The sequence below is a fragment of the Diadema antillarum genome, unplaced genomic scaffold (genome assembly GCF_040938485.1).
Source record: "Diadema antillarum isolate AM-2024a unplaced genomic scaffold, OU_Dant_1.0 seq00001426_RagTag, whole genome shotgun sequence".
Lineage (NCBI taxonomy): Eukaryota > Metazoa > Echinodermata > Echinoidea > Diadematoida > Diadematidae > Diadema > Diadema antillarum.
The window spans coordinates 522,797-594,885 of record NW_027272178.1 but is presented as its reverse complement, the minus strand read 5'-3'; the positions used below and the strand labels follow the sequence as shown (position 1 = coordinate 594,885).

General features: G+C 38.9%; 1 protein-coding gene across 1 annotated transcript; it reads left to right on the top strand.

Annotated features, from left to right (window-relative positions):
• The first annotated feature begins 31,167 nt into the window (after positions 1-31,167).
• Positions 31,168-69,001, top strand: LOC139709336 (uncharacterized). Its single transcript, XM_071621291.1, has 3 exons — positions 31,168-31,717; positions 62,867-63,027; positions 68,582-69,001. Exons 1-3 carry the CDS (start codon positions 31,168-31,170, stop codon positions 68,999-69,001), a joined length of 1,131 nt encoding a protein of 376 aa, XP_071477392.1.
• Positions 69,002-72,089: the final 3,088 nt, after the last annotated feature.

The following is a 72,089-nucleotide window of genomic DNA, read 5'->3' as shown; positions in this document are numbered from 1 at the left end:
CAATAGTCGGCTAATTTATCTTAAGTATAGATTGCCACAGTTCCTAATTTGTCAATGAATAGAAAGGGATCTTACATGTTTTCATTCAACAATAACAACTCAACTTCAATAATTTAACAATACTTCTCCTATTGTCATGTAACATTTCTCTTTTTTGAAATTCTTGTCGCATAGTTATCAGCTTTTTCTGTTGTATCTGTTGTTTAATTTTAGTCTTAAATTTGAAACGACACAATATGGGTAGGTATCTCGAATACGTACTAGACATCGTTATCTAATAAAATTTTTGGCTAAGATGACATTTAAGGACATTCAACACTTGCTAGCAAACATAATCAGTATGTCAACTGATTTAGAATGAAACAAGAAAGTACTTCATTAGAAACATTGCCCTGCTTCTATTAAATTTTCGTACATAGTGGTGCATTGTACAAAATTATCTTTTTACAGTATATCTAAAGTTGCAACAGATGAACGTTAAAAAGTCACAAAAGTTTTTAGTAACTTTCTTACCAATCAGTCACTGTCTTACTGGTCTCAGTCGATTTATTCATTAATATCCATATAATCCACCAAGGTCGGTAACTTGAACGAATTCAAATCACATAGGTCGCACATACCTCTCCAATGTCTTCAAATTCTTAAGCATTGTACATGACTGTTTCCAACCCAACACTATTTCCTGACGTCGTAGATAAGCAAGTTGTTTTCCTCTACGCCTTTAAACACATGAGAGCCTGAATCGATATGTAAGAGAAAAAACAAAATACACACTGACAATCTCAAGACACGCGATCAAGTAGCTGTATTTGCAACGGATTCAAACAGCGTCTGAGAGCACACTGAAACAAATAGTGATTCCCGTTTAGGCTTGACTGCCAAATATATATGTGTATTTTATTCTGTATGCTCGGAAGCAAATCCCAAGAGATTTATATAGACTTATCGGTTGATTTCAAATGCAAATAACCTCACAGGTATGGAGAAAAAGACCCAATTATGTGTAATCAGAACAAAATTGTCCCATTTTGATTTGTAATTGAAGTCAAATCTCTGCAGTCGAAGAACGTAATCGGTAAATTGATGAATTTGCTGAAAGGTCTAACAAATTGGGGGTGCAATTTGGGCCATTCAGCCTGCGTGAGATTTTTTATTCGGCTGTGGTACAGAAAACGGGATGATCACGTTCTACGAAATGGTAAAAGTCGACACACAATTGTGCACCGAGAAAGTTGGAGCAAATTGACCAACAATTTTCACCATTTCTGGCATTATCGCAAAGAGAAGATATCACTGCATTGCAGGACAGATTTGCATTCCTCTCTCTCTTCCACTTGAGGAAGCCATTAACTGTCTGGCACTTCTGCCATACCTGATGGTGATTTTCCCTCATGATGAGGAAAAACTGCTTGTAATGACTTAATGGTCGTCAAGATGAATTGCATTGGACTACAAACGAAGGCCACTACTGATTTTGGCTGTTAAGTTACTTCGTCAACTCAGCGGTTATTTGCATCAACATCATTGCAAGCATTGTTTTCATCGTAATAACATCATCATTATTATATCATTTCTTTTCGAAAGAGGGGACTTCAGTGCTGATGTTGTCTTTACTATGCTGTACTTGTGCTATACTTAGTACTTCCCCGCACTCTCGTTGTATACATACTGTATACACTGACTGACATCACTGGCGATGCTCTGTCTGGCATGGTCCTGTTATTGTGTCATTGCTAACATACAATCATTGTCAACAAAATAATGAAAAAATATGATAAAAAAATCAATGACCTTGTTGGCTATGTAGCGCTATAAGTAGATTGTTAATTCGTGGCGAAGTGTCCTGAATTCCTCATAACTAAAAATTCTTTATGTTATTACGTTTTGTTTTATTTTCATCTATTTGTTTATTCTATTTTTTTTTTTTTTTGGTGGGGAGGAGGAAATTTTGAATCGATATTATTCTAAGATTTCACAATGGAATGCATAGAATAGCCAGACGACACTAGGCTAAAGGCAAATTTACTTCTTGAGTTAAGGCAACAGTATGAACGGTGATCGCGCTTGTGCCCAAAGTTATATGCATGCAGTGAAAATTCTTGATCGCTTGAATAACATCGCCGCGGTCTTTTCCTACCACCAGTAGGAATGCGTATATAGCTTGACATGCTTGATGCTTGTCTCATTACTTGTAAATGGGTAAAGTTTGTTGATGACTACGGCATCTTTTCAAAATTTAATTGTCTATAATGTCTGGTTGTGTTCTTATTTGTATGTAAGGAATTCTTCCAAAATGTATTTCTTCAGAGATGATTCTGCTCTACGCAGGCATACTATGTCAATTAAGGCATCAACAGCGATAGCTTCAGATCCCAAAAAAGGGTCTGGCAGCACTGACTCTTTTTAAGGCGTAGCACATCTTTAAGCCGACGTCATACTACTAAAATTCTTTGCGGCATTTAACACTTAATGACACTGTTTAACTTTGCGAGCAGTGATTAAAAAAAAATGTTCGAGTTATCACATTTGATGTATATGTGTTGGTCAGATATATCATATAACATACTACCATATGAAATTTTGCAATAAAGACTCAAATATAAGGAGATATTATTATTTTTCTTACTGAACCATAACTGTCAGACTGTAGACGGTTTAGTCTAGAAACAAGTTTAAGTGTAGTGTTCCTCTCAATTCAAACTTACTGTCAGTCACCATACCCAGTCAGGGCAGATATGTAGCAAAAATTGGTCGAGATGCTCATATCCGGCGGAAAGTATGAAATTTTGCATATAGAGGTATTTTGGGGTGCTGAGTTCAAAAATTGCCGAATCCAAGAGATCTGACCACGGGGTAGGCCGCCATTTTGAATTCCAATATGGCCGCCATCACAAAACAAATTTAAAGATCCCTATCTTCAGTTCTGAATGACCTGTGTCACCAAAATTTGGTACACAAGAGCGTTTTGACATATTGAATTTGATGACAGATTAATTTGAAGTGCCTAACAAACATCGAATGGCCGCCATTTTGAATTCCAATATGGCCGCCTCGAAGAAATGTTCAAAATCCCTATCTCGAGTTCTAAGTGGTGAACCCAAGCGATGTAGACCACACTGGTAATAGCCGAAATGGGTGTAGCCCAAATTAATATTAGACCAAGTGGCATATAGACAAAGTGAATATCAGACCATGTGGAAATTAGGCGAAGTGGAAATTAAACGAAGTGGCAATTAGCCAAAGTGAAAATTAGACCAAATGGTGTTAGACCAACTGCGAATTAGACTATAAAGTGGTATTAGCCGAACTGGTCATCAGACAAACTGGATATTAGACCAATGTTGATAATTAGACGAAATGGTGCTTGTAACCTAATCGGGTTTAGCCCGAATGTTGTAAGCCCAACTGGTGAATAGACCATGAAGCTACAACAGATTAGTCCAAGTGATAATAGCCCAAGTGATAATTTACCATCATCACATGTCACATCACATCTCGTCTGATACGGAAGTAGAGAACTGGTCCTGTAGTATTCCGGTCTCAACAATAGAATTAACTTTAACTTCACTGCTTTACGTGCATTGAGGAGCATAGGTTTTTACAAATTTCTCCCCGCTCCAATGTCTATCCGATAATTTTTTTTGGAAATTATTAATTGAGGAAGCTTCAACGACAAAAAAAAAAAAAAAAAAAAAAAATAGAGGCGACAGTGCTATCATCTCAGAACTGTCCTTTACACTTTAAAGGGATCGTATGGTTTTGGTTGAGACTTAACTTCAGGTTTTTATCATTTTTTTTGGTGAGATAGTGAGAAACCTCTTATGAAATATGAAAGAGCATGCAATTCCATGAGGATTTCAACGTTTATTTGATGAAAATTAATTTTGAAATGGCTGAGATATCCAAAACATAGTGATCCTAACAAAGTGTGGGACCCACATCTTATTACGATCGTTTTGTTTTACTTTGTTTTTGGATTGTTTCAGCTATTCCAAACCCGATTTTCATCAAATAAACTTTGAATTCCTCTTAAAATGGTATGCTCTGTACTATTTCATAAGTGTTTTCTTGGTATCTTGCAAAAAAGTTAAAGCCCAATTTTCATCTCTACCGATAATGTACCATCCCTTCAACAACTATAAAAGCCGACTTCAACGAGATGGAATTGCACGTTTAAGCATGACAGCAAATCAGTTTAGCCAACTATCAAATTATATCCTACTTGCTACTTCTTAACTTCAGGTTTTTATCATTTTTTTTTGGTGAGATAGTGAGAAACCTCTTATGAAATATGAAAGAGCATGCAATTCCATGAGGATTTCAACGTTTATTTGATGAAAATTAATTTTGAAATGGCTGAGATATCCAAAACATTGTGATCCTAATAAAGTGTGGGACCCACATCTTATTACGATCGTTTTGTTTTACTTTGTTTTTGGATTGTTTCAGCTATTCCAAACCCGATTTTCATCAAATAAACTTTGAATTCCTCTTAAAATGGTATGCTCTGTACTATTTCATAAGTGTTTTCTTGGTATCTTGCAAAAAAGTTAAAGCCCAATTTTCATCTCTACCGATAATGTACCATCCCTTCAACAACTATAAAAGCCGACTTCAACGAGATGGAATTGCACGTTTAAGCATGACAGCAAATCAGTTTAGCCAACTATCAAATTATATCCTACTTGCTACTTGTGAATTGCCTTCCACAATCAATGTACACTACAATATTCATGTACTTCTAAAAGGAATTGTACACAATATACAACAAGGAATAATCTTAAAAAAAAAACAAAACGTGGTTTTGAAATGATGCAGGATACGTCGATCATCAGCACGACAGCTGAAACGTTCGGTAGGTATAAACTGAATAAAACGTCGTCGGTCCTCTCGGTATAGCCATTAGATTAAAAACGCGTAATCAAACTTTCACTCATTCAACATTGAACAAGTTATTTCTATGAAAATAGTTACATGATCTGTACAAATGAATGTGAGGAGACATGACCGTTTACATTTATGTTTGAAGACTAGAATTTAAATCAAGAACTAGACTGTTTATTCTGTATTCCCTTTTTGTATGATCTTGTTTACCAGTCGATTCGGAAAGAGGGAGAAGTTGTTGGCAAGAAATGGACAGCCGTACAACCAATTACCTCGGCGTGCGATCACTTTACGACGGAAGAAGCAACTGGTGGTCTACACAAAAAGGCGCAAGATGAAGCATGCTCAATTTTCCATCTTTCTCTAGCAGTTGATGTCCCTGATAGCCATCTTCTTCGTCTGCAATTAACAGCTCATCATCCGTCATTGTCTAGAGTCCTTCGAAATGGCGCGTCTGATGAGAGTTTCTGGCTTGCGAACAATTTCATAATCTTCTTCTTTCCACCTTCTTTTTCCTCAATCACGGCTTTATAAAAGATGACATAAAAATGGATAAAACGATCACAGCGGGATGTTCGGAGTTTTGCATTGTGTGAGACGTGGATGTGTGAGACGTGGATGTCATCTACGGAGTTCTTGCGTGAGAAGCGCTCCCGTGAGTGAAGATGACACGCGCCATCACACGTCCTACCGGGTTCTAAGGGTTGATGAGCGCACATGCTGTGCACAAAATGCGAGGTCTACGATCCATCTCATTTGAGTAGATCCAAAGGGGGCAAAAAGAGAAATAACTTTCCTCTTACCTTCTTGTGTGTTTGGTGACCTTCATGTGATATGCGTCTTGCTTTGTTCTACTTGAGAGAATATCGACAAAGAATTCTGAATATGCCTTGTCACTTGTGTACTTTGTGTGTGCGCCTATGTGTGTGTTGGTTTTGCTATTCATGGAGATGGGCAAGTATGTTTGTGATTAATTCAAAAGAGTGCATGCCGTGTGAAAGTTTGTATCTGAGCCAGCTTGCAGATTTATGATGCATTTATCCTATTATCATATAGCCAATTCAAGGCATACATTTTTTTCACCATGTGTCATGTTTCATCCTCAACGAAGACTTTGTCAAACAACTTTTTCTTTTGTTTTTTTACTCAATGATAGTCGTTATCAGATAATGGGACACTCGTGTTTACAAAGCTTCGATTGTGAATGATAACTCTATATTGTCAGTATCGAAAGCGTTACGTAAAAAAAAATAGGAAGAAAGTTCAAAAGACTAGCACCACCACGTATTTCATTTCATTTCATTTCATTTTATTTTATTCTTCTCCTCTTTCCAGCAGAACATAATACAGTATGAATTAAGAATCATATCACAATCGTATACATACATCTTGCAAATGATATCAAATGATACAATAATAAAGTTACATATATTTATATGCATGTATACGTAAAAAAATACAAGGTTATGTTTCAGTTGGAAAAAAAAAAGAACTGAGAGGTCCACTAAAAAGCAAGCTTGTAGATTGTGAACCACTCAAGAAAAATCTAATGAAATACTTATTTGCATACGCTTAACACAAGTATAATTTAAGACAAGACGGAACAAAATAGGAGACACACAGCAACATGACACGACTCGACAAAATAGATGGAAAAATGGAAGGAAGGGAGGAAGGAAGAAAGAATGCCTACACGCTGATCAAGGAAACGAAAGAGGGAAACGAAAGAGGGAATTGAAGAGGGAATTGATGAGGTGCTTTAAACAGCTGGTGGCTGCATACAGCCGTGCAGAGATTATGATGGCTATTTCATTATAATAAATTCAGAGATTAATTGATTGATGGTTGGATGATGAACCCTAGGGTTGTTGGGGTTTGGTTAATAAAAACGAAAAATCAGAGAGGGTTTAACAGAAAGGATATCAACTTCCGCTTAAAAGAATACAAAGCAGGAGAACGTAAGGTGGGCAACGAAAGTGAATGTCGCTAGCATTGTACTTGGATTTCTTCTCGTATTGATTCGTCTCACGGCGCCAAAACTCACACAGGAAAGTACACACGCCACAACTATCAAAGCAGAATGTCAAGACTTTGGGGACAAAGGAATCAGAAACCATCGCAGTGAAATAACTGTGCGAATATTGCAAAAGCAACACACATAAATAACAAAGCCACATGGATTTATCACAGTTTTCCTATTCAAAGAGAAAAGCCTATCATTGATTATTTCCTGCTTAAATCCGTCAAAGCTCATTTTATTCTCTCGACTCTTTGCAGTTTCGAGACTTTCTTCGTTATTCTTCAACATCATTGCAATAGACATTCTTTTTCTTCTTTTTTTATCGTATGTGTGTGTGTGTGTTTGTGTTGTCTGTGCATGCGCATGCGCGTGTGTGTTCCTAGTCTGTAAAGACAAAGATACTGAAGTATCTAAAGTATCTGAAGTATCAGAAATTATATAATAATAGTATCTAGCTCTTGTGATCATAAAGGATACTCCAAGCAAACTACAAAAATGTGAGCCTCATGTACTCGTTTCACACCGCGTTCTTTGTCAGACATCGTTTTGCTTAGATTTACGTTTTGGTAGGGTGGAACATCCTATTACCGGACGCTTTTCTTTGTGGCTTTGAATTCCGTACTCATAGAATGAAATTTCGGCTAAAAACAACACCACTTATTCACAGACTCATGGAAATTACGAATTCAGCCAACTTACGTCATTTCTTCGTTCCAGTTTTTAGAAAATATGCTTCAAACATACCCCTCTAAAAAAAAAGTGGTTTTTTGCGCGGTGCAAAATCGCATTGTATTGCCGGACGCGATTTTCGTAATCGAATAATCGAGGTCTTTCGCACCTAATCCTTGCACCAGAATCACAATTCATCCCACAAATCACCGTACACATTCTCACCGAGCGGATGACACACACACAAAAAAAAATCGGCAAATGAGGCTCAAATTTCGTATTTTACAGTAAAATGTCTGTCTTGACCATTTCGAACAGTTCACGCAATAAAACCTTGTGAGAAATCGACAACTGGTTAGAGTATACGTGCTTTGTCTATGGGAGCTGCACGCGCGGGTGATGAGTTGCGTGCCCCTTAGCGCATAACTATTCCGCATCGTTTGCGTTTGAGGACGATAGCTACAATATTTCCGATATTGATCAGTGAACTTTTGGTTCTAGTAGAATCTTCAGCATTTTTCCTGTATGTGAGTGGGATTTCATAGAATTTCAGTCGCGAAATGTGATTCAAGCATGAGGTGCGGGTCACTCAACTATAAATTTGAGGTAAAATGTGAATTTTTTCGTGTTTTTACATTTGTATGTGGCGTTCTTTTTTTTTTTTGCGATTTCGGTCCACACAAAGTTCTGTGAGGCTAATCTACGAAGTCTCGCCCGTACAGAATGTCATTAGTACGCAAAAATGTGCGTGTCCGGTAATACCATGCGTCCGGTAATACCATGCTTGCCCCTACTGTAGATACAGCTCTACTAGTTATTCATGACGACATGGTTTTCATTGACATTTAAGTTCCAGGTGATCTTAGCAAGATTAATACCCTCCTCATACACTAAAGCACATTCACGTACAAACAAAGCAACAACGACAAATACACACAGACACAGACACAGACACACACACACACACAGACACAGACACAGGCACAGACACACACACAGACACACATACAGACACAGACACAGACACAGACACACATACAGACACACACACATACAGACACACACACAGACACACACACATACAGACACAGACACACACAGACACAGACACAGACACAGACACACACACATACAGACACACACACATACAGACACACACACAGACACAGACACACACACAGACACACACACATACAGACACACACACACACACAGACACAGACACAGACACAGACACACACACACATACAGACACACACACACAGACACAGACACAGACACAGACACAGGCACAGACACAGACAAAGACACGCACACAACAGACACAGACAGACAGACACACAGCACAAACACATGCACGTTACAAAAAAAAAACATCTTGTATGTTCGGTGTATCATAATTACTCAAGTTGGTTCATACTCAAAACTAATCTCGATGGATGATGTCCCTTCCCTTACTCGCTCAAGCTGACACAGCATTTCTTTTATTTCATTTTTTTTCACTTGGCACAAATGAAACATCAGTAGCTTTGTGAAAGAGAGAAAGAAAGAAAACACAAAAGTAACACGGAGACAGACACACACTGAGCTTCTCGTAGACACACAGCCAAATTGATTAAGAGCAACAATAATGGACATGATGGACCCAGTCTATTGTGTACTAGAATAGCGGAAGGAAAAATGAACATTCGGTGTAAGAATTTGATTAATGATATTTAACAGAATTCAGCACGTGACTGTGGGTGACCAGTAATTGCAGTAAATCCTTCCCTATTTCCTTCTTCGTTGTCATGTCTGCCGCGATAAATGAATTATTGGTTTCATTTTGCCCGTGCATGTGGATTTCCTTTTGGAGAATTGAAACTGAATAGAAGGCAATGTTCTGGCTGTCGTAGTGCTGGATACACCTGCAGACCTGTATAATGTTTCGCATAATTAGACGGTTGCCCTTTCTTATAGGAACCTTCGCTCTCCTACTTTATTTCCACTGTATTCCTTTCACCTTTTCAGTCTTCCTGTGCTCATCTTCAAATTAGGGGTTTTTACCTCTGAATACATATGAAGCGTCGTGTAGGAGTGTAAGCGTCTGCTTGTTACAAGCAAAGCAGGGTGCGGTAAAATTGAATATGAGTAGTATTAATTAAACGCGTGTGTGGCCACGCGACGATGTAATGATAAGGTCTCGCGTCATGTATAAGCAACGTAAACATGAATGTATAGTAGTGTAACAACAATAACATGTACGCCTCGAGATACGAGGGATCTAAATCTAGAGAAGCCCCATAGCGATAAATACGTTTGTATGCAAACTTAGATATTTGTCCCGAGTGCGGCAGACGACCTGCAGTGGCGTAGCATTGTACCATATACCTTGTTTGCAAACGATGCCGCATTGCTGTAATGATCTTTGTTTATTTCTATTAAATGGAAACTGGCCAGCATTTTGTTTGTTCTGAATATGCCTTCCGATTCAATCCTCCATCTTCGCAACATGGTCAAATAGATGCGATATTTTTGAAGGTATCAAAATTTTCGTCATCGTACTTGCTTGTATGAGACGTCATTGTAAGGGCAGTACATGTATTAGAAAGCAACGTTTGATCTATAATGGCACCTCTTATCTCATTTGTAAGGGAAAACAATATGCAAATGCGCCCATCAGACCCTATACTGCTGTACTGCTGTAATGTATTATGTTGTACACGTCAAAGGTTGTACGCAAAGAAATCACTTTGATGAATGTTAGACTCATCTTTTATTTTGAAGAATCTTTAATTCTCTGCACTCAGCTAAACGTGGTTCCTTATACGAAGGAAACAATAACAGTTGATTTAATTCTCAACATCGTGATGGACAGAACCTCTCGAATTGATATTGTCCATGATCCATGATCTCAGATGTAGTGAAATGACCAGCGCCATCTGTAGTTGAATCGCTAATTCAATGCACTCCGTGTCCGGGCGGCGTTTTTTTTTTTTTTTTTTTTTTAAGACGGCACAGATTGGGGCATGGCGCGTGTTAAACTTATGGGAAAAACGTTGGGTTAGGGTTAGGGTTAGGGTTAGGGTTAGGGTTGGGGTTAGGGTTAGGGTTAGGGTTAGGGTTAGGGTTTGATGGTTAGGGTTAGGATTAGGATTAGGGTTACGTTTAGGGGTAGGGTCCACGATATATTTTTGGTTTCCCCAATCTATGCCGTCTAAAAAAAAACACGCGTCCGGGCGCCTGCGGGTGCAAATCATAGTATGCTTCAGCATGGGCCACATAAAATCAGATGCTGTAGTGTCTACGTTCGTGATTACGTGTGATTATGACTACAAATTTTGTATATCTAAATGTTATGCAAATCATTGCTACCCCGTCAGGTCAAAGGTCACATTCCACACATGAATACATTGAAAGTGGGATTCAGGATGCTTATGGCAATGAGGGCAGTACGAAATGAACAATCATGAACCTGGTACATTAGGAGTCATTTTTATCATTACTATTGGACTTGATCATATGTCAGAGCCAGTTTGTTTAATGCACTCCCTCTATTGTTCAAACATGTATATCCCTTCATGGCTTTGAAAAACGATGCCAAGCCATAATTTTATGGTGATTCAGTTAATTTGTATCTGTGCTATATACATGTACATCCGTGTATTTACGTTTACTCATCTATCTATCTATCCACTCTCATTGTAGTTTACAAGGTTACCTATAACAGTATTGTGTATTTTCATGTAGAATGATGCCCGCTATTACTGCGGGATGCCTTTTGAAAGCAGCTTTACAAAACTGAACAGGCCAATTAACCCTGCAGTATAAAAATTAATAAAACAAAATGAATAATGAATAAACGGGACAGCTTACCATCGATGACAGTGGTCAACTATCCCATGCAAGAATATGGCACGCAATGGAGATGAAATCCTCTGCTTGGGTATGACTGTATTTTTTGAATCCTTTGATTTTGATTTTGACCAGGTGTGGTTTACAAGTGCCGGTGAGCTTCTGGCGTGTACAACATAATGTGGTAATCAGTCAATGCAGCAAATATAAAAAAGAAAGAAAAACAAGAGACATGAAGCTCCACATGTTAATTTAAAAAACAAAATGAATAATGAATAAACGGGACAGCTTACCATCGATGACAGTGGTCAACTATCCCATGCAAGAATATGGCACGCAATGGAGATGAAATCCTCTGCTTGGGTATGACTGTATTTTTTGAATCCTTTGATTTTGATTTTGACCAGGTGTGGTTTACAAGTGCCGGTGAGCTTCTGGCGTGTACAACATAATGTGGTAATCAGTCCATGCAGCAAATATAAAAAAGAAAGAAAAACAAGAGACATGAAGCTCCACATGTTAATTTAAAAAAAAAAATTGTGATGTCATATTGCGCAGGCGCAGTTCATCAATGATGTCACAAGTACCTGAGACTCGTCATGGACAGCTCCGATGTCTATGAACTGACTCAAAGCCGGTAGCAAATCGAGGACAGCGACACCTGTCGGCCGGTGACGATCTGCCTCCCCGCATCCGCTCCTCTCCGCTCTGCTTGATTGGTGCAGTTGGTAGGACGACAGACGCAACCGCACGCAAAGGAATAGGGAGAGCAACGGAGATCGTGCAAAAGTAATACACGTCCCTGAGGACGTTTGCAGAAATTAAAATTTTAGATAAAAGATCCCAAAGTCGTTAAACAGTCACCTAGTTCCATTTTGTATTTTCTTTTTGTACGTAAAATGCTGCTGTATAACTTCCCTTTCGCAACTGGCTATTATCTGATTTAACTTCTTTTCATTTTCATTTCGTTAATCTTTTCTATTCCAACAAACTTACAAAGATTATGCAATCATCAACACAGCGTGATTACGATATGAAAACAAAATACTTTAAACATTTACACCTGTAAGTGAATTTGGTATATGATAAATAGAGTAAAATTCAAACTAAGTCATAATTATCAAATAATTTAACGTTGTATTAAACAATAGGCAATTTGGAAGGCTGTTGGAGATGAAGGGAACTACTAAAAAGCTTTGCTAGTACATTGTAACACCCTAAAACACACACACACACACACACATACACCCACATACATACAAATCCAAGCACCCCTTTCTGTTTATATGAAAAAAAGAGTGGGGAAAAATGGATGTGCCATGGGGACGCAGAAATTAAGGGGGGGGGGGTTGGTGGGGACGATGGGGAAAAAACACAACTCAAAAGACAGGATGAACAAAGGAAATACAAGATATTACATAAGTTGACAAGACAATGAAAAGTGATACATGATCTTTGCTGATTCAGAAAATCCTTGGGGCCCGTCAGGAAGAGACAATTTGTGTGATATGAATTGGAAAAGTGTTTATATGAACGGGTATCAACAATGATGAGCTTTACAGATGAGATTTGGTAAATGACTTGAAGACATTTTTTTTTCAGTTTGAATTTGATAAAACTAGGTGCATCTTTAGTGTAAATATCCAGGAGATTCCAAAATATAGGGCCGCTAGGGTCAGACTGATCTTTAAGAATTGTGCATGTCAAAGTGAAATTAAATGATAATCAATCGTTCTATTGACGGATTGGATTTATACATAAATTGACCCGGTTGAAATAAGTATAAAACATTCATCTGCAGAATTTTGTTTTCAGAAAATAAGACATAAGCTTGTAATCTGGAAGAAACATTACAGATAATCCGAAGTATTTTCTTTTGAAAGAAATTTAAAATTCAATGTAAGTACGTGCAACATGACTGTGTTTCCATACTCACACATACTTCATAATAATTAAAGTAAAGTATAATGATATTAATATGTGTAAGGAAATAGCTTTTAATTCTAAAAATATTCAAGTTCGTCCGTTCCTTCGTTTGCATTTATTCTGCTTCTCAAAAAAAAATGATGATCGAAAAAATTTCCATTCATGTCATTTCTGCTGTTTAGTAAAGCACCAGCACAATGCAAAGCTCAGGGCATTTGAAAAAAAGAATGTAACGAAAATCCTAATTTGAAAGTGCATGAATACAATGTTGGACCATTTGAAAAGGCAAGAAAATATTTCCCCTTGATGGCATTATTTATTATCGGCGTGGTCTGGACTCTATCCGGTTGAGAAACGGGGGGCCCCATTGCATAAAAGTTGAGATCAAACATAAGTCAGAAAGTCAAACACAAGTCTCTGAATACTCAATTCTAATTAATTGATGTCTGACTTAAGTTTTCTGACTTCATACTTTCGAGTTTTTGATTACATCTTTTTATGCAACAGGGGTCAGTTTAAAAGACCGATAATACTCTAATGTCTACAACTATGTACATATGCAAACAAGATTGGTAAAGTAGAAATAAAATATCCTGAGTCAGTGGGTTATAGGCTAAGAAAATAAAATAAAAATCAAAGAGAGATCTGTTGCGTATCGATGAATGATTTATACCTTTAATTTCATATAAGCAATGATTTGATCACACATTACCTATCGAACAATGATAGTTGTGACAGTTTATCCAATGTAGTATCCCGATATCATAGCCTTATATTTGTGGAAGCGAACTGAAAACGAAAGTCGTAATCATTAACATTGTTGGCGTACGTATACTCCCGTTCAAGTTAAGAATACTGTACCCCGTATTGAACATACTTTCCGCTGTGCGGCTCACTCACGAATGCTTAGTAATCTGCATGACCTGTCCTGTACCTGAATTTCCAGCTGCTATAAGCTCTCTCATGCTTGCTCATGAAAAATTCTTAATTATCATCTTAGGATTTATTTATATCCTGACCATAGAGTCTTTTGTTTCGTTTCGGTAGCACATGACACTCTCTTTTCTTTTCTATTGTGTAAATATAAACTTCTAACTACCTAAGAATGCATACCATTTTATTGCCATAATGCTCGTGAATTTCACTTTTTTTTTGGTCACAAAGGCACATTTAACAGAATAGATGTAGATTCTGAATCGTTTGCAATAATTTGTCTCCAAGCAAGTTTTCAGGCAAAGTTAAGTCAGGTACATACAAGCATACTGTGATCAGTCAGATTACTAATACAGTTTAGGAAATCTTAATGTTGGAATAAAATGTTTTCAAGGTTTGAATAAGGATTGTTTCCAATAGAGAAGATGGAGAGATAATGGTAAAAGATGCATTAATGTTTACTCTCTCTCTCTCTCTTTCTCTCTCTTGAACCTGATCCCCCTATTTCCAGACGGAAATGTGATGCAAAAGGGGCCTTTTTTGCCTCATATCAGTAATGTCTGAACAAATTATGTTAATCTTTCTATAGTCGAGAAATTCTTCATAAATTGTATCCCTTTTCATAACTTCTCACCATGCTTATTCCTGCATAAAAAGACAGTTCTCCTTTAATAATAAATATGTGATTTACATTTCCATACCTTTACTTTTCCTCGTATCTATAAGGTCTCGAAAGGTGTCGGTTTACACTAATTTGTTCAGTTTTCTCCTCACCTCCCTGGTTTTATTGTAACTTGACAAATAAATAAACGTATCACACACGTTTGATGGAGTGAATATCATTCTCGCCACAGATAACAGATCACATGTATGCATATAATGTATATATATATATATATATATATATATATATATGTATATAATATATGTACATGTATATGTATGTATATCCGATATACATAGGTAACATACTTGTGTACATGTATGTAATTATATATATATATATATATATATATATATATATATAAATATACAATGTAGATAACTCATGTGTGTGATGCATTCAAACTTAAAAAAGTAAACAAACACTGCACAGATACCAAGATCTTAAGCAATCTTCAAGCCTGCTGTCCCTATGTCACATTTTTAAACTAAAACACAAACGAACCGGGAAGAAAATCTAATTGAAATAATGACGATAATCGATTTTTTCCAACCACTTGTTTTTTCCTTTCAATAACAGTTATGTGGGCCGTCATAGTGTTTTTGAAATATGTGCTGATGAAAAATGACTTTGAAAATTCAAAGTTTTGTCACGGATGTGATTCAATCGTCAAAAGATAAATCACTCAAATGGAATGTTTATGACAAAAATGTATATTTACTGCGAAGGGTACTTTCATATGAAATTTCATATGAAAAAAAATTCAAGGTCTATGAGGAGTCATTTATCATCTATTTATTTTAATTCATTCAATATTCTTTAAGCAGCCTAACACTTTCAGTTTTATACTAACTCGTCTACCACAGGAGCCCTCTTGTAGATTGTTAGTTACCATAAAGTGTTCAAAGTTGAGGACATTATTGTAAAGAAGCGATGATAGCTCGAACATTACAAGAAAATCCGGTATCAATCTCGTTTCTCCGTTTCTGAGTTTATGAAGTATGAAATTACTTCTGTATAATGGTGATAGAAGCACAGGATGTATCAAGAGCACATTTCAGAGGTAAGTCAAACTGTTAATGAAATATGACATTACTTACTGCTTAAGGAGAGTTCTGTGAAGATGGTAAAATGCCCACCTGTAGTCACAATGTCTTTGCGAGTAAGAAATTCGTTTTTAATTCAACTATATTTTTCTTTCTTGATATCTCAACCTAGTCGAAGTTGAGAGAGAAAAGCAAACGTTATCATGATTTTATGTTTAACAGAAGGCTGCCTTATTCTTATTACTTGTGTAATGCATCAACTGTCTCTTTTCTTTCGTGCCCATTCTCTTTCAAGAGACTTCGTTCACGAAATATAAATTTCAACTTTCAATTTTCAATTTATTTTCATATTTTTCAGTGAAGAAATACATCAAATATAACAAAATTAAATATTACATGATATTCAGCTAGGACGTATGATAGAATATTATCAATCTATGAAACTTGGAATCTGAAAATAAATGTATAAAGATATCAAATTATTTATACTACAATCAGTGAAAGATGAACAAGAACACGTGGTACGATTTAGATATCAGTAACATACCAAGAAAACCCTGTCTAAAGTGCTTGACGGATTCTAGTCTCGTATCACAACAGACATTTTCAAGATTAGTTTTGTCGAATATTTTTCTCACGTATGTTCCATTTCTGAGACAGTGTGTTATTTCTGTGTAAAAACCTTCTCAAGATCTGTTTTTCAAAGATTAGGGAAACTTTGCAATTTATTAACTTCTGACCAGGAATTCCAGTTTAACATATCCCAACACACAGTGACGCTGTTGTAAGATCATCACAAGTCCAAAAGCCCAATCGCTGTATTACTAGCGTCAGCAGAAAGCCTTAAATGATTCATTGGCAGAAAGTTCAATTTTAATTTGCACGATTCATGAATTACAAGAAATATTTTGCCAATTTCCATGTTGCTGTGTAAATATTGCAGGTCAAATGTTCCTTTCCCCTAGATTATACAAATCAGATCTGCTAGGTAGATACAAGTTTTACATTAATCCTTATTCGATCTCGAGAGAATTTCTGATTTGGTCGTAATGTACCATTCGTATAAAACAAACCGAACAGAGTTTACCACAAAGGAACAATATCAAATTCTTGTATTTACTTTATGATAATCTGTAGTTATTCAATAACTCTCAATTTCTTTTACAGTTTTTGCTTCCCAGTTTTCTGTAGGCAGCTGTACACTCGTAAGTCCGTACCAAAATGGTAATATTTTGTTTTTAAACGATACTTCAAATAGAATCTGATTAGATTATATAGTTGTCTACGTCAAACTACATAACGCGCTGTCGCAATGACGGCTCAGTGTGAAATACCATAGATAGATATGATAAAACAGTTAGTCGTTAAAATGCGAGAGGTAAAAGTGTATTTTTTTTTCAGTGTCAGAACTATGCATATGAGATATAAAACATGCAAGTGTTAGAATACAATATCTTTCCCGACATTTATTGCCTTTGACTTTTTACCCCTAACATATCTACATCAGGCATTCGTGTACTTTTCGTTCATTCCAACCAGTGGCAGTTTCAACTCATTTGCCTCAGATTATTCCCTCTATATATACATACATATATATATATATATATATATATATATATATATTCAATTCTACGTCTGATATTTTAACCAGCTGTGCCATTTATCCTCCGACGATTGTGCCTCTTGCATATCACCTACTGCAACATGGCTGGGGGTGGGGTGCAAAATTTAGGTATTGTACTTTCGTTGTCCCTCACACTGCATGGCAGATAGGAATCTCCTAGTTTTATTTCAACTCATGGTGTCTAGAGTAGTGAAAGAGCTTCGCATTTTCTCTTGATTTGGTTTGATTTATTTCTGCATTTTCACAAAGTATATACAAGGTAAGAAACAATTTTCCAAAAACTTATCACATTATATCGAACACAAAATTAATATAGATATAATCATACATAATGTACCAATAATAAAATATTGTATAGGTGAATTATAAGCACACAAAAAGAATAGGAAAATCATTGATTATTCAGTCGAATCAATACATACAAAATGCAGGAGACCGTCATCTTAAGCTGGACCTTGAGTTTGATGACAGCCTCTGGAAAAGCATATGGCTTAACCAAGTAGGGTAGGTACAAAATGCATCAGTGCAAAGGTAAGTGAGGGTGCAAGTGTACATGTCTGATATTTTTACCTCTGCGAATCTTCAAATCCGATTGTAAATTTTGTTTTGGACATGTTGGAGCATAGGAAATGCTCCTACAATTTCCATGTACACACACACACGTACAGACACACATACACACACACACGCACACACACATATATATATATATATATATATATATATCCTCTCTCTGCCTCTCTCTCCTCATATATATATATATATACAGTATATGTAATATATACATACATACATACAAATACATGATCTGTATAATCTATGTTTACTTACATGTGTTTCGTGTGAAATATATTATTATTTTGATATTTTTGGTTTACAAAATCACTGCTGACAGATGACATCCGACACATTGCCAGAAGTCATGTCAGCAGGATTTATGTTTCCTTCATGAGGAGCGGACTCAAGAATCATTACCTGTCAAGCAAATTGATTAAGAGTTGATAAAGGCACACTTTGAATTTAATCAAAACCTCAAGTTTCTGTAATAATACATTTGTTGATGTAAAATTAAGCGAACGAGATTGATCTTGAGGGGGCTTGAAAAAAAGCCCCCTGAGATAGACGAGTATGTCATCATAAAAATTGTTGTGCCCATTGTCTTCTCTCAAGTAATGCTTAGCTACGCTGGGTGATGGACCGGAGAATCGTTTACTGAGAGAGAAGACAAGGAATTAGAGCTGGGCTACTTGATCAAGAACTGATGAGCCCCAAGTTGGTCTAATTAGAGGAAGTCCGCACGGTGGCAACGGAAGTATTTACATGGCAAAGCGGAGCTCGCCATTTGCCCTTCAGAAGCGGGCTGATTTCCAATACTATAAATCACTTGTTTCCCAACATACATGGCTTTGATTTCGGTCAGAAAACCAAGTGATACTGTTAGAGAGGAAGCGAATAACTGGTTGCTATGTGACAAGCCAATGATCCAATGCGCTAGATAGCATTAGTCAAAACCAAAGTGAGAAGAATACGATTGAAACTTCATATTCTATCGTGTTTTATTCATGATAATATATCATACTCTTTTTTACGTGTTTCCTTTTTCTTCCCCTCGTAGACTTGCAGACAATTGTATTTTGAACTTTCTTGACCGTCCTTTTAGATGGAAATGAAAAAAAAAATCGTAACATAACCAGAGGTCTTGGTTGTTGCTTTTTTTTTTTTTTGGGGGGGGGGGGCATTTTATACTTAAATGAGGGTTATGTAAACATTCATTCGATTTTACGTCGACCTTCTTGTCCTTCGGTCCTGTTCTGGAATGGTTCACATTACATAAAGTTACCATTTTCCTTTGCCACTTCGAGGATGCTGTTTGCAGAAAGTGTGTTTCTAGTGCCTTGTTGTATAAGAATTATAAGTATACAAGTGCGGCTAAAGGCCACCGCACACTACACGATCCGACTGGTCTTAAAGTCTTAAGCCAAGCTGGGTCTCAAGACCAGTCGTACGACCGGACACCGCACACTATACGACCGAGTAGGCTTACGACTGTAAAGCGCGCGCTAGTGCGCACTGCGTGCGCTTGCATTTTGCTGCATTGTAAATGGCTGAAAGCTCACGACTGGTCTAGAAATTCAACATGTCAAATCTCTACGACTGGCGCTAAGACCCAGTCGTACGACTAGAAAATGGCAAGACTGTGACGTCACACTTCTAGTCTTAAGGTCTTAAGACCGGTGAATCGGGGCAAAATCGTGTAGTGTGCGGCGGGCTTAAGTCTCATTAAGGCCCGTGATTCTATGTCCTAAAGATATAGGATAGGATATAGGCCCTCCGTCAATCCTTGACGAACATGCATGTGACGACCACGAGTATTGTGCCCTAGTGTCAGATATGTCCTGGAGAACGATTGCCTTAACTACTGAGATCATGGAAATACTTAGTTTTGATTAATTTGTTGCTGGTGAATAACCTGGCAAATTGTTTTTGTTCTAGATTGTTCGACAATATATAATATCGTGGAGAACCTCTCTGTAGTAATAACATTGCGTCATTTAAGATTCATTCTTGTGTGCTGTTTTGGGGGAGAGGAAAGAGAGAGGGATGAGTGAAAATAAAGATAGTACTTAAAAAAAAACTAAACTGAAATTTTATCATTTATAAATTCAGAAATCACTGTTCTAGAAGTGCATATAAAAATGTGTCAAATAAGGAAGTTACTTAAATCTAAAGTCTTGTTTCAGCAGAATGGGACTATCAGTAGCAACCACAAATTAAAGTTAGGCAAGATGATGCCACTGCACTACAGATCGTCACTAAATTTCTTCTTTGTTCATAGGCGATCAGAAGGAATACAGTTATCTCATCATTCAATAGAATATGTGTGCGGTTGCACGAACCTATTAATGAGAAAGTCATGCACCATTTTATGATTATCAAGAATTTGAACATAATGCCAGGCTTCACACTACCTTTTTTCTTATGGTTCGGGCCATAAAAATTACCAAATTTATTATTATCACTTTCTTTTTATAACCGCAGACAATGAAACGTGGCAGCACCCTCCCCCTAAAAAAAAAAAATCAAAGAAGAATATAAAAATATAACAATTTACTTTAACATCGAAATAACACAATAAACCATTATAATCATGTGAAGATTGGAAGGTATGATAACCACGTACTGTGATTAAGTTCACGAAACCTAACGTAATATTATTCAGTATTGCATACTACGACCTAAAGATTCTTTTTCCACGACACCATCACATTTTAATGAAATTATCATAGTTAACATATAAGGATATATATATATATATATATATATATATATATATATATATATACATATACCTAATTCTGTTTGCACCTTCATGAAATCTGGCCATTAAGTTTTAGTTTAGCCGTAAAGTAGTCTAAGTTTGGTGGTAAGTTAAAGACTAGCGGTGATCTGGCAACCCTAATCGCGGTAGCTATAGCAGTGATCAACCACCGAACCGCGGGCTATTTTTCTATTTTCCAGTCGAGAAAAAGTGTACACACACACACACACACACACATGAATTTTTGGTGGTTGTGCCCGAATTGTCTACCAAAATTTGATTTCCTAAAAAAAAAAACAAGTGGTTATCCCACATCTATTTCTGGTGGCCCCACCTCTAATGTTGAGCCTTTTATAAAGTTCTTCTATCAGCAATAATGTCACACAGTGAAAATCAATAAATCTTAAGATTCATTGGAAGTGTCTCAATTGCATTCTACTGCAACAAAAAAGAAGAAAAATATAATAAATATAATTCATACAATTCGACAAATTGTATGAATCATATCTGGAAAATTGTATCAAGTAATGGTTAGGAGGACCGATCTTGATAATGGCTTATACGAGAGCAAAATACATGATCATTTATAAGCATGCGCTATATTTTTACAAAAATTCCTTGAGAATGAAAGGGAACGAAATAGAATTGAATTGAACAAGCTGTAAAATATTAAGACAGTGTCAACCCACTCAGTGCGAGCTGAGTATACAGTGTGTGTATTTATTTGTGGCACTCTGCGCGCGTTTTTTTTTTTGTTGTTGTTTGTCAATAAGATCGCCTACCGTCAATCAAATACATATATATATATATACATATATATATATAATAATATACTTCACAAAACAATTATAACGCAAAGACTATCACTTTCGTTATCGTCCAGTATCCATCACTTTCAAGTAAAAGTCAAAGATTATAAGACTTTTAAAAGGCGTGTATGTGATCCGTGATTATGACCCGCCACCTTCATCTTTTTTTTTTCAAATTATCATCATTATTTTCTAGAATATTCGACTGCTTCGACTTCGATATCTGCGTAAGTGGCGTTCAGTTTCTTTTCCTGATATCCATATGAGGGATGGCATTTCAAAGAATACGAACGAAATGTGCTTGTATGTGTGCGTGAGTTTGTCAGGGGTGATAGAATATGTGCTCTCACGGGGTGCCGAGATACTCCTCGAGAAGGAGATGGAAATCAAAGCTTGGAGGCTAGCAACCGAGCGATGTTGCGAAATTAATTAAAAACTGGCTTTAGCCTTCCGTGTACTGAACATCAAGTGAGCATTAAAGAGATATTACAAAGACCGCGCCATGTGTCGCCGAATTAGGTGAATTATCGATATCGAGTGTTATAAGCAGGCACAATCTGACTTCCACGATCGGCGTTGTGATCGCTCAGAGCGGAGGCGGCGCGGGTTAAATTCATTGACGGGTTGCCATAAGGAAAAACACACAATCCTAGCAACGAAATATTCCCGGGCAGTAGTAGTTACAGTTATAGTATATAATCGCACTCCTAAATTTATACATTCATTGATATTTTTATGGGCCAGGTAAAGTCACGCATTTACGACGTTTTGATCATCCACCTGTCTAACCCTTATAAGATCAGCTCTCTCCCTCTCTTTCTCTCTCTTTCTCTCTCTCTCTCTCTCTCTCTCTCTCTCTCTCAAAATTATTGCCTTGATGAGTTACGAGGAGAAAAAAGAATCACTTGATTTGAATTGAACTGCTTGAATTTTTATATGGTTTTTCTCAAAGCCTTCTTAAAAATGTTACAAGAATTACGCAATGTGATATTTAAGGAAAGAAATAAAAGCAGAATGAAAAAGATATTTTCATTGATTCCAAACATAATTATGTAGGGATAAAGAAAAAGAAACTAATAGGAAGTAGATGTTGAGATATTATGTACCTGAGTGTGTGTTTATGAAAAAAAGAAGAAAATTTTTATGTCGAGCAGGCATCAAAGAGAACACGTTTTACTTTTTTTTTTCTTTACAACAAACAGTGATCAAAGATCTGCTGTAATTTGATAATATCCTGAACGTGATAGTCACGTACCTTGGAAAGATAAAGATAGTGAAAAGGGGGAGGACGGAATTTATCCGCTTTTATTAGCACCGTTTTGTTAACAACGTTCGAATCTTGACTCTTACATAGTGTTGTCAGATATCAAGCCGCATCTGCAACCAATAAAATAAAAGGAGCAAATCAACTTTACTCGATGAAATTTGAGGTTTATGTGATTCAATTTGTAAAGACTAATTGTAATCCCCATATTTCTATGTCGCATCTGACAGCCATGTTATTAGTAAGGAAAAAATGCACATATTCTAGGGTACTTCGTGATTGTCATACTTATATGCTCTGAAAATTTTCTTGTATCTATAATACTGTAATAATCTTATTATGTACGTACTATGGATAATTTCTCTGTGATTAGGCCTACTTGAACAAGTCAAACTTCTAAACTTAATAAGACTTCTTCTTCCCCTGACTCCGTCCGTACTTTTTTTTGTGTTTTTTTTTCTTTAAACAGAGGGATGCCCCTGGTGGTAATGTCACCCTAGATCTGTTATTCGCGAAAATTCAGTGGACTTAGTGTACCGTTTACTACAATCACTGAAGGTTGCAGCGCTTGAAGTGTCTTGATGCTGTGCATAAGGCGGTAAAGTGGCTTTGTGCGTCACCGAGAGAACATTTTAACGCGACTTTAATGTCGATGTTATTCCGGTTGTATATCAATTACGCACCTATCTGCTGAATGCCAAAAGCTCGCTACATGTAGCTTGTCTGGCTTATCTTCCTTCATTTAAATAAAAGAAAAAGAAATAAAAAGGCATGTAGGGTTTGGCAGGGACCTGACGTATCTTAGTAGCTGTGTATTCACGAGGAACGAACCCACTCTCTGATGAAAGAAACCTACACCTCCTACTTCTGTAAGGATAATTCAAGGAGGTTTTTTTTTTTCTGACTTATATACAATTTTGCTGCACTTACACAACTGATAATTACACACGGTAAGTAAGTTGTAAGTTAAAAGAAGAACGATGCACTATATACTATAAACAAACAGCTAACAACAACGTTTTAAAGGGGTAGTGGCTGGTAACACATCTGATGCTTCCATTGATGATTATGATATATATATATATATATATATATATATATATATATATATATATATATATATATACATGTGTGTATTTGTGTGTGATGTGCGTGTGCATGAAAGGGACATTTCTCAGACTGGAGAATAATAGAAATATTCAGTAGTAAAGCACAATTTGGCTTTGACGGAGAAGACCAAATTGACTAAAACAGATAGGAGATCTCTGTTTCACCTAGCAGCTGCCCAGGACAGAACAAAATCTAATGTAGGTCTTCCACAACATCAGTCTTGACCTTCCTTCTGGCAGTAATATGATTTTCATCTCCTACTTAAATTAAGAGCTAGATTCATGGTAGCAAAGTCCTCATTTACATTTAACGTGAATTAGAATTGGGTATCATGATGAGATGCATATAATTTTTCTGATTTAATCTGCACGTAGACCACGCACACAAGAAGGCAGGTATGTTTATGTTACTTCCATTTTGACTTCGATGATATCATAAAGATATTTATGGACACCTTCATCAAGAAGTAAATATTTTATCGTTTTATTATCACTCGCGCTGTAATCGTATAATAATGTTACCATAAATGTTAGATGTTTATGACCCCGTCCTCACGTGATAGTTGTGAAATTGGCAATATCTTTTCCCGACTGACTTTATGGCAATCGCGATAAATTTTACGGGAAACTTGGTTATCATTAAAAAGCTATCCAAGACAACTTGCACGGTGGCAATAGTCACGCCAGAGAGGCGTGTTAAGAGTCAAACATAATGTTGGCTGATGAAAAAACTTGGTCGAACTTAATGTGCCAAGCACGCCATAAAGCACTTAACTAATATCAATTCAACGATTGCTATACCGGTATACATGTGATTCGATCCTGAATTTTATAGACGCCTGTGTTATTGCATTACTTCAATCAACGAGTGTTTGTAAAAGCTATTCTTGGCATTACGTCAGGTTTTCGCTGACTACAAAATCATAAATCTTGACATGATCCATGATACCATGTTAAAAGAAATGACATGGCGTTATAATAGGATGTCCTTTTTGACAGTGACAATGTCATCTTCACATTTTCACGGCATCCCGCTTCCAGCCAGGCGTGATGCCGTTTTATATCATAATCAAGATTAGATATGGAGCAAGTACAAGATGTCAAGGAAACGCCTCTCTAGATAAGATATTATTGGTAATAGGTACGGCTATACTAAGAAGTCTGTTTGGATAACTCTATGCACGAGAAATCATCATTCCAGAGATTGTGTATGCTTGTTGTGACTGTATAAGCGAGATCAGAAATAGGGCATGTCATCAAAATGTATGTTGCTGCCAAATTGTAGCCAAAAATTGATCATCTGATATAAAAACAATATTTGGAACTTTTGGCAAAACTGGCAAAATTGGGTATTGTTGAACGGAATATGTATATTCAATTACCATATCATGATAATTCGTCAGCACCACCCCCTCAAAAAACGTGGGTTATATTTCCAGGCATTTGTTAAATTTTGACAAAATGTATTTCGTCTTTAGACAGTTCAGTATCAATTTTTTTTTTCTTCAGCCAAGTCACTTTATTTTCAAAGATTTAGTGTTTTGGTCAATGTCACATCAACGTGATGTCAGACCACAAAATATAAAGGATATCTATATGCTATACTTCCCCAGTCACATTTAAGAAGAGATCAGTAAAAAAAAATTGAAGTGAACAACATAACAATTATTCAGAAAGTGATTATCATTTTGAGTTTACATGCACCCAGCAATACCGGCATCTCAAAATAAGACAAAGAAATGTAAAATTTGTTTTCACTTTCTCCCTGGTTTTGCATTGTTTTTCATACAATGGTGAAAGAACGTGGGAATTTTCACTGCATGGAGATATGCTTTTTCCTCTTAAATCATGGCTTTTGAACATATCAAAACAAACAAAAACTCACATACATTTCATGCTGTTTCACACATATCTCTGTGACAAATAAAAACAAAACAAGAAAAAGAAATAATACATTTGGTACTTTGTGCGTTTGTCAATTCAAATATTCAAATACAACAATAACATTCACATGCGATGAACGTTCATATTAAGTCCACTTTAACACTTGTTGTGTGTTTTCTGTGTAAATTTGGCTCGCTGATATCCAAAGGGGCAGACCATTAGTCGCTTGTAAAGTTAAGAGGAAATTCAGTCCTATCAAAAATGTGGATTCTGCGAATAAAGAATGATTAGGATAAACACTCCCTCGATGTTTCATGAAGATCGGACAATCCATTGAAAAGTCATTAATTACTAAACTCTGGTTAATTCCACGTGTTGGTGCATATATACTTCATGGAAACCCTATTTAGCAATTCGTGATATCATAACAACAACAGCAACAACAAAAATCTATGTTTTATATCCTTGTACTGCCATGGCATCCTGAACTGTCTTGAAAATGATATCAAAAGAGGTCCTCACATGGCATCAACGAAATAAGAAAATTCCAAACGTTTGAACGGATTACATTTTTTTTTCTTGAAATTTTCGCAACATGTTTCACCCTTACCATCTCGTTGCTTGCATTAGCTGGATCCACATATGTGTTTGGGGAAACCGCTCCCTTTAAAGGCATGATTTACCATTTGCAGATTAAACAAAATTCCAGCTTTAGTGCTTCAAAATAGTTCTAAAATGTGAGATAGGAATAGAAACAACCAATGTAAAAATGTTAATCAGTATAATCAACGTTGAGTATTGTTAAATATACAAAATATGAGCAATAGTTATAACGAAATTGTTTCTACATTTATGGTTTATTGAGAAAAATAGTAATATCTCCTTATCTTTTAGGCTTTATTGCAAAATTTTTATATGGTAGGATGTTTTGTGATACAACTGACCTACACATATGCATCAAATATGATAACTCGAACATTTTTTCTTGAAAGTACTGTTCCCGATGGTAAACAATACCTTTGATTCTCAATCGTCTGCTCCTATAGAATTCTTGCTGCTTCTCTCTGAAGACGCTTGTCCTCTAAAACAATGTTTTGCTTTATGTGTTATTTTCCTTTTGATTATTCACCGTTATATATGTTTTCATCTAAACTGATTAAGATCCGTGCCTTTTAGAGGACCTTGATTAATTCGACGAGATATTACCATCAAGAGAGTAACGCGGGAATTGTGCAGATACAATCGCTCTAAATATGAAAAGGGAAAATTTAATCTCATTCATTTTGAAATCATCAAAAACGACCCAACATGAGTGAGATCACAATAATGAGAACGGTGGAAGCGGTTAGCGACATTCTCTTTCTTTGGGGTCAATCTTAGGGAGCAAGATCAAAGAAAAGACCGATAGCAGCAAGTCAAACACACTAATTGGGCTACCTATGGGTCAACTATAATGGCTGGGATGCGCAGCACTGGTGAAGCTCGCTCGACCAATGCGAAGCTGCCATGCTCATCCTCAAACTCCGGCGGTGAAGTCTGTCTGCGACAGCCTATGACTAGCTTGCTCATCACAAGTCATATTGCCGTTGTTTCGCCAGTGCAAACTGTTCGTGTGACCCTAATGTTTATTTGGAATATGCGTATGCATGATTGTGGGATTGGAAACATGTACAGAATTAAAGCGAGAAAAAGATCGAAATCGAGCAAATTGCAGGGCTGAAAGGATGTTTGATTTCATGGTCCAATTAGGTGAATAATGGCTTTGTCACAGGTGGGAAGAAGTGGTTATTATGTGTAATCGGTAGTAAAGCTTCAATGGCTAAATTGGAGGCGGTGGACCATCAATAAGTCGTTAAAACCTGCTTCCAAGCGATAAACGCATTTGAATTATATTTGCCAAGGTGCAGTGGGTTTATAAACCCAGAGTCGTATATTGGCAGACTCCGAGATAGCGCTCGTGATTGTGCTATTAAGACTTTTTCCTTGTATTCCACAGACATCAAAGAGTCACTTAGTTCCTAAGTTCATCATGCAGACGTTAAATCCATAACACTACTTTTTTGATTGAGACAAATACCCAAAAGTTTTTTATTAAGATCTGTGTACCTTTGTACAGTGGACTCAAACGTCTCCGATAACTGGGTTTACGTCGCAACTAAACTTGAATGTGCCTACTCGTGAAATTTTCCACTCCTCTCTGTGCTGGTATTACGTGATTTTTGTCACGCACAAACACTAAAAATATTGTGCAATTGAACATTTTATCATTTTTATAGATAAAACAAGATAAAAATGATAAAAGTAGTATGTACAGCACTTCCTTAATTTCACAAGGAGAGAGGAGAGGGAGAGAGAGAAAAAAATATCCCATATTTACAGACATTACCTAAAAGAGGAACAAACACATTCGTGCAAAAGAAAAGTTTAAGGTTTGAATATTCCTCTCGTCATACGAAGATTATTCATCACACAGAGCATAAAAGGCACAAAAATAAAAGCAGGCAAGATTAGCTTCTGCGGGATAAAGGGGGGAGTGAGGCGATATGGTTGTTAGATTAATTGTTAAGAAGGTCCTATATCATTATGCTGCCCATGGGAGGTGAGACTAATATTGTTCAATTTCATTACATCAATCTTGCTTAGAGAGGAGAGACGGAGAAACAGAGAGGGAATTGGAGAGAGTTTGAGAGAGACATGAAAACAGAGAGGGAGAGAGAGAGAGAGAGAGAGAGAGAGAGAGAGAAGGGGGGTGGGAAAGGAGTAACCCTGCTCCCCATCAGTAATGTTGGGGTCGGAGGAAACAAGCGAGATACTACGGCCGTCTTAGAGGGGAAACCTCTGCAGGGATTTCGGAGCACGTTTTATCCTGATTTCTCCCGGCTCTCATAATCCAAAGCTAGGGGTGATACCTATCGCTTCCTAATGTATCAATAACTTCATCTGGTCCATGCATGTTTAGGTTTTGTCATGCTCGATCTCTCCTGCTTTGTCCTTCTATTTCAGTTTCTCCGTTTTCGATCGTCCACCCTTTCTTTCCCTCTATCATGTCTTCCCCTCTCGCGTGTCTTCTTTCCAATCTTTTTTTCCTTCTTTGAACGATACAATGATAGATAAATAGTGTCGTCATGTACACAGCTAATGCGATACATATCAACTGTAATCCGGCAGATACACTAAACCTTTGTACCGGCTTTCTAGTCCAGTGCGTATCGCCTAAGCAAGTCCCACATGGGGAATTCGGAAATATCTTGTTTTTCCTTGCATACTGATATTTGGTATTTGTTGCATTTTCGTTGATCATGATGCTTTCACCATGTTTCCTCACTCTGTTATTGTTTTCTAGCACACATATCTGACAAGTTTTGTTGATTACTCAAGGGTCCACGTTGAAGGTTGAAACTTCCTTAAAAAAACAGAAACAAACGAGAGTTGATAAAGTAAAAAAGAGAAGGGAGAGAGAGAAAAGATTAAGAGAAACGAAGAAAAAAGACATCAAAGTGGAAGAAAGAGCAAATGAAAACTTTAAAATTTTTCCGCCCTTTTAAGGAGCAAACATTTCCATGATTTTTTTTTCTTCTGCAGATGATTTTAGTTAATAAAGAATCAAGGCAATATCCAATTGTGAACAAACCTTGTACAGAAATGTAGAGGTCCGAATTACTGAAACACACATGATGGTGGATAACGGAACATAGATTGGCACACTGCAAGACTGGAACAGGGCTTAGAACAAGAGTATGTCATTTTTATACTCAATTATCTTATCGGAAAATACACAAAACAACAACGACAAGGGAACACAATATTGTCACACTGTCCATAGACATTTTGAAATTTGAATATCTTATCGGATGAGATACATTTCTCGCATTGAGAGTGGGGAGAAAAAACAAACAAACAAACAAACAAACAAACAACAAAAACCCAAAACAAGTGAGATAGAGAAACTTGCAAGAGCGCGCGCGGGTGGGGGGAGTGGTGAAGATGTAAGCTCTTTATCTGGCAGTCAAACTTATCGTGGAATCAGATAGAAAATTAGTTCCAAATGCCCGACTTTCCTTAAACTTGTTGTTGGACCGCCCCCCTTTAAGAACTATGTAAAAGGTGAAAGGTATATAATACATAAGAGAGGAAAGGGAGGAGAATTAGTTTCATGTAACACCACCAAACCTTAATGTTCAGTTTCCATGCACCCCGTGTGCACCGAAGCATCTTGTCTTTCACAGCAGAGCACAAATTTCATAGATAATAGGTTCATAATCATTCCAGCAATAAAAGGGTGCAAAACTGACAGCTTGCTCGATCAGGCTCACAGAAGCCTACAACATGTCTTTGTCGAACTAGTCGTCCACTGCCTTGTGGGTAAATCACAAAGGTAAACTTATCGGCGGCCAAACGGTTGCAGATTCCTTGTTTGCTCGACTGCTCGCCCTCCAATAAGATAAATACGATGATCAACTCCCGATCAATGGAACCTTGTGGTTTTATTAGTGCAGTGTCAACACGTAATTAAAACGCCTAATTACCTGCGACCTATCAAGCGTAGATTACGCGCTTGGCCAGGCTAACTCTTCTTCGCGGAGATGCTGCTCTTCATATTTGCGTGCGTTTGCGGGTGCTTGACGACCAATGGGAAAACTCGTTACTCAGTGTTACCGTCGGCGGTGGCGCACAATGCATCCTTGTGTCAAGAGCGTTGATTGGACAGCTGAGTGCGTATCGGTCGTATGTATTCATGGAGTACCTCGATGAGAGTGTTGTGTTTATGATAAGCATATCGTTCGCCACCACCGCCTCTCTCCCTCCTCCTCTTTCTTCCCTCCATCTCGTCAGAGAGCCGGTATCACACGTGGTTCTTGCAAAGAGTGTGTTCCGATCTGAAGACGACGATTAGGACCACTCCAAGGTGGGTGGATGAGTTTAAGAGGACACGGCGTCACTGTCAATGAAGCATTCTTGGCGGTTTTACCCCGCTGGTCGTCCTATCACAATTCGACGCTCTCCACGACCCATTTCTTCTTCCGTCTTTCATTCATTACATCTTGGAAGCATCCCCCACCGTTTTGCGAAACGGATCCTCATTGTTACATCCTTACGACATCAATCGATACCGCCAGCTTCCCATACTTTGAGAATCTCACATCACAGAAAACTCCTTGAAAGGAAGAGCAATATTTCTTAAATGAAAGAGCGGGTTTCCACGATGGAGACGTCGAAGGCGTTTACAATCGACGCTCTGCTATCTAAGGACGCGTCACCTGGTAGACAGACTAAGTCTCCCTGCGGCTCACCATCTCCTCCCGATCGAAGCAGTCCTCTTAGTCCCATCCCAGTGCAGCCACACCCTACACGTGTACCTGTCATGGATCGGGGATTCGCTTCCGGACCCTCTAGTGTTGGTATACCAGCTCAGGCCGTACAGGGTAGGAGCATCACCACGGGAAGTCTAGTCCCCAAGCCAGGTCTCCTCGGATTTCATCCTCCAGTGTCCGGGCTGGCCCCGAACGCAGCCGTGGTACCAGCCATCTACACACACCCTCTCTACGCCGGGCTTCTGGGGGGACAGCACCACGCTCAGGCCGCTCATCACCTGAGTGCTTTCAGGGCAGCAGCAGCCGCAGCTGTGGGCGAGCATGGCGTGCGCACGGGTCACCCACTGTCGTCGTTCTCCGTAGACTGGTTTCGGAACGGTGTCATGCTCCCGCGATTCGGAGACTTTCCCGGAGGATTCGGTAAGTTTGCGAGGACTTCACGTAAGATGTAAATGCTAAAAAACGAGATATCATACCAGCAAATGAGCAGACACTCTCTGCAGAGTTTGAACTCGTCAGTCACAAAATTGTCAATTCAGATTTATTAGCCACACGTTAAACAAGCATCAGTCAAATGCATCAACCAGCAATCATAACACAATGATTAACAAAAAAAAAAAAGGAAACTGGATGCTTCTACTGTCGTTAAAATCAAGCAGATCGAGCACAAATAGCACTCCGATACGGATACAACTAAAATGAAATATCTTGAAATTAAGTACAAGATTATGAAATGAGTAGATATATCTCAGGATGGATACTCTGCTATTTAAACAGGAATTTGGTTTGATCCTAAATGATGCTTGAGTGATCAAGCTGTAACACTTCAATGCAGTTTTCATGACAGAGTTACATACGGTACAGAATGTCAACCGTAGTTCAGTGTTTGTTCGGCAGTAAACTCAAGCGTTTGTGTCTTTCCTCCCAGTTATCACATCATTTTTCTCTAAAAATTCAAAAGTAAGAATTTGCCTAGCAGGTACATATTTTGGATTGACATGATGGATGTTTCTGCTTAAGTTTCCCCCAGAGAATAATCAGGAATACAGTTTGAAGACAAGCAAACTTTCAAATTCAAAATGTGAAATGCATGTCTGCATGCATCAAATTCTGGAAATTGAACGGTTCAGTGTCCTTCGGCTAAAATTACTTTTGATATCCTCGAATGTTATTCTTTGTGCTCTTTCACTCATGCCGAAAGGTAAAATAATTTATCGTGTAAGCAGTTTTGAATGCAAGAATAAGATTCAACAAGAAATTTTTATTGTGATAAAACAGACCTCTGGATTTCACATTCTATTCTCCTCGTTCAATTTAGTAGAAGGAATGGTTTGTATGCGTATGGCCAACCTTAAACTGTACATTGTCCAGTTAATGAAGATTGTCATTTTATTATATATCATTGTGTTGAAACACAACTCATGTCGTATGCATTAGTAGGCCCTTTTGGATACTTCGAGTATTTTGTCAAATTCTATGAGGTGCAATTTTTCCATTTTTCATCAATGCTTAAAATGACACCTTGTATGTGTGTGCTTTTCGATTTGAATTCTAGAACAAAAATTTTATATATGACTAGCACAGAGAGAAGATTCGACTGTAGCCTTGCATCTCCGTGTGAAATTAATACACGACGTTATTTTGATAACCATGATACTATGCAATTAAAGATCAAGGTCCTACAGCATGTCGATTGATAATGATAAGAGCATTATTTTGTCATAAGGCATGATAATCAGTATTAAACAAACATAATTTATGTTAACATGGACATGATATAAACTGTAATAAAGGTTGACAAAAGCTCATTATCAACAGAATCGCAGGAAAGAACTGAAGAGCAAAAACCCAACTATTTAAAATTTTGTATGACATACTATATGTGTATACATTATGTAGTCATATACAAATATATTTACATAGATAAAAGTGAAACGCTATTCGTTGAATACTAAAACGAAATATAAATCTTTAATTACCATATCACGTGGATAATTCATAAAACCTTTGAATAAATCAACCTCGGGTTCTTACTTGTTCGAGTTCTTAACAGCTGAACGTATGGGTGATTAATGAACCATAAATGAAATGTTATTATCATTTTCATAACTTATTAAAGCAGATAAATATCTGACGGAGCGTGCAGTCTTGTGAAGCTTTCAGCTCAAAACAGAGGAACATATTTATTGGTCTATTTACTTGACCTGACTTCAAGATCCGTGAATAACACTTACACATGAAACGCGCAAACATCGACATTTGACGCAGGACTCGTAATCGCGAAATATGTTAAAGATAGTATAAATGCATGGTTATGATTATCATGTACATGCATGTCACACCAAAAACTTACGTACATTTTGCACACACATTTGCTTTCATTGTTGCACATCTTTGATCGAATTTTAAGAGTTAATATAATTTCCCTAAAAGAAGAAGTTATTCCCAAATTTAAACAATGTTTGAAGTTAACGCTCCATTTTCTTAGAGTTAGCTTAATGTCTGTACTTTAAGGTCATACCTCACCGAGCATTTAGCTCTTGTTTTTGTCTTCTTTGTCTCCTCCTATTTCTCTCTCTTTTTTTAATCCTATAATCCCCTTTCCATGGTCCTTCTTGATAGGTTCATATGTTAGGGTTCGTGTTTGTTTGTTTGTTTTTTCGCCTCTGCCAGCTTATGAAATGAAATAGATCACTGGGCTTGCTATTGTGCAGTAATTGTCTATCTATTAGCACCTTTTTGATGTTCAAATGATTGTGCTTTATATATGACGCAATTAAGTAAAGTAGATAAGAATATAGTTGCCACGCCATCTCAACGGTGAGAGATGTGAGATTCATAGATTCCACCCAAGTCGTAAAGATATCGATAGATAGATTGATAGATAGATAGAGAGAGAAAGATATTGAAGAACGTAGGATCAGATAATGATAATAGAACCTTGCAGTTGGTTTGAGACAGCTATTTGGTAGCAAAACAAAAACAAAAACAAAAACAAACAAACAAGGCTAAACCATGACAACGTTGATGCGAGAGAGACAGAGGTAAAAATATGAATTATAAGAAAGAGCGCGGATAGATGAATGGATAGATAGAAAGAGTGAATAAATGAGAGTGCATAATGTGTGTGTTTGTGTAACTTTGTGTGTCTGTATGTATGTGTGTGTGTGTTTGCACGGAGAGAGGGGCAGGTCACAGAATATCTATTTCCTGATCGATACAGGCCGTGGTTGGGATCGATTGATTGAGCCCATTAGTGTCCCCTTTGGTGTCCATCCCTGGAATGGCTTCAGCTAGACCCTCCATCGACCATCTCGACCCGATCAATTAACATAACTACGTAATTAGCCAACATCCAGACGATTTGCACTTTAACAGAGTTCGCGGCACTTTCATGGCCATGTCACAAGAAATTGTACATATGAGTCGGAAATGAAATAAACGAACGAAACGAAACGAAAAAAAAAGAAGAAGAAAGAAATGATTCAATAAAGAAACAGGCAATAGCAGCAATAAGGCGTAGCCTTAGTAGTTTGACATACGTGGAAAGAAAAAACAGCTATATGTTGTGTTTTTCTTTTCCTTTAACTTCATGCAGGCAAAGTTCATCCAGAGACACACTATGCAAACGGCATAGACCTATTAGTTCAGTATGCGACATGAGAGACGTGCCTATGAGTTATCAAATTGAATATGAAAACAATAATTAATGATATCAGAGACGTCTGGCGAATGTTCTTAGATAATTGAGATTAATTATGACAGTCACCACGAAGGAATTTGACAACTTTGTATGAAATGGATTGTCAAATATCTTATATCATTCAAATAGACATAGAAGAAATATCTGTCTAATAAAATAAAAAACCTGAACAAAGTAGTTTTTTGGTAGTGCAATGCTTTCGTTGTTAGCTTTGAATAAGATGGCGAATTGAAAAAGACCTAATATCTATCAAATGCATTACCGTAAGCGTCAAATACATTAAAAGGAGCAAAATACAGTAAAGTGCATTGAACCCCCCCCCCTTACGTATAGGGCCTTTACCAAGACTCACCGCACATTTACGCATGCTCCATCATATCATCAAGGTTATCTCCGAAAATCCCCCCTAATGTGTATGCAAAGTTTGCGTATCATGCATTTTGTTGTGTTTAATGAGACACTGATGAGAGCACCTCAAAGTCAACGCAAAGTCCGAGATAGACACCCACCTCAAATCAGTCACTTATCATCGGCACCACGGAGATCCGATCCTTTTCGCTGGCTCATGCAAGTAATCCTCCCACAATTAGTGTGATAACACGCCATCCTATAAACAACAAAAAACGCAAAAGTCATCAGAGACATCCCTCATGGGAAACACCTATTATTTCTCTGTGTAAACTCCCGATTCGTAACAAAAGGATTTAATTTACATCTCATTTTATATGGTTTGCATTTTAGTATAGTTTTCTTTTTCTATTATTTCTTCATCACATAGGCATACCCCGCTTTCCTTATTTGGTACTATTAAATCACCTGGTCTGAAGTTCTATCCGTTCTCCGTTTCTCTTTCACAAACACTGATAATCTGGGGCTTAGAGTCAAACAAGCTTGCTTTCATGTAGGTTCAATCATACTTCTCTTTGTACAACCCCATTTCGACTTCGACCAGTTATCGTTATCATTACTGGGTTATTATTATATATGGTGGTTTTTTTTTTTGTGTGTAATTGTTGACTAGGTAAAAGAACTGGTGCTGTTATTTTTTGATGTAATATTGATATACGAGAAGTACGAAATGAATTGAAATTGAAATTGAAATTGAAAATTGACATTGAATTCTCTTCTTGATTATCCTCCCTTTTTCTGATTCTGTGAATATCACAACAGGACGCCAAGATCAAGACTAGGACAAAGTATGGCCTCTATCAATAACAATGAAAGTAGTATGTAGCAACGACTATGATAGAACAACCCGGCGCTCGTAATAAAAATTATAACAATAGTACAATGATAATACAATGATAACGGATATTAAAGAATAAAAAGGAAGATTGCAATGGAATTGCTGTAGAAAAAGGTAAAAATAAGAGCTCTATGAGTGAAAATGATTTTTATCAATTTTGTCGTCTTTGCTTTTTCTTCTTCTTCATCATCATCATCGTTTTCTTCTTTTTCTTCTTCTTCGTCTTCTTTGAAATACATTCTCTCTCTATGAACTTTTGATTCGTTTTGCAAATACATCACCTTTAATTCATTGACATACCAGAACATACTTTTGGTCATGGGGAAAAAAATCCATTCTATCTCACTGCCACCAGTTCTTGAAACTGACATGAAATAAGAATAAAAAAAAAAAAATAGAACCATGGCGGAAAAAAAAAGCGAAATCAAACCGCGAATAAACTCTGCTGTTATACCTGTCCAGTCTCCAACTCTTGTTCGTTAAGTTTGTCATTCACACACACCTCGGTTCCCTACAGGTAACTGGGACAGCCAGTCTTCCCCCAAAGAATCTTAGACAACACACCAGCGATAATTGTGCATTTATCAGCACTGTGTGGACTAACACCACGAAGGCAGGTACTGGGCTGACTGAGGGAACAAAGGGATCACTCGCTATCAGTTACCCTGACTAAACCGGTATTTAAGGGTGATTAGTAGCACTGATCCCATGAAATTTGCACAGGCAATGACGGAATAATGACATAATTTGATCACTTGGACCTGACATCTTGTTACATACTTTTCTTGTTTTTGTTTTGTTTTGTTTTTAGTGTGTTTTTGTCACTGTAGGACTCCCGATAAGGGGGCGCCTTGCAGAGTCCGTGTTTAAACAGAGGCCAATGATACGGCGGACAGGGTGCTTTACAAAAGACACATTATATCTATGATGATCAGTAAATTGCAACAATCACGCTGTGTACTATCAGTGATAACTTCCATGTTTATAAAACCTCCGGATTTGTATATGTACATGATAATTCATATTATACATGCGCTTAAAAGTGTAAAATCCCCTTTGCCTGTTGAGACCTCGTCTCGACTTGATATGTGTGTGTGTGTGTGTGTGTGTGTGTGTGTGTGTGTGTGTGTGTGTGTGTGTGTGTATTCTTGTGTGTGCATCGAATGTTTTCGTTATTGTTTAATCTTTATACATTTTTATGTAACTTATATCGTAATAACAATAACAACAAAAACGAAAGCAGATAGAGCTAACACTATTTCAAGTTTGAAGAATCTCAGTTTTATGGTCCTGCGGTGCTACCAGTTTCTCTAATATCGTGTAATAATGAAACATAAAAAAGTGAAAATCTGAGCTTCTGCCATTGGATAGAATTTCTATTCAAGGGTGAGTACTTGATTCACATAACGCTTTTCATGTTTTCCACCCTACAGCCACGATGACATCATGCGTCTATTCAATCTTCGAGAAAAAAAAAATTCAATGTCAAGATGAATGTGTAAAGAAGAAGAAGAAGAAGAAGAAAAAAGACCCTACCTTCTGTCTCCTCTTTAGCTCATACAGTAATACCTGCCTTCAAACCATGTGCGAGAGCAAACCTTTACCTGCAAGGCACATGAATCATGCAGATAACTGACTTTATATCATGTCTGTATCTCAAACCTTGCTTGTACTTGGGGCTGACTCTCGTGTGGACCTACTATATTGAAAAGGGTTACTCTTGCACCCGATATGATGTGTTTGTGGCTATAAGAGTGCCAAAGTCTCGTTCAGTGTTCTTTTTTATTTCCCTTTCGCTCAATCATCCACTTCGAAATGATTATTGACACAGCTTCCATCTTTTTGTTGTTGTTTTGCTTCAATTCTTAAGGAATTCAACAACTTCAGCGAATTAATGTTGAATTCATTTCACCTGACAATACACAATACTGGGACACAATACAATAAAATCACCCCTGTTCTAACGAGGTTCGCCCATCTTTGTAGCAATGTAGCTTGCACATCAGGTCTTTCTTTCTTTCGTGAATAATGCAGAAGGGATTTCCCCGAAAAGGGGTTACGTCTTAGCCGATATAGCAAATTTTGACGACATAACACTTGGAAGATGCTGTTCGCATCAGCATAATAATGTTCTAATTGTTTCGGAATAACACTTGTTTTACTCTGTAGTAAATAATGATTAATTATCACTGTCAGTCATCAAACAACCTTCTATATGTCTTATTGTACATCTTGATAAAAAGGAAATTGCAATCAGTTAAAAATATAACTTCAGATGAGAACATATTACTTTCAATCTTCTGGCATGTTGGGCCACCTTTCATGAAGCTCTACAAGCAGGGACAGAATGCATGACGTACACAAGTGGCCTGAATTGAAATTAGGGAATGATGAATTTAATCTTACGAAGTTCGAAAAAAAAATAGCCCAGAATAACATGCAGAAATGAAGGTAGTGTATCGTGTGTCACGTGGTGACATGACGAAGAGAGGGAGAGAGACCATTGTGACATCACCGAGGCGAGACATTCCCTTCGCGAGTCTCAATCTCACAGCAACAAATGTGTGAAGGGCTTGTCTGAGGTTAAGAAGCGCACACAGCGCGGCAAAGGAAGGCGTGTTTGCTCTGTCTTTACGGGCACTTCACCCGTGTACACATTCATCGCAAAATGCCTCTTCTCTCGCTCCCCCGCCCCCCGTCTATCTCGGGCTGTCTTGCGCTGCATGGCGCTCACCATGACTCTTTACCATTTTCTGCAGCCTCCAAAACATACAATTACCAGCGCGAGGGTAATTCTTGGCGTGGTATGTGCTACTATTTGCTATTTTGATGGCAGCATTCGGAACATGGGACAGCGTTGTAAAGTGGTCCCTTTGAAGTGCCCGGTTTGTTTTCACTCTAGAGTTGGTCAATGCACGTAGGTGTGAGAAAGGTGAATTCTTCAAACAAAAAGAAGGGGCGGGAAGGAGGGGAGACCTAAGCAAGGAACGACTGTAGTTTCAACAAAATGCCATCATTATCTCACAATCACTGACGAGCAGCAAGATTACTAATATCAGCAGAGGGAGAGAGATTGAGAAGACAGGACGATGGAACGGTAAACAGATAGATAAAAGGACAGACAAATGTATAAACAGACAAGCAGAAAGGTAGATAGGCAGGAACATAAGTTGATCAAAAGATAGATTAGTAGGTAGATAGAAAGATAGACATACGGATGGACAGATAGATAGCCGGACAGGTAGACCGACAGACCGACCGAAAATAGGAAACGGGGAAATATTGCGGCCTCCAATCTTTTATTTACTCCTATTACCATGCAAAATGTAGAACATTCATTATCTTCAATAGCCAAGAGTGTTTATATTTTCATGAACAGAAAGTCCTTACGAAATAACAATCGCCGTTTATCAAAAGCTTTTTACACAACCATATCTATAGATGAAAACTATGTTCACAAGTTTGTGTGTATTTGTTAATAAGAAAGCACAGTGTGCCAACACACCTATATCAATCAGTCAAATGACACAGTCATGTGTAGGCCTAAACTTGCACATACAGACACATAGCCACATGTGCACAAATAGATCCAATGGCATGTGTACTGATTGGACACCAATAAGCGGTCAGTGACCGATTACACGCATGGGTTCTATGTGTACCCTCGGCGCCATTATCACTGTGATATAGAACACAGGGAAGGTCGTACAATGAGAAAGCAGTAGACCCTTGTGATTCTCTATGGCAGGACAACCTTGCAATTTACCATCCACTGATGTTTCATTCATTCACTATATTCATTTCATTTATTTATTTCTTACAAAAGGCAGTTTAGATTGATATTTAAATACATATAACTGCACGAAATCAATACAACATTGTAATCGATGGAAATACTGTGAACTGAAATACAATAAATGTTGTAACTTCTTTTTTTTTAGTAAAAACTTCATCAAAATTGATTGAAAAAGGAAGGAATTGCTTAAAAGCAGAGCGTGTAATTTGTAGCCTCCTCATAAAGAATAACTAATATCTAATTGCTGAACTAGCAATACTAAGCAAATTGCCTTAAACAAGAAAAGAAAGACAACCCTAAACGTGGGAGTAGAGATATTTTGACATATTTTTTTTCAGAAGTTCTGAAAATATTTTGGTATGTACATTATGTGAGTTTTCATAATCTTTTTTCCTTCGTTTAATGTTCCTCAAATATTGCCCCTGCAGTAAATTGTATCATATAACCCATCTTCCCTTTATCAATTGCCAAGCTGTGTAAATCTTCCTTCTCGTATGTAAGACCTTGTTATCGTCTTCTCTACTCGTATCTTGGAATTGTTGTCAAATGCAGGTTACAATATATTTCACCTCTTGCAATGTCTTGCATAGATTCTTGAATCGCCTGCTCCTAAACTGCATGAGATACCTTACAGGGAGCGTACGGACAAGGTGATACCTCCTTGGTGTGGATGAGTGATGCAAATTGCTCTGCGTTATCCTCCTATAAGCATGATGAGTGGGAACTGCGTTCCTCTACAGCAGCTTCTATAGTGGAGAAGAGAAAGAGAGAGAGAGAAGGGGGTGGGGAGAGAGAAGGCGCAGAAAAAGAGACAGAAAGAGATACAGAGAGATGGAGAGAAAGTGAGAGAATATAAGAATTTAGAGACAGAGACATGTTTGGTATGTCCCATACCTATGTAGAATCAAGAGTGACTTAGTTTGTACAAGGTACAATCTATTCCGGGTCAGGAGTAAATCGGCAATTGTAATATTGAAGGGCAATGTTTATGCCATGCAAAATGTTTATAAAAAAAAGGGGAACGGTAACTGAGCAAACAATCGTTAGCCCTATCATACATCCATCATCGGTTTGATATAAACAGGAATATATTATGCTTGCCTACTTTTACGATGCCAGATTTAATATCAGGTAGCTGAGGAATTACGTCTGGCAAACACAGTTTTACAGTCGTGTTTACGACCCGCCAAAACTGTTATATATCGATTAGTGGTAGGTAGCACGTACTAAAAGTGTATATTCAGTTAAAGAAAGACGGCATATAAAATTCATATCTGAACCACAGGAAAGTTCCACATCGTAGATTTTATTGCATCAAACGTGCTTGTCATTCTTTTAACGAATAGTTTAGGCATTTTTCCCTCCTTGTAGATATGGGGACTCCAGTCGGGGTCGACCAGAGGTACAGGAAGCAGACTGGCATTGATGATTGTAAATGGGTCTCATTTATTGAAATGCAGTCGGCAGCTTTCTCGAAACAATTCCAGAGATGCTTCACACTGAGCTGGTGTACCAGCGTCTTTGCTTCCTGGCATTACAAAGACTATTATAGGTGTCCTATGATATGATGTTTGCACAGAAAACTGTCCTCAAACAAAGAAACTCAGTGGAATACGTTAATCAGCGCTATATTACACATAAAACATACAAAACATACTCCCTCCCCCCCCCCCCCAAAAAAAAGGAAGGCTATATAACAAGCAATAAATTTACAAGATTGTGTATGAGGGAGTGTATTTTGTGTCTTCACATGGGCGACAAGCTTTCAAATCTTTCAGAGCAAACAAATTAATGTTGTATAATGTCTACAGACGCTAAAAGCAAGAGGATGTTTCAGTAATCTAAAGGATAACGATTTCACCTTCATAGATCTAAGTATGATTTCCGCTGTACTTTATGTTGTCTATCAACGATTGAATCTGCCATTGATGGTCATTTCAATTCAATAACAACGCGCACTCTTCAGACATGCATGATGCAATCACATTCTTTATTATGTTTGTACATACGTTTGATTTGAGCTCTTACGTATAGATTGCGGTTTAGAATATGCACAGATCTTTCTGGGCTTTCTAGATCATGTCGATTATGATCATAATTCTGCTTAAACGAGATTTTCCTTCATACATGGCGATTAGAATTGCAAAATGTAATTCAGCAAAATCATATTCAGAAGCTATTTGCTCCCATAGCGTTCTTTCTATAAAAAAAGGGAAGTGATTCCACGATGAATATTGTCGTGTGACGTGAACCTCAACTTAAAAGAGGAACGGATTGGCTGTGACGAGCGCTAAAACACTCCTCCCGACATGGCCACGTTAGAACAGTGAGGAAAGGTGACTACAAAAGTGAACGGTATAGATACAGGAAAATTGACTCGAGGATAGAAAGGAAAGATGGCACTGGCGGTCGGGGAGGGCCTCGAACGTCGACAGGAGTCAAAGAGCGCGAAAATATGATGATGTGCACGATTAAATTGAGGGAGGAGATGACGGTTAATGGCAGACAGAAAGCGAGCAGGAGAAGGGGAGAGGTGAGGGAAAGACGTTTAAACTATTCACCACCTCTCGCCTGTCGTGTTTTCCTAAGTACTTCACCAATTATTGGATTGCTTGCCAACTCACTAACGCCCAAATCGGATCGGGAGAGGGACGAGTGTGGTGCTCTAGCTTGCATCACGTCAATTACTGATATTTGGGGAAGGGGGTGGTGATTGAATAGACAAGGCAAAGGGGCTTGGACTCTGCATCGCGAGCTTCATCGCGAGAGAAAAAAAAAAGAAGAATTGTAGAAGACTTCTAAGTCATCGCCATCACCTTTCTTGCTTTCACTTGCGATGTCCTGAGGTTTTTATTTTGTTGTTGAGATTTTATAAAGTCTGAATGCCTTGACGGCGTTGATGTAGAAAAATGAGAGAAAACACTTTTTTAAAACCAAATTGTGCTAAATTAATCCGCAGTAGTTCAGTTTTTTTTAATGTTTATTTGATCTATTTTTTTTCACCAAGGATCCTGCTATATGGGGGCCTGACATTTCCAACAGCTTTTCTTTCATACAGTTCACTCATATTATATGGTCATATTTCTTTACATTGTATTTTCCCTTATCAAAATGACCCTCATTAGTTATTTAAATAATTGATTTAATAAGTTAATGTAACTGTATGTATTTGAGAATGTTATGCTGTAATTATACTTTGTTGGAAATGAAATTAAATGAAATGAACAATCCACTCCAAGCCTTATTAAACCAGTGCAGTTCATAATGATTGGCATGTCGTTGGATATCTTGCCTGATGCTATTTTATCTCCTACACTTTCGGGTATGGATTTCAAACGAAATATTAGAGGAAATGGTACCAATTCTTGACACGGTTTTGCTATTCTTCATCACATTAATTGACATTGCTGTGTTTAGACACATTTCGGTCGTTTAAAGCAGCATCTAGGCTACATATCGGAAGACATTAACATTCAAAGCGTTTATCTCCTGTGCGATGGATTAGATTGGGTGCGGTTAGGGTAATACACCTCCCTGATGAGAAATCCACCAGAAACGGTAGCTGTTTTGAACGAATTCTCGTCACGCGCTCTTCAATCTGTTGATTGCTATGACGACGTGACTGCTCCTGCCATCACCGTAATTCAATATGTACATCGGAGCTTCTCATATCAAAGATCACTGTATCACCAGTATTGACCAGAATGCAAGTTCAGATCAGAAAACATTTCTACTGAGTTTCCTATGTCGACGACAGATTCCAGATGCTATGGAAATGGATACTAAAAAACGCCGTGAATTTTAGTCACAACAATATTTCACTGTTTACCTCTCCTTCTAAGTAGTTTTGATCCAGTAGTTCAAGTAGATTCATACATAATTCATAAAAACGTACATACGTATGTAGCACACACACAGACACAGCCAGATAGACATATAGACACAGACACACAGACACACACAGACACACACACAGACACACACAGACACACACAGACACAGACACAGACACACACACACACACACACACACACACACACACACACACACACACACACACACACACACACACACACACAAAACACAAACAAACAAACAACCTGAACCATGAAAAATTAGTGAAAGAATTATAACACAAACGACAAAACAGACCGACTTCTCTATGGAATAAAAAACATCTGTTCTTGAGCATGTGATCGATGTTGTTATCTCCATGACAACTGAAACCATCATGACCATCGGTATCCTTGTACCTGCCTTTCTTTACTATATAAATAGTACACTATATAAATGTCAATCCTCAGAAATTGACCATTTTGTAAATGGCTCATACGCTTGATGGTAGCTAAGGACCCTTAGCGGTCAACAACAACAACCTGCTAAAACAACAAGAATTGTCTGGCGCTTTCACCGCGAAAGAGTCCTCAGGAATAATGGACAAACAAAATCTGTAACGTATATTGTCTTGTGGTCTCCTCCATTCATCCATGTTTTTGTACTATGTCTGTATTAATGAGTCTTTTTTTTTTTAAACCGGAAGCGGTAAATCCAATTCAATTAACCCAGATGCGTTAAACTTCAAACCATTTTAAGACTGTGTTTGATGACCTGCTGTATCTCTAATGAGTACACTAAGTGCCAGTAGAATTCAATCCTCACCGGAGCTCAATTAATGAGATCTTTCACGATATTCTGACACTGATATTTTCAACATTTCATATTATTAGAATTGTGCCGAATTGTCTCTTTATCTACAGTTTATATTCTTTTATCATCTGACTGGTTACTTCTAATTCTCTTAAGGTTCGCTGGAATAGTCCATCTTCATTCCTTGAAAAACAGATCAATAAGTATATTCCGTCGGTATCATATTCATTTCATTATTTCATTATCTAAGTTAGGATTATATATATATATATCCCTGTTGTATATGTTTACTTTCTCATACAGCGTGTAGTTATTCCATCACTTGCGTAACAATCGTCACTCTGCAATAATCATATTGCACTGCGAAATAATCGGCTTGACATAAACCGGCTGTTCATCTCCATTAGGTTCTGATCTGATGTGGAATTCTAATTAGAGAGATCATCTATTCATAACTAGCATAGAATATAGGCTATTATTGTTCTCATCGAAATGTCGAAAAGCTTTATAATGGCAGGATGTAGGCAATAAAAAGTAATGATATGATTTTTGTTATTATTATCGTATTTTTAGTGTTTGCTGTGGATAACGTGAAATTGGCTTATTGAATTATCCCATCCCTTAATGTGTTTATCTTTCATTTCCAATGCAGCGAAGATAGAGATAGAGAGAGAGAGAGAGGAAAAAAAACAACATGCACGACATACTGACCGGATTAGAGACGAAATCATGGCCATTGTTATCATACAACCAGTTAAACAAAATGATCGGACATCAACCAGTCGCTCGAGTTGCACCCAGACAATGGTCCCGCCATCAACCTTTCGTAATTCTATTACCCCTTCGCCACTCCTTCTCCCTCCTCCCCATCGCTCACATCCTCACGTCCCCTCCTTCTCTCTTCAACGTTCCCTTTCCGTCTTCTCCAGTGGCTACTCGAGATGGGCAGTGGCGTTTAATTACGTTAATTGACTCGGATATGAGTGTGGCGTGAAAAGGCAATATTTTGTCGCGGTCTGCTTAGTTTAATCAGGCGCATCGACAAGCTGTGCACGGCTTTCCCTTCTTAACCCCAAGCACATCAACGCAGCAACGTCATGAATATTGAGAATCAACAGAGAAGTAACTTATGGGAATTTCAGGGAAGTATGTCCCTTGCTTTTGGTTTAGCATGTTCGAGTAAAATATTTTACTGCCAGCTAGAAGATGAAGTGCGTACAGTCGGGCGAGTCGGTGAGGCAAGGGGCGCGTGCTGGCTGCTCGCAGTCAATGTTTAACTTCGGTGGCTGAGTTATTGGAGAACGGATCTGGATGCGTAACTAGGTTACTCTCTACTTTTCCGTGCCCTCTACACGCGCCCGCCAGTTGGTACCCGCTGCCTCGGCCGGAGCGCAGGGCGTTGCATTGTGTCGTCGTGCCCGGCCTTTGTTCGCGAGGGCGTAACGCATAATAGTTCTACGTGCAAACTTTGATATTCATACGAGTCAGAAAGGGTACCCCATGGGTGTGTGTGAGGGGGTGGTATCATGGTATAATAGGGGCAAGCACGCACCTCAGGGTCACTAGAGGCCCATGTCGCATGGAACCAATACTCTATCGGCTTGTCCAGCCTAACGAAGTGCTGGCGCAGTGCGGGTGGGAATGAAGAACATTGCCGCGATACTTTCGGGGGAGTGAGCGCGACGCGTTGCGTGCCACGTGCACCCAGCAATAACTAGTCGTTCCAACATCTTTGCTTGATTAATAAATTTCAAATCACTTTAAAATGATTATTGCCAAACAATAATAGGAACAGTATCTGGTGTTATGGGAGCACGGGGTTGAAAGGGTGGGAGTGGTCCCATGCAGTTGTCAAGGTTATGGCGGTGAAATGCAATTAAACATTCATATTGGGCTGCACGTCTTTGCTGGATCAACACGGAGACTCCGCGGATCCAAGAAGAATCACGAAACGCAAATCGAATTATGCCCAATTAATTTCCCCTCATTAATTATCTAATTGCCCATCGAGTCAATAGAATTGGGAGATTATTTTGGTTTGGTCGTCACCCAGACCACCGCCTGGCAACCTTTCTCCTACTGCTCGATATGAAACGCACGCCATCAGCCGCCTTCTGTATCCTTGCCCGGATACCAATGGGAGCTGTATGATGCCAGCCGAGCCAGCTCCAACAACACGCGGCTCCTTCACTATCAACGCCGATAAACCACAGACATTACTTCTCTATGTCTTTTGTTCTCCTGTGTCCAACTTGGACACTTAAGTTTCAGATTCACAAATAATCCTCTTTCTCTTTTAAGATATCATATTGGATTTTAATTCACTGATTTTGGTTTATTTGTTTGTTTGTTTTTTAAATTGGATAGTAACTTTATATCTTTATTCAACCCTTCTAAAGAGACCAAAGAATCACACAAGCAATGTATAATGTGCTGGTAACTGAAACTCCACGTTTTTTTCTTTTAAACGAATGCTCTTTTGCGTCAATATGATCCCTTGTCACTAGTGGAATGGAAGGAACACAATAGAGGGTGACTTTTCATTTCAAATCGTGTACCAACGTTTCACGCGTCGTTGCTAAACTTGGAAGCTGCAAACTAAAAGACAAACAAGCAAAAAAACAAACAAACAACTTTTAAAACTTTTATCCTGACTGAAATAATTCAAGTGAAGATCTGACATTTACTTAATTTTATAAATCAGCAATGAAAAACATACAATTGGCTTCATTTTTTTTTTTGGATGAACAGCAATTCTTATTGCTCTCTGCAAAGGATTTTTTTTAAATCTTTCCCTGACGAGCAAAGTCTTCTCTCGATATCGTCGACTTCCCCTACGATGACGATTATGCACATATCTAGCGTGGTTCATCTAATCCAGACTGGAGCGAGGCGTTTCGCCTGGCTCTGCATCGCGCGCTCCGCGTCGTAGCGATCCATCATTTTTTGGCCTCTTCCAAGTTGAGGCTTCCGCGCGACACGAGAAGTGTGACTCTACTCATCGGCAGTAATTACTCCCAATCTCTCGGGCCTGGAGATATATTGTTTCTGTGATAACTACCAATTAGCCGATTCAATCAGCGAACGATGCAGCGAGAGAGAGAGAGAGAGAGAGAGAGAGAGAGACAGACAGACAGAAAGAGAGAGAAAATGAGGAGAGGAGAGAAAAAAGGAGGGAGGGTGGTGGTGATGGGGTGCAAAGAGGATGTTAAGAGTTAGGACAGAGAAGAGTAGAGATGTGAAACGCACCAGGAATGGACGAACTGAATGATATATTCGGAGGGATTGGTCTAGGAGGCTTCCGTGTTTATCGGGGCAAGCCCATTCCGATCCATCTGGTGGAGTCGATGACGACCCCATGTCGCTCCTCCGAGAGCCCGATGGAGTCGCCATGAGAAGGCGAATAAATAAAAGAAGGGGGATTCATCTAATTTGCAGAGTTTGGGGCGTCATGGAGGGCAAATGCTTCTCTCCCGCACAATTAATCGTTTTTGTTTATTTGACGGTGGATGACAACGGTCTTGGCGTCAGACGGAGCTAACGAGATGTTTATGTTCCTTCGTCTTAAATTGTTCAATCATGTTAGGCCAAGATCACCCGAAAGCTCGGCTTCACAGTTGTCTCGGCATCTGAGCGTAATTCCATAATTAAAGGACAGTATACAATTACACTCTACAAATCTGCGAGCTGGATCAGTTAGCCAGCCGCATCATCACAGCAGAAGAAAAAAATCGTAATATATCATTTAGCATCAAACTAGTTCAGGGATAATAGCAGAAGCAAAACCCCGAAAACAGAGTAATTTGGGAAGAGAAATCGAGGACTTTGCTAATGATGGCAAAACTTACTTCATGCCATTTGTTTTGGTGCCTACATATGCCGGTCATGTCCTAGTTACAGAGATTTCACGAATTAGCGGACACCATCAATTTGGCTAAAACGGACGCAAATGGATAAATAGTGAAGAAGATATGGGAAAAGGAAGAGCTATGGGCAATATTGAAAAGAATTTCATGAGCTCAACACTTTTATGTAAACTTTTCCTTGTTGGAATACGGTTTCCCGGCCCAGAGGCGATCGCTTCCATAATTGGTCGATGAAGGAAACAAATTGTATTTCCACAAGATTGATTAATTCATTTAGACAGATGTAAGGTTTTAGTCAAGCAGTCTAGCGGAGCCATCTTTTACTGCCTCCTCCGTCGTAACCTAGCCAGCCTCCGTGCTGGATTACGGGAAATATCTCAAATAATGGCGGAGTTAAATGCGGTTAAGTTTACAACCTATTAGATTACCAGTTTTAAGCTGGTGCGTATCGCTCCAAGAAATTGAAGTAAAAAAAGAAAAAAAAAACACTTTAAAGGGTTTCGAGTGGGCCCGTAATTCATAAGCATTGATACGCTTAATGCGCTAGCTACCCACCAAATTCAATAACATTACGGAGATCATATTTTGGCTGCAATGGCGGTTGGCAGCTATCTTCCACAAACTGTTCAAAAACGGAGCAGTCCGTCCGTCTTTGCGCCATCATTTTTCCTGCCCTTCTTTGAAGCCCCTCTTCAAAAAGAGCACCGGAGCCATCTCTCACTCTCGATTAAGATAGATTAACATGAAACGTGACACACAAGAAAACCCCATTTGCTTAATTTGATTCTGTTCGACTTTGGTGGTAAGCGAGACTCAATGTGGCGTCGGGGCGTTGGGGCGCCCCGCGCTCCGAATTTTAGGGGCATCGACTTAAGGGTGATTGTAAGCGATACTTGTAAACTTAGTAGAGATTATTAGAGCCTTAATCAAGTCATACACTCTCTCTAAATGGTTTGATCACTGCATACTTTGGCGAGGAGGGGTCTAAACACATGCGAGCTGAAATGCTTGTTATCGCCAGCGGCGCTGGTGTAAAGAGCCCAAGAGAGAGTGGGGTGCTGAGCGTTAGAATAAAGACTAATAACATTATCAACCATTCCGATACTAGACGAAGAATGGTGATGACACGGGGAGACAGTTTTAATTTTACAAATTGAGAGCGATCGGATTTCAGGACGGAGACCGCGCGAGAGATGCGCCTTCGGAGACCGGAGAACGGACAGACCCAATTCCCGGCTCCCCACACTCCTTCGCCACCTCCCGTCAACCATGGCAAACATTAGATGGAGAAAGAGAACGAGAGGAAGAGAGAGAGAGAGAGAAAGGGAGAGGGAGATAGTGAGTAAGAGAGAGGAAGGAAGAAGAAGGAGCGATAGATGAGAGAGAGGGAGGGAAGGTATGAGTGGAGTTATGACAGCGGGCGGAAGATAACTTCAAAATTAACTAGTTCCCTATGAGAGTCTAAATCCCTGGGACCTAACGGGTTCCCGTAGGCGATGTGTTAATGCAGTCAAAGCACTGATATGAAAAATAGGAGTAAATGACTGAGGAATTGATAGAGTGACAAGATTTTTTTAGAAAAGAGGGGGAAGGTGTTCATGTGTGAGTGTTTTGCGCCTAGACAACATGTCGACGGATTTTAAGAGCGATATATTACTTCAGTTGAATCGACAAAGCATAGAAACAATCAAAGATGGAAAATTATTCAGGAGTAAAGTAAAGGGTAGTAGATGAAGTTTGATTATCAGAGAATGGGCTAGAAACAAACACCGAGAATGAGAAAATATTTTTGAAAAAACACGGGTGGAACGTCTTCAACTGTTTTCTTTTGTATGACGATTAACTCTCTGACAAGATTAATGATCAGCCGTGCTTGGATTGTCTACAGGGAAAAGATGTATAGGTGAACAATAAATCTTCGTAATTACTAATTGTCATATAAGGTAACAATCTCCACGGGAAAAGCTTAAAAACAAGACTGGAAAACAATACAACAGTATTGGAATATCATTCAAAAGGTTATTATAAGGACGTTTTTTTTTTCTTTAGCACTGTGTTGACGTATGTCGCGTGTGACTTCATGCGCAGAAACAATTTTTACCTTCCAGAAACCTGCAGTTCCACCATCGAATATTCCCGCGAGCAAATCGTGACTGCAAGCTAGGATTTTTTTTTTCGTTCTAGTTTGGATATTCAATCAGTTTGCAGAGATGGCGTTTTCTTCTCATGTGTGGCCGCAGTAACAACAACAAATGTTTTGCATCGCGGGATAAAGCGGCAAGGTTGCTCACAAAGTGACCGCTCGCTGGAGCTATACAGCATCAATCGATTAGTACGGGTATACGAGAGCTTCATCGGAGATTTCCACTATGACTCGGAGCGCTCCCGCTATACCCTCCATCTTGACGTTGAATTACTTGAATGGATGCCCGACATAGGAGGCGTGAAGCGAAGCCTAGAAAATCACCGAATATGAGCGAATATTATATACCAAGGATCAGGCCTATCAAGAAAACGAAAAGGGAGAGTGAAAGAGAGGGTGAGCTGGCATAAATATAGAAATATAATTGAAGATGGAGAGAAGGGGATGATGGAAAAATTGAGAGAGAGAGAGAAGAATATCTGATGCAGCAGTCGGGGAAATGGTAGTGAAAAGCTGACGAAACAAAAGGCTCGGGAATCGCCAATCACAATAGCATGATGTCCTCGCATTATCGATTTGTTTGCCACATTAGGTTCCAATTCGTCGACAAACGAACGACGAATGTAAATTTAATCGTCGACTTCTCTCCCAGTCTCCCTCCCTTCTCTCCTTCCTCCATCGCTGAAAGAGATGGAAAGGGAAAGAAGAAAAAAATGCGCTATTCGCGCCCTTTCTTGTTCGCACCACGAGCAGCAACCATGAATGAACGGAGCCCATGAAAGAGGAAATCTAAGCGAAAGTCTTCGCAGTCGATGCGCTAGCTCACTCGAAAAAAGGGGGAAAGTATTTAAAAAATCTCGCTCGCTGTTTGCCGTATTCTTTGGCTCTTCGAAACCGGCTCCATTGTGGTATTATCGCCTTATGGAGCTGGTTAAATCGCGGAGGACATCAATTTGCGTTTGTAACTTCTAACAAATTGCACGTCTTTTTAGTCGGTCTGTGGATCGCGATTTAACGCGCCTCGCTGGCTGCCAAGGGTGAGGAAAAATCAATTGGATCGAGCTTCCCCCCTCTCAGAATGACAATGATGATAATAGAATGGGAAAACGAAATACGACGATAGGAATATATAATGCACCCTGCACTTGGAATGTCTCTTATATCGACTGTATCAGGTACAGGCTAAATCCTCCACAAGATCAGAGGGGAAAAGAATCTTAGCTATTTTCATCAGCTAGGCGTATCGATTGGGGAAAAGTAGTTATTATTATCTTATTTTTATATATGGGAAAGGGGGTGGTGGTTGCAGGAAATTCCCTCGATTCTTTTTTTTTTCAGGGAGTGACGACGGCTCCAGTATAATTCATGGTTTTCAGGGAGAGATGCACAAAAGCCCATTAAGAATGAGTTCCAAGACAAAAACTAATCTTAATATGACGTCAAGAAAATGTTCGGTGGAGGTAGAAAGCCAAGAGATGTCTTGAACTATCTGAAGAATACCTTGCCATAAGAATAGAAATAAATGATGTTGTTGCCATTGTTGTCCCATTCAAGTGCTCATGATGGGAACACAGCGCTGTCATATATTGATGCTTTGAAAATGGAAAGAGATAAAATAGCATATGTCATGTGTATCTGCAATCATGATCAATATCTCTTCATCTGATCAGCTAAATTACATGCAGACGCAATTTAAGTGTGTGTGAGAATGTGTATAAATGTGTACGTTTGTTTTATGTGTGATTCAGAAAAGGAATACGCGTAATATGGCGACTAACACAGCAAGATTCATGTAAGGGGCACTTTATACACTGTCAGTGATAATCGGGTAGACTTCTGGAACAAGATGAGCGAGTGATTGGACGAGAGTGACGATAACTTTCTAGCTCTAGAGCACACTCTGGTTGCCATGGTAGAAAAGTCCCAGCTCGCCATTCCGGCGTCAGGATGTTTTAAAATTATGCCCATGTGCAATGCGCTAAGCAATACGGCTCCTGGTAATGAGGTTGGCCTTACAGTTGACTGCAACCTAAGGTCCGGATGACGTCTGTAGGTTTTGTACTATTAGACCACTTTATATCATCACCCAGTCTCACAATCTGTTGTCTGTATTTATTTCAAATTCTGTAATGACATAGCCAGTGGAATCGGAGGGCGCAAATCTTTCTCAATTAAATCTAACCCTTTGACTCCCGAAAGCCCCTGGTTGCCGTGCGAAGCCTATGAGGATATCAAGGAATCTCGTGGGGGAACGATTAAGTGAATGGGGGAGGGAACTCTGCCTCATTACTCATGCATGCATGGATCTCGTTAATTATTCATGAAGCAACTAACTAAGAGAGAGAGACAAACAGACAGACACAGACAGACAGACAGACAGAAGCAGAGAGAAAGAGAGGGAGAGAGACTCGGAGGGAGGGAGATAGAAAACATGATAAATTCTCATAGTTTTGTAAGCAATTCAGGAATCTTGGAGGAATATGTATAATTATTATGTCATGAAGAAGCTAGAACATACAGAATACTTATCTATAAAGGCCGAATAGAATTTTGGTTTTTAGACTCAACATTATCACGTCAAGTGGTCAAGTGACCTCTAGCCAGCTGAAGTGCAATACATATTTTTATTCTAATCTAGAGGTCGAGTTAATGGAGATTGTGATCTCTTGTATTGTCAAACTTCATGGCAAGCCTTTTCATTCTTTTCTTTTAAGATTGCGACACGATTATGATGCACGTGTTCCACACAATATATTGCTTTATGGTGTTATAATGTTGTTATGTGATATTACCTCTCTGTATTATCTTTTCATAATTTTAAAGATGTATTTGATTCTGTTGCATAAAATATGCAGAATCACGTCAAATAAAATCAGATGTGCTGACGACGACAAATGAATCACAGTCTTTGAAACGCTCAAATGAGAAGTCAAGTCTGAAATCAGTTATGCATTCTAATTGCTATTTGGGCAAGCAGGACCATTTACAGTGTGATACTGGGAAATCGATGCTGGGATAGAGGCTGTAAGATGCACATTGGGCGGTAGAAATGGGAAGCCCGTTAAGTTGTGTAGAAACAGGTTTCCAAAAGCAATCAATGGCCCGTGCGCGTGGTTGCAGAAAAACAAGCAAACTCGCGCTTTCCGCACACTCGCGCGTCGAGCGGAGGCGGGTGGGCAGGGAGGCCGGCCACTTCCCGCCAATATTCTCTCGAGCAAGCACAAAATTCACTGGCGGAATGATCATCGTCCCATCGGCACACAACTACCGCGTGATTCGAGCTCAACCGTTTCCTCCCTTTTCTCCACAAATCGTTTATTAAATTTGGTCCCAACAAAAGAAATTTACCTCATGATCGCCGCGATTTCGTCTTCATTTCGTTTTTAATTCGACATAACGTCAAGTCGATCTCCCTTGTTCTCTCCCTCTCTGTCTGTCTCGCTATCCATCTATCTCCACTCTCTTTCTCATTCTCTCATCAGTCGACAGTTAAAATCCATGACGTCACAATCACGGGTAATAAGGTGGTCCCTTAGAGGGATTTATCATTTCTTCTCCTCTTTTTCTTAAAAGAAAGTTGTGTGAGATGAGGCCAACAATGCAGAGGATGATCAAACAGAGGTGAAACTTTAGACCATGCTGTACGTGCTTGCCCTGTTTAACTGCCCGTTGCGTCCGTTCTCGTGTGCCGGTTGTATGTGGTTATGACTTCTTGAGTCTTTTCTCAATCACACACTCCTTCATTTTCCCCCCACTATTTCCTTTGTTCGGAGATGGATTTTCTTTCTGACAACCAATCTCTGGTTAACGCAAAATGGTTTCTTGTCGGGTCATATTCGTCTGTGAGGAAGGGGGATAGGATCAAGGAGACACACGAATGATGTAAACCAGTTATCAATGCTGCCTAGCACTCTTCTGTCGACAGCGGCGCAGTCAACAATGAGAATGATGATGATGATGATGATGATGATGATGATGATGATGATGATGATGGTGGTGGTGGTGGTGGTGACTGCTCGTTTATTCTTTATCTTGTGTTCAGTATCATCACTCAAGCTATCATCATTGTTATGCTCATGAATGGTTGTCCTGGAGCGCAGACTAGAAATCTTAGATCTAGCTTGTCATCTCTTAGTTATTCCTTTTCATGAAATGCTTAACTATATCATCAACTTATGGACAACTCCATCCTCGCTTTAGACTATTTCCTTCTGTATCCCGCTATCGTTACTATAATAATGACAACACTAGGCGTCATTGCTCTATTCCTTCTTCTTCTTCTTCTTCTTCTTCTTCTTCGTCTTCTTCTCCTTGATATGTATACTGATTGCCTTCTGATTATTCAATCTTTGCATGCTCTAATTCTTTATGTCTGTTTTCGTCTATCAGAAATTTCGCGTTGCGTTATGTTTTAAAACTTGGGGGGGGGGGCTTGCAATCATTCTACCAACATGAACAAGGTTTATCTATTCATACATCGTAATGAGTTTTTGGACATCATTTCCTTTAACATAATCATGTTAATATAATCAATCATGTCATGTTCACGTCGGTAGCACATGTATAACATCAAAAACAGTCCAAAGTCTAGGCGTCATAATGAAATTTTGATCGGGAAATGTCATTTCGAAGTCATACAACTCAAGTTCAGCGGAATAGTAAATATCAGTCGACTAATTTAAGTTTTATAAGAATTTTTTGTCTAAATCCGCAGCTGTGATGCATATTAATGCTTTGATTTCTTCTCTGTTGGACTTTTTGAATTCGTTGTTTTGTAATCATCCAAAGAAAGTACAAGATGTCACAAAACTTCAACAGTTGAAAATTTCGACCGTGCGGTTGTTAACTTTTACTAAAAGTTTGATTCCATATCACCAATTCTTCGTTCTTTACATTGGCTGCCTGTATAACAAAAAAGGAATATCTTTAAGATTGTGTTATTAGTACATCATTCAGTTCATTCTTTTTTCTTTGTATGATACGTGACTCTATATATTCCCAAATACAATCCGACACGAAATTCATACGTTCATCATCAGATGCACTGTTACTACAAACACCCAGAGTAAAACATGAATGAGATGATCATGCTTTCTCCGTTATGGGACCAAAATTGTGGAACCAATTACGCATTCATTCAACTGTCATCTACAGAAATATTCGAATCAAAAATTAAAACGTATCTGTTCCTCTCACACTGAGGATTATATAACTGAAATCTACAATGTTCGGAACAATTGTGTTCTTTATCTGGCATGTGTTTGTTTGTTTGTTGTCTGCTATTCTCTTCTCTGTTGTCATGTTTGGACATGTATATAATATTCATGTTTTCATTCTTTTGGAGCGACACGAGCACCGAAAGGTGGACCTGTGCGCTATCAAGTAGCCACTACTATTACATTTTTTCCCCCCAAGCATGCTGTATTATAATACTTGGTGCTCTTGCTATCAAAATCATCGTTATCGAGGAATATCCGTTTACTTGAATAAAATGAATCTTCGTCTGCTTCTAAACAGGTATAGATACGGCCTGTATTAGTACACATTTTTTGTCCGACTCCCTCCATCCCCCATTTTCATTTGTTATCATTATGAGCTAGTTTAGATGATCTATCTTCAATGTATCAAGAATGTATAGCACATCAAAATGCTAAGTAAAGGAAGTAATCTTACAGATTCAAGCAATGCAACACTAAAGCTTGTGACGATGGTGATGTAGAAGGGGCAAAAGATGTGATCACGTGCTGTGATCACGTGGTGTGGCTTGTGATTCATGAGAGGTGTTAACACGTTATGTGAAGGATAACGTAAAATATCGTAGAAATCATGAGGGGGAAAATCGAGTGAGTTACTCCAGACTTTTTCTGCAGTGATTACACGTCCAAAAACTAACCGAGATAATGCGATTAGGCAAGGATTTGGAAAGCAGCTCATCTTGCAAGATTCACGAATATGTGGTCCTGTCCGGTTGGATCGCATCTAAACAACAAGCCGTCAAATAGAATTATCTTAATGAAAATGGCTTGGACTTCCTAATTACATACACCTCTCGATCTAATGCGCGCAAAGTGAAAAGTCCAACACGGTGTACGTGTTCGCCGGTCCGCGTTGTTAATTAATGGCCGTTACTATGTGCGCCGTACGCGCGTCGCTAGGTTATGTCTTCTTCTGGGGGAAGTGTAAATAAAGACAGCTACGCGAAAGCCCTGCTCCAGCTCCCGAAGTTAGACTTCTGACGTTAGGAGATTCCAAACTCCAGACTCATGGGTAGATTAAAAGCTGAGAACTAAATCCATTAAAGTTTTCAATGGATGTGCTTGTGGCAATAATATCCATAATTTGAAATGTTCGCGACGATTTGCAGGAAGGTATTGGAGGACTAATTGGGTTGGGAAGGGGCGACAAAAAGAGCAAAAGGAGATTTAGAAGCTGATATCTGGAGGGATAGATTACATTGCTCATCCGTCACAACAGAGGCCCCTAACGGCCCGTTGACACGCCCGCACGGGCCCGCTGAAAAGTGAGCGAGCAAGAGGGGTAAACGGTTTACATGTCTCGGCCAAGCAACCGACCAGCACATCCAGGCGCATTAGTTGATTGGATTGGATTCTAAGTGGTGCTGAAAAATGTCCGCCGTGGTAGAAAATTGTATCATCGCGGCCGTAAAATAGAAGAAATGTAATAATCGGGCCGGGCAAGTGGGGTGGTAATCACCGGGTGAGAGAGAGAACCCAGATATAAGGTGACTAGTCGTCACTCCTAACCTTTCTAATTAGGTGCCGTGCGCGGTGAACGTGTGAAGGCAGCTTTTTAAGGTAAATCAACGCAGACTCCCCTATCTAAAGACGAGGAGAAATCTAAGTAAATCGTGCTTACTTCTGAATGCGGATATTAAATTTAGGGAGCGGAATTCCCGGTGGAGTGTGGGATTGGATTGCGAATTAAATCCTCTGGTAAATTAAATTCATTGCGAGTTTGGAACGACGGCTGGATGGAAGCGCTGGCAAACAAGGGCGCCTCTTACGACGGGCTCGATTTCAACTACTCGACGGATTAGAAATCTGTCTGAAGATTTATGTTTTTCATCATTATCATTGCTGTCATTTCAGTACCTCTGCATGAAATTGAGCAGAAAGTAAGACAAAGAAAATAAATAGATCTGCTGAGATGAGAGCGTCCATCTTTTCTAACTTACAATGTGGTGCGGTTAATATCGATGTTTGGTTTGACATGAAAGCTGTTCACAGGTGGTTGCACCTTGCTCTCACTTTACGCCCTCTAGAGACGAGGAGGTGCGAGGCCTGTGTTTGACAATAATACCCCAACACAGCAAGAATAAAAATCACTCGCAAGACAGTTTATTCCATGACCGTCAAAAGTATTATTGGAAATTCATTCGTGATGAGAAGACAAAACCAGCGGATACTATTACTGAACCAACAACACAGCAAAAACACAGGCGCGTCGCTCCCGTACAGTTGTGAGGTTAAAGACACGCAGAAGTGAGTGTTATCTTATTTGCGATAGGTGACGAACACGACTTGTATCACGTGACATTGCCCCTTCCCTAAAGTTGACAGAGCTGCTGCGATATTCCCGAAGCTCTCTTGAAACGTGCACCACACCGCCTTGTTCTTTTCACCTCTTTCTATATGTTTGTTTTTGTTTTTCCTTTTTCTCCACTTGTGCAACATTTCCTCCCCCCCCCCCCTCGCCTCTTTGTTCCTTTAGCACCATTTCAGCTTGACAGAATGAGGAGAAATTTACTTTCCTTTCTTCAATCTCCATGATTGGATACCTCGGAGTCGTGACTTTGCTAAGATTGTCCTCATTTTGGGCTTGATGAGACGAGAAAGTTACGAGGGCTAATGTATTCTTGATTTGATCCGCACCTCCCGAAGAGCCGAAGAGTTGAAATTAAGACTTCCCCCCAGTCCCGGGGATGAGGTATAAAATCACAGCTCTTCTTTCAATTTCTCATTGTGTGCGACCGCTTATATGCTGTCCATTACGAGGCTAGCTGACCCATTTATTTTATTCTTATGTTTATTCAATCATGTAAATGAATTCAGTGAGAGAGTAAATGTGTCATCATTGACCGTACCAGACGTAAAAGAGTGACACCTGCATTAAATAATTAGGAAAATCTATGAAGGAAACGGACATAACCCGATTCGTTATGTCTTCTTTTCAAGCCGTATCATAGTAAAGCTCCTTAAATATAACAACATTCGTTATGTGCTCGATGTTAAGCCCTCACAAGGTTATGGGTTGGAGATGGTTGATGTGCGTAGTCGTCGATCAAGGCTGTATGATTTTACTTTGAACTTTAATACCAAAATGTTACTCAAGGTGTCATTCTATTGATGGAAGATCAGGTTATAAAGTTAACTAACCCCTTGGAGTGGAGTGTAAATATAGACTGCTGCGAATGGACGGACTGTCACCATAATTACCATAAAATATATCGACGTGGCAATTTCTTTTTCGCAACTCTATGTGCAAAGAACACTTTTTTTTTGCTTCGCTTTTTGTGTTATTTTGTTGTTTTAATAAAAAAATTGCTATATAGGCGCCGTAAGATTGTAATATTTGCACTGGCTCCTGTCAGTTAGCAAGCAGGTAAGCAGATTTACATGATATTGAATAAATTATGAACATTTTTTTTTTTTTTTGGGGGGGGGGTGGGGGTTAAGGACACAAAGCTTTCGATGGATTATTTGAATCACCATTTTTAATACCCCTCATACACTGTACGAACGGCAGACTAACTTTCTTACTTGCACACTCACAAAAAAACCCCAAATCTTTCTCTGTGTGTAAATGCGGAATACGGTCATATAGTGAATTCAATTGGTTTGAATTCATTGGATCACACGAATCCCATGAGATTACCACTGTCCTAGCTTAATTAACTCATTATTAGTCTTTTTGAAGTCGTTTGTTTACCCGGTTCAATAGAGGAGGTAAGGTGAGCGCTCATTTTCCTGGCGATTCTGAACCACTGCGGTCCCACCAGCGTCGAACCCATTTCCTCCCCGGCGAGTGGGGCCTGGTTTGTCCCGCGAAGCTGGTGGTAATGGGTTCCGTTTGTAGCCGCCATCATGCGCAGGGAACAGAAAATAATTTCCGTTGCAGCAAGCGTTTTTTTTTCTTTCTCTCTCTTCTCCAACTCAAACTTGAGAACAACTTGAGAGCGCGTTGCTCTACTTCTTTCCAGAGAAGGTTTTGATTTTACATTCTCATGTTTTATTTGTCCTGGGTGATTAGTCATCTCCAATCACCTAGCAAATAGTGTCCCGTATTTCTATCAACAGCTTCGGGCGATTATTACCAAGAGCATGTGTGTCTTGATATCATGAAAGACATATTCAGCACCAGACTGTTATATGCAATGTCTCCTGAATGGGCCTTAAAATTAATGTTCATAATTAAAATTCTATACATACTCACATATACATTACACACATACTTACACACAAACACCCTTACACACTCACATACATACATACATACATACATACATGCATTTACATACTGTACATACTGTGCATACATTCATACTAACATACATAACGTTTATTGGTTTTGGTCTTTTTTTTTTTTTTTTTTTTGCTCGTATTTTTTTAACCGAACTTCCAATGTCCAATTGAAAGATTGTGATTTCTACATGACACAATGCTACTTTTCGGAAAACGACGGAATGGTAAAAGGTTTTTCTTTTCTCAACACGAATCAAGGTGAATTATTATATGTATATATGTTAGTTTAATACCTAAACAGAGTGGAGGGGTCGGTTAGACAGTGATAAGGCTGACAAGGCTGGTTAGGGATGAAAAAGAAAGAATTTTTTTCGTTAAATCATGTGAAATAGAAATGTGGACTCTAGACTTATTGTAGTCAATGAATTTAATTGCTGTTTCAAATCTTTGTTAAACGCTATGCAAGCATTACATTATGATGGGCCTGATCGTGTATCTTTATCACGGGATATATCAGGACGTGTTGCGAAAGTAAAACCTCACCCACAATTTTGATAATGATTCGAGAACAAAAGCTGGGATATGTTTTCAGAAACAAACGAAAAAAAAAGCAACGCTCAGAAAGCACAGCCAAAAAGAGGGAGAAGGAGAAGTAGACGTGGTAGACAAGAAGGAGGGAAAAGAAATGAAGGAAGTGAAAAAACAGCAAACTGAAGATAATATATATAATCAATAAAAAATTGAGCTGCATGATCTTTTTATGTATATGCAAATGTTCGGTTGTACTTTATACTTTTGTTGGAAATAACTAAAATGAAATGAAGAGGCTATTAAGGAAGAAGGGAAGGAAGGCAAGAAAGGAAGGAGAATGGAAAGAAGAACCAAGGAAGAAAAATGATACGAAATGAATGATAATAATGGTTAGGTGGAAGAAGGGTTTGGAAGTAGTGATGGTGTAAGCTGTAGCTGAATGGCAGGAGATCATCGTCGTCAAGTATTTGATAGGAGCTAACGACTCTTTGCTGTACTCCATACTGCGGAAGGGAGTATGAAACGCCTACCGTCTGTGTGAACAGCGGGTGTCGGCTTGTGCAACCACCGCCGCGGCGCAGGGCAAGTGCCTTTTGTTTTCCTCGCCCGCCGGGTAGCGCCGGGTTAAGCACTGATTACTCATTGGGTGGTGGTGCGAGGGTGCGAGCAAATACATACTTGATATTTTTCAAAGACGATAATGACAGCCGAAATCCGGAGCGACTGACGTGCACCTCGCCGATGAGAGACTGGAAAAAACACGCAGCCACAACTTAATCCATTCCACGTGCTCAAAGAATAAAACCCTCAAATGACGTGTAATTGTTAAATTTCGTGCGAGGAATACTGCACCATGAATATTTTATTTCTTTTCTTTTTTTTAAGAAAAACACTCTCGCTCCTTTGAATCTCCGGGGAAAGAAATACTGAGTAGACTGATATCATATTTCATGTTTCGTTCGTCTTAGTATCATATTCGATAGTGTATGGCAATACGTTACAATGTTTAACCCTATTTCCCCACGAAGTGATGCTCTTGTTCATCATTTGTTGTTATTGTTGTTGAAAATATGAGAACGACGAAATACAAAAAAAAGTGATATTTGTGAGTATATCGTTAGCAATATTATCCCAATCATTCAACAAGCAACATCATATGATAATTTGGCTGTCTGGTTGAGTGTGTGCCTACCTGCATGGCTCTATAGCGTGTTCTGGAAAGTGAGTGGGCAGTAATGAATGTAGGTGATATTCCGCCCGTATGTTTCAAAAATGTGTACGTATGGTTGTGATTACAAACAACAGGGCTTTGATACCTTGGTAACCACGGGGAAATTGTAATATATGAATACTTTCTTCATAGTTTACTACACTGCATGTGAGCTTAGGTTTTTCAGCTATCGGCTAGCTCATTTCGTTATGATTATACTCTATCTCTAAGGCAACCCTTAGAAAAACTCTGAAAAGAGCTCACAATCATACATGATAGAATGTATTCAAGCCCAACTTTACTTTCAGAATTTCATGGGAAAAACAGCAGCAACAACCACGACGACGACGATGACAATAATAACAACAACAACAACAACAACCTAGAAATTTTCACACACGTAACTTGACGATTATTATTGACGGATGAATGAAGATATCTTCTCACACTTGTGTAGATTACAAAAAAGGAATATCAGATCTAGGCTTCAAACTTTGGTACGATGATAGAGGTTTAGGAATCGAAATTTTCTGAAGACTAAAGATCTGATAATTATTTGAGCTTTGTTGCATCCATACAGGATAAGCAGACATTTTGTGTTATTCTATTGTATTGCAAATTTTGAACACATATCTTTTCCCTCTGAGCGTGTTGTACCTTCAAGCCGTCATGAGCTATCATCTTGCATTATTTAATGGTGACATAAAAAGTTTGTGTATTTGCTCGTTTTGTGGAAATGGCTTGGAAAGGTTGTTTAGCTCCTCGGTTAACATAGCCAATTGCAAATGTTTTGAATAACAAATAAAAGATCGATAAAAGATCAACCCTCCCCCTCCGCAAATAAAAACAAAAACGAAAAATAGAAACAACCTCTAATGAGCATTAAGCACTGTGATAAATTACTTTATATCATCTTCTCTCCGCTTTCCCCTCCTTCAAACACAGGTCCCAACCCGCCAACGATCCTGGGAAAGACACGGCGCCCTCGCACGGCGTTCACCAGCCAGCAGCTCCTCGAGCTCGAGCAGCAGTTTAGGAAGAACAAGTACCTGTCGCGTCCCAAGCGATTCGAGGTGGCTACGTCACTCATGCTGACAGAAACTCAGGTGAGGAATGGAAGAGTGTCAGACCACGCCCACCTCGCTCTCATGGCCCTGCCTTCTTTTTATGTTTTGATGTGTAATGGGAAACAAAATGAGCAAGCAAATTACAGACACACAGAAAAAACACATCTGTTTTCAGCAAAAACACTGAACATCGGAACAGACCCTGCAAAGATAGAGTTCAGTATTTCCCTTTAAGAAATGTGTTTCAGTCATCAAACTTGAATATGGGCCTTTACAGAAAAAAAAAATGAGCAGTGATGGTTGCACTCTCTAAGTGGTCTAAGTAAAGTTGCATTTAATGTCAACTATAATTCATTATGCGAAAGAGCCTAATGACGTTCTTTTTGTTCATATTTACTCGTCAATGGAAAGCACTAAATCCTGTTCTTTCATTTTACAAAAACATTCGTTAAAGCTACATCCAAGATGAAGAGTACAATTTGCGTCAAACAATTGCATTGAACAAGTTTCGCACAGGGCAACTCTAGGTTAACACATCAAGGCCAAATATCTTAGACTGAAGTGTTTCTAAACATTCTATATTTCGTCTTCGAGGCGATTCCTTTCTGCCAGATCTAAAGTCATTGAAAGCATGATTTCCCTGGACATATCAATTCGGCAAAAGATGCCTCCCGTGACCCTTTTCCCCTATAAATTGATTCGCCTAATCTTGGCAATAAACTAATGATTCTGGATGTAATCACCTTTTATTGCGCCAATTTCTCCTCGTCTGCTCTTCTCTCTTAATCTCTCTTTTGCCCTCTACATCCTCCTCTACCACATCATCCAGTGATGAATATTCTTTAATCCGATCGCGTGTGGGGAATAAAGCCAGAACAGAAGATATTGCTCGGGAATTATATTTATTACGGGACGGAGAGTCCAAACAACCCCGGGGGAAGATTTGTCAGCTATTTTCCCCCATTTCAATTCCCCAAGCCCCCCTTTCCGCTCTCCCAACTCCTAACCTGCATAGTGAAAGAAATGAAGTTGAAAGCTCATTTTGGATGGTGATTTTGTGTTTTGGGGGAAAATCTACTTCCGATTTCTTAGCTCATATAGGAGGGAGTGGGAGAATAGGAACATATAGAGACAGGAAAAGAGAAGCAGAGAAAGAAATGAGAGTAAAGGACTCTTCAGAAAGTCTCTGAAAGTAAATTGAAATGGTGGGTGAAGCGCTAGCCTCCAGCGAACAGCTGTTAATTTGATTATTATTGTTTCCTCTCACTTTGGCAGTGGAGAAATTAAATCATTGCTCGATGCGCGTCCCCGCAGAAAATATTATTAGCTGCGAAAAGATGAGATCTAATATGGGGTGCTGATTGGATGTTAGATACTGGAGACATTCTGAGTGAGGTCTAGTTCTTGTTTGAAGGGCAATTTAGAAGGGGGCTTCGCAGGTAGAAGTCTTAACAGCTTCGAGAGATGATGAAATTTGCCTTGGGTTACTCTTTTTATTTGGTTACGCGGGCAAAACTGTTATCGATACCCTAACCGATTATTTGCCGCGACTGCTACCGTGTGACTGTGATTACTGGACATATGCGTGCAAAAACACATTATCAGGTCTTTTCGATTGAAACTTCGTTGACTATCAAAACAGTGTGTTTTGTCGGACAATTCGAATGGGTGACGTTTTCACACGGGTAAAGGAGAAACAACACGTTTTGCAAGTCGAAATAACACTGTCTATTCAATTGTACCCATCTTAAAAAGGAGAAAAATTGATTTTTCTCGTCAAATGTTTCAAAGGTTTTCTCCCTCTCTCACTTATAATTTGCCTGCATATTTTCATTCCTTACATCATATCAATTTCAGAATAGTTCCTTTTACTAGAGCAATTTGACACCGTTATCAAAACGCCTTTTCTGCTCATGTGTGTTTCACTCGTTAAGTGTCTCTAGTTTATGAATTTGCAGCCCTTGATGTTCTGTAATGAATTTAGACGACGTAAGGAATTGCACGACCTGCAGTTTGCGTTACAAGCTATATACAAAAAAAAAATATACAAAATATGAAGATCTTTCAGAACGAGAGAGCAATGTCTTCTCCTGTGCTCATACAGGGAAGTTGGAGTAGAGAATGTCTTATCAGTATAAGCAACTGATCGCTTCCTGTTTGAATGCAGGCGCTTCACTATTAGTTCCCTTACGAAAAAGTCCTGTGGTACTCCTGTGGTAATTACCACAGGACGGTACCACAGGACAGTACCACAGGAAAGTACCACAGGACAGTACCACAGGACAGTACCACAGGAATTGTCCTGTGGTATTTTGGGACATACCACAGGACAGTACCACAGGAATTCCTGTGCCATTTTGGGACGTACCACAGGGCAGTACCACAGGAAAGTACCACAGGACCGGTACCACAGAACAGTACCACAGGACAGTACCACAGGAACTCCTGTGGTATTTTGGGACGTACCACAGGGCAGTATCACAGGAATTCCTGTGGTATTTTGGGACGTACCACAGGGCAGTATCACAGGACTAGTACCACAGAACAGTACCACAGGAACTGTCCTGTGGTATTTTGGGACAGTACCACAGGACAGTACCACAGGTCGATCATTACCACACAGCATTACCACAGGGCAGTACCACACAGCATTTCCATGGTACCACAGGAGAGTACCACACAGGATAGATCGAAAAAAAAAATCTGGGAGACTTTTAGCCACATTTCGAGGAATATTTCTGATAGGTGAGTGATGGATTTTAGGACAAACATGGCCCTACTTAATAACCTGTCCTACTCCTAACATATAACCTCAAACGAGAGTCTAATGGCCAAGTGCCAATCTAGTCCTATAATAGATCTATATAGTCATATTCTATTCCTAGGTAGCCATCGACCCTATCAGTACATATATATATGGCCGTCTATCCGTAAAGCATTAAGGCATGGTTACTAACTCGATTATACTTTATTATCAAGATATGAAATTACACTTTCATAACAATATCTATGATATTGGGAATAACATAACATAATTAGACAATCTTTCATAAAGTTCAAAGTAAGTTCCATCATTAATACTTTGACTTTTTAAGTCATATATGTATTTTCTAAAATCTAGAGTGCTTTTTATGAATATTCATGAGCTATGTAAAAATTTGTACCACAGGAGTACCACAGGAGTACCACAGAAGTACCACAGAAGTCCTTATGAAATTTCTCATGCTTTACATCAGCACTTTCACTAAATAGGTAATACTGTAGGAGTATAGGACAGGATAAGTAATGGCAAATCAATTGTTATAATTCACAGCATAACTCATCTATCAATCAATTAATTGAGGAATATTAATATGTGCTTTTTTGTTTGTATTTTTGTTATAAATTTCAGTTGATTCTGCCTTACAATTTTCCTGTGTGGTACTCCTGTGTGGCACTGCTGTTTGATATTCTCCTGATGTGATAGTCCTCTGGTATAAAATGTTAAGAAAAAAAAAAGAATATCCTGTAGCATTTTTCTGTGGTACTTACGAATTTAATTTGCTGTGTGGTACTTCTGCAATGTTTGGAATAGCACCATATTATGATTTTCCTGTGGGATTTTGGACAGTTCCTGTGGTACTCTTCTGTGGTATACATCGAAAATTACCACAGGAATTCCTGTCGTACTGTCCTGTGGTACGTCCCAAAATTCCACAGGACAATTCGTGTGGTACTGTCCTGTGGTACGTCCCAAAATACCACAGGACAAGTCACGTGGTACTGTCCTGTGGTACTATCCTGTGGTACTTTCCTGTGGTATTGTCCTGTGGTACTGCCCTGTGGTACTGCCCTGTGGTACTGTCCTGTGGTACGTCCCAAAATACCACAGGGCAAGTCGTGTGGTACTGTCCTGTGGTACTATCCTGTGGTACTGTCCTGTGGTACGTCCCAAATTACCACAGGACAAGTCGTGTGGTACTGTACTGTGGTACTATCCTGTGGTACTATCCTGTGGTACTGTCATGTGGTACTGCCCTGTGGTACGTCCCAAAATACCACAGGACAAGTCGTGTGGTACTGTCCTGTGGTACTATCCTGTGGTACTGTCCTGTGGTACTGCCCTGTGGTATTGTCCTGTGGTACTGCCCTGTGGTACTGTCCTGTGGTACGTCCCAAAATACCACAGGACAAGTCGTGAGGTACTGTCCTGTGGTACTATCCTGTGGTACTGTCCTGTGGTACTGTCCTGTGGTATGTCCCAAAATACCACAGGACAATTCCTGTGGTACTGTCCTGTGGTATGTCCCAAAATACCACAGGACAAGTCGTGTGGTACTGTCCTGTGGTACTTTCCTGTGGTACTGCCCTGTGGTACTTTCCTGTGGTACTGCCCTGTGGTACTGTCCTGTGGTACGTCCCAAAATACCACAGGACGAGTCGTGTGGTACTGTCCTGTGGTACTATCCTGTGGTACTTTCCTGTGGTACTGCCCTGTGGTACTGTCCTGTGGTACGTCCCAAAATACCACAGGACGAGTCGTGTGGTACTGTCCTGTGGTACTATCCTGTGGTACTTTCCTGTGGTACTGTCCTGTGGTACTGCCCTGTGGTACTGCCCTGTGGTACGTCCCAAAATACCACAGGACATGTCGTGTGGTACTGTCCTGTGGTACTATCCTGTGGTACTTTCCTGTGGTACTGTCCTGTGGTACTGTCCTGTGGTACTGCCCTGTGGTACTGTCCTGTGGTACGTCCCAAAATACCACAGGACAATTCCTGTGGTACTGTCCTGTGGTACTATCCTGTGGTACTTTCCTGTGGTACTGTCCTGTGGAACTGCCCTGTGGTACTGTCCTGTGGTACGTCCTAAAATACCACAGAACAAGTCGTGTGGTACTGTCCTGTGGTACTATCCTGTGGTACTTTCCTGTTGTACTCTCCTGTGGTACGTCCCAAAATACCACAGGACAATTCATGTGGTACTGTCCTGTGGTACTGTTGTGTGGTATACATCCCAAAATACCACAGGACAATTTGTGTGTACTGTCTTGTGGTACTGTCCTGTGGAACTTTCCTGTGGTAATGTCCTGTGGTACTGCCCTGTGGTACATCCCAGAGTACCACACGATGCTGTGACACAGTACCACACAGTTCCTGTGTTAACATATATTTGTGTGGTACATTGTGTGGTACCAACCAGTACCACAGGAAGTACCACATGAGCCTGTAAAACAGTACCACACAGTTCCTGTGGTAACATTTATTTATGTGGTACATTGTGTGGTACTGACAAGTACTACAGGGAGTACCCTACAAGCCTGTGGTACAGTACCACACAGTTCCTGTGGTACCATTACAAGTGTGTGGTACATTGTGTGGTACCGACAAGTACCACAGGGAGTACCACAGGACTTTTTTTGTTAGGGTTTGCTTTCTTATCAGGATTTTACTTATTCGATTTTTGCGATTACACAAGTGATAGCTTACTTGCCCATATCTTGGCTGGATGCTATGTTGCCGCTTTTCTATATCACAGAGTTATCACGGAAAATAGAATGCTCTTGATTTTCTCAATCTATTCTCTTTTTTGGTCTGTTTTCTTTTTGTGTTAGGTGAAAATCTGGTTCCAGAATCGACGAATGAAGTGGAAGCGAAGCAAGAAGGCGAAGGACCAACACACTCAGGATCGACAGCAGAATAAAGACAACATCGAAACCAGCACGAAAATGTCCGAGCCGTCCACGATCACAAGCGAAGCGCCAGCCGAAGATACGAACACTGTGCTGAAAAGCGATCACCTCCACTCGCTCTCCTCGAGCGACCACGAAATGAGCTTCGTGGATGACCTTCCGCTGGACGAGGCGGCCGACGAAGTGGACGATGAAGAGGATATCGAGGAGACCAGCCAAGATTTTAAGTCATCTTCGTTGTGCGCACCACGTGACCTCTCTCACGGTTTGTATCCGTCTGAAAGAATGACGTCATCACCGCCGAGGCTCATGAATGGACACATTTTGGAGACAGTTCACTAGTGCTAGACTGTACAGAAGACTGTTTAATGCTTATCCAAAGGAAGTGATTGGATGACATCATAAAAGAGTGAGTTGTTGTTTATTGTGACGACAATAAAGGGGGTGATATCTTGTTCCCTGAGACTGAAGATTAAACACTTTCTATATGTCATTTGGAAACTGACCCCGGTAATTACAGTAACCTGCATGATAGCAGGGACATGCGGGTCGTCGGTCTAAATGCGAAAGCAATGAACATTCAGTAGGGGTGGACTAGGCGAATGCGTATTGGACTGCTCGTCAAATTCATCATCAACACGCCATTGAATATTTGAGCTTTCACCTCACTCGTCATATTTGTTTAATTTGATTTACTGCTTCTCTTTTCACCTTCCTCTCCTTCGTGTACTTCTCACCATGCACAATATACAGCTGTAGGCTACTACTGTTGGTGATACGACCTCAACTCTACCATTATTGTAAGACAATAGCCACCAAACTTATTCAAATTCATCTCTTTGCAGCATCCCCGTTTGAAAATGTTGGTCAAAATTCCTTAAGTTTGTACGAAATAAAAAAAATACGGGTTTATGAGACAGACATAATCTGTGAATGAGATAAGGATACAAGTAAAATTACGTCACCAGGACGCAGGAAAAAAAATTGACAAGAAACCCTGATATAATTGACAATATAGTTTTCTCCAGCTCGGAATTACTTCATTTTTGACGAAGATGCTTGTCAAGAATAATCTTAAATGGCGGTGATGCTGACTCAGAAAGATTCATCTAGGTGTATTTATATTCATACACTCTGAAAACAAAGAGTAATTTTCCTCATTTTTCTTAAGAGTGTATAAAATAAGAAGGAATTACCAGTTAGAACTTATTTCTTATAAATGCACTTCGAACAAATAGAGGCATAGACATAGAGTGTAAATTGAAGATGTGGTTAGTATCGTTGATGATGTAAATAGTTGCAAACTGCACATCCTACCATCTTATCGTCTTTTTCAGTACTGAAAAAGTAAACGTGATATTGTCTGTGTTATAAACACCATGGTACTGGTAATGATGATTACAGTGGTATTCAGTACAATGCATGTTTCTTTGTCCGCTTTTGTAAATGGTGGTTTGTGAAGAAGTAATTTATGACAATGTTATAGAAATATTGTACAAAAATATCAGAAAATAAATTGGAGCAAAGAAAAGCTGACATACGTGAAGCAAATGGCATATCCGTCATCTCTGTCTGACGTCACCATCAGATGTGACCCTGCATCACAAAACCAACAGAGAGTCGCTAGACATGGATTTTTATATAAGGGCAGATTCTTAAAAAAGCAGACTCTGAGCTTTAAAATGATGTATAACTCAATTCAAATGGACTCCCCTAACCTATCTAATTACTAGAAAGAAAGCACACGCTCTGGAATAGTGTGAACTGAGAAAAGAGGCTCTGAAGACAAGTAGAGGGCCTATTCAAGCGTTTAATCTTTACCAAGTAGTGCTAGCTATGCAATGAAAGGGACAAAACACAGGATGTAAACCACCAGAGCAACAACAATGAAGGGATTATCAGATTAAGCTGAAATTAAAGATGTTCTCTCAACACATTCTGTTCATGTTTAATGCTGCCTTTCAAAGTAGTAGAGTTATCCTTTCAAAAGTTATTAGACTTGAAAGTGAAGAGTGTGTAAATGATTTCAAGAAATGAAAAGGGAACTCTAAGACATACCTGATCATTCTATTCTCCCCCCAAAAATGGGTTGTAGAAAAACTGCTGAAAACACACTTTCCCATTCATGTCATGATCCCAAATTATTATAGAACAAAGACAGCTCTTTCAGAAAATATGAAAAACTCAAGATTGACTCAGTTGACCCATTTCACCTTTTTTGAGTCTTCACGTAAAAACAAGGAGTGCGACTTTTTGTTCGTTTTGTGATGCACGGTCACGAAAGGCAACTAAAGATAGTTAGTAGTTATATAGACGTGAATGGCAGTATGAGTGATGAGTACGATAGTAACCATGATCCTGGTGCTACTACAATGTAATTCCATGTATGTATGTATGTATGTAATATATATATATATATATATATATATATATATATATATATATATATATATATATATATACATATTATGTACTTGTAGCATGATATTAGCTAATATGGATGAATATGGAATAGCTTTAGTGTATGCCCTTACATGCATAAGTACAATTGTGTATATATATACTCACACGAACACACATATATATATATATGTATATACATATTAGCGAGAGAGATTGAGATACGTGTATATGATATCTCAATATGATTATATATATATACATATATATATATATATATATATATATATACTAGCGAAAGAGAGTTAGAGAGAGAGAGAGAGAGAGAGAGGGAGAGAGAGAGAGAGAGATTGAGTTTGTAAACCAGTGTGCACAGTTTGTTTCCAGTTGGCGACACAATGAATAAACATCAGCTTGAAACAGATACTCTCCTAAATGAAATAAGCTAAATTGATTTAATCTAATCATTTTGTAGCGATATCATTGCTTTACGAAGGTTTTTTTTTTTCTAATCGATGCTGCTCTGAAGAAGACTCAAATTTTGAGGGGATCCATAGTCAAGGAAAATCAACGATTGTATAACAGCATCAGCGACGGACAAACACACACACACACATACACTTTTTTTTTGTTTCCATGACTACGAAATTCTGAACGCTGAAATATTTTGTTGAAGGCACATTCTCCTCTTATTTTATGGTACAAAGGAATGCAGTACATGAATATTCATGAGAGATCCCAATTCACAAATCCTAGTGCAATTGCAAAGTTGACAATTGCAGTGACAATTATACATACAGTTCGATCACAACTGATCACCTACCACATGCACTCGTGCCAAGTTATTAAAGCTAAAAACTACCAAGCTATAAAAGCTAGAATCTGACATAAGTAATTCATTTTTATTTTGTTTAGTGAACGATGGAGGCAAGATCTATTGGTTACGATTTATTGTGTTTTGTAGCAGTGAGGGAACCGTTTGACTACATAGGAACAAGGGTGATTGCACACGAATTCAATGTGTCATAAA

Coding starts and splice junctions, on each gene's coding strand:
- LOC139709336 (XM_071621291.1), top strand. CDS start 31,168: ATGAAAGAGCGGGTTTCCACGATGGAGACGTCGAAGGCGTTTACAATC. Junction 31,718..62,866: donor AGACTTTCCCGGAGGATTCG/GTAAGTTTGCGA, acceptor CTTCAAACACAG/GTCCCAACCCGCCAACGATC. Junction 63,028..68,581: donor TCATGCTGACAGAAACTCAG/GTGAGGAATGGA, acceptor TTTTTGTGTTAG/GTGAAAATCTGGTTCCAGAA.